Source organism: Amborella trichopoda, chromosome 12 (assembly GCF_054954075.1).
Source record: "Amborella trichopoda isolate Santa Cruz 75 chromosome 12, AtrichopodaSantaCruz75HAP2 v2.0, whole genome shotgun sequence".
Classification (NCBI taxonomy): domain Eukaryota; kingdom Viridiplantae; phylum Streptophyta; class Magnoliopsida; order Amborellales; family Amborellaceae; genus Amborella; species Amborella trichopoda.
This window is the reverse complement of record NC_142347.1, coordinates 10166491-10238579: the sequence shown is the minus strand read 5'-3', so window position 1 is coordinate 10238579 and position 72089 is coordinate 10166491. Positions and strand designations below refer to the sequence as shown.

The window sequence follows — 72089 nt, the reverse complement described above, 5'->3', positions numbered from 1 at the left end:
TTACTCAACGGATTTTAGACCATTATATTTGACATCCGGCTAATGGCTTCCCTTGCAAGGTCTTTTGTCAAGGGATCAACCAAATTTTATTTGACCTTACAAATTCTAGAGTTGATACATCATATTTTATCATCTAGATGAATCCATGTCAGCGCACAACATGTTTAGCTTGCTGTTATATACATTGTTATTTGCTCGAGCAACTGTCGCACAGTTTATCATAGTTAATTGTGATCGCCAATATCCGTTTAGGCCAATATAAACTTCTATGAAATAAATTCTTTAACCATTCTACTTGTTCATAAGCAGAATCTAGTACAATGAACTTCAACTCTATGGTAGAACAAGATATGCATGTTTGTTACTTTGAGCCCAATGATACCCCTCGACCACCTAAGGTGAATATCCGTCCGAAATTAGAAAGTGACTCTTTGAGTTCCGTGCTCCAATCGCAACACTATATCCTTCCAACACCGTGGGATAACCAATATAGTGTATGCCAAAATTGATAGTTCATCTAAGATATATTCAAGAGATTGCATCCCAATATTCTCTACTTGGGCCACTAGTATATCTACTAAGTTTACCTATTGCATACACAATGTTTGGCCTTGTACAACTCATTGCATGCATCAAATTACCAATTACTCTTGCATACTAAGTTTGAGAGATACACCTCTTTTCATTTTTCATTAACTTTATATTAAAAACTATTGTTGAGTGCTGACTTACAATCACCATGCTCAAATTATTGAACAACTTTTCTATATAGCGAGATTGGGTCAAAACCAAAGCGTCATCCTTTCTCACTATCTTGATACCAAATCCTTCATATCAAAGTTAGATCTGAGGAAGCTTTTAGTTTATTCACAATTTCCTAGTTGGGCCCAATATTAACATATTATCGAGATAAACACATGAGGCTGCATATGCGATTTGGAGGAACGCGCCCGCGTATGCACCGCATCCCTCCACATATGCGGCTGCATCATGCATAGCCCGCATATGCGGCTAGCGAGTGATGTGTAAAAACACCACTCAAGAATGGGTATTTTCGACTTTTTAAGCCTTGAAAAAGGGGGAAAGTATTTGGGGGGGCATTAAACCCTCCAAACCACAAAAAACAACCATATCCGTGGCCTTTACTTCATCAAATCGATAAAAAAAACAAGTGGCAGAAATTTATTGTTTTGAAATTCTTAGATTTTCGTATTGGTTGATCTTTGGTTGTTAGTTTGGTTATTTTGTGTGTGGATTTGAGGAAGTTTTAACGAAGTTTTGACAGCAAATCGAGGATTTTAAGGGCCGAGAAGAAATTGATATTTGTTTCTTTTGGGTGTGATACTTTTGAACACTTTAATCTTCATGGACTCTTAGTTTGTATTTTGTAACTTTAATGCTTGTGGTTGCAAATTTGTGATTTTGGTTGTTGAATGATTTATGAAGCTACTTTCAGTTTTCTGGTTTCTACTTTATATTGCCTTTTATGATCTATTAGGGCATAGTGAATACAAAATCCCCAACATCTGATACTTTTAGAGTTAATGAATAAATTAATTCCATACTATCACATAAATCACCTCCATATTTTTTTATGCATTAACCTAGTTTTTAATAATTTTTTAGAAATTTTATATATTTATTGACTGTGTCAGGGTGATGCACCCGCATCTGGACCACATCGAGCTGCATCACCGTATCCTCCCCCCCAAATGCATCGGTCCACATCCTGCATTTTAAAACACTGTGATGAATAATCAATTCGTTAACTGAGGCGAGGGTTAGTAGCATATGTGTAGTAGATATTCTTGTTCACTTCATACCACCATTGACATTCCTTTTCCTTTGAAAATTTATTTATACTTATTAGGTTGTGGATCGAGTGACAATGCTACTAAATTTCATGAATTACTAGCAAGAATTGAATCCGTCTCTATTAACAACCTCTTTTCAAAACATAGCATCATGAGATGTTAGTGCTTCACTTACAGAGGAAGGTTCTTTCTCTTGATTTGAAGCAATGATTGTTTCACCCAACAATTTCTTTTGGTTAGCCTCCATCAAGTGTTTATAAAAATCAGGCCTGAAATTGTATGATGAATTGTTTCTTACTACCTTAGTACTTCTTAGTTCTACAACTTACTTCTTCTTAGTTCTACAATTTTTTCAATGGGCTTATTACAAGTTTCTTGTTCATCTCTTCTTGAAAGACGGTCAACACATTTTGGTTCATTTTTATCTCATTAGAGCTTAGTAGAAAGTGATACGCCTTATTGTTTTGTGCATACTTTACAAAAAACACATATGGAGGTTTAGGATTCCAATTTATTTCTTTCTAGGTTTGGCAGTCTTACATAGGCTAAACAACCTCATACTTTGAGAAAAGTCAAGTTTGTTTCTTATTGAACCAGAGTTCATAGGCTAAACAACCTCATACTTTGAGAAAAGTCAAGTTTGTTTCTTATTGAACCAGAGTTCATAGGGTGTCTGCTTTGCTTTCTTATGAGGGATTTGATTTAATATGAACATGCAGAAAGTAAAGCCTCACCATATAAAGATAAAGGCAAACCAGAATTGACGATCATAGCATCAACCATTTCCACCAATGTCTGGTGCTTTCTCTTGGCTAAGCCATTTTTTTGAGGGGTGTACGAGGTAGTGACTTGATTAATAATCCCATTATTTTTACAAGAGTTGGAAAAGTCATTTGGTAAATATTATCTACCCAGGTTACTCCTCAAATCTTAATTTTCCTCTCTCAAGTTAATTTTCCACTTCGGCTTTATATATTTTGAATTTCGCGAATGCCTTGTATTTATTCCTTGATAGATAAATATATGTATACCGAAAGAAATCATCGATGAATATAATGAAGTACCTCTTTCCTCTTCTCGTGAGGACACTGTTTGGGTCACCAGTATCGCTACGTACACCCTAACAATTCGCATTCCTCTCCACCGAATGGGAAGGCCTTCTTGTTATTTTCGCTTGAACACATGTTACACATTTTCTACCATGTACATCACCATATTCAAGGATCAAGCCTAACTTAACCATACTTTGATTGATACAAAATTTAAGTGACCAGATATAGCATGCTATAAATTAGAAGCACTCACAAGATATACAAAAGAATGCTTTATTTCATTACTCAAATCTAATTTGAACGTCCAATTACATGAGTACTATTTGCCAACAAAAACACCTCTTGGTCAAAATGGCTTTATTAGGTCCTATTATCCATGAACTATGCTTATTAAGCAAATAACTTATAACACCATGTTCATCATCATTTCTAATGCGTAATCACGTTCTCCAAAATGAGAACCTTACCCAAACTGAATTTCAGGTCCAATGTGCTTTTACCAAGCATACTTGCTAAGGCTTAGGTTCCCATTCGGATTGAGTTCCCGTCCTCCATCGGTTCTTGCAAACATATGGATGTTAGCATTGGTATCTACCCACCGGTTCTTGCAAACATATGGATGTTAGCATTTGTATCTACCCACCGACTGGAAGCATTCTCAATTAAATTGACCTCAGTACTCATAACCACAAATTTTTCTGCTCTTTTGGTGTTGGCACTCGTTAAAGTAGTACCTTGGTTTCCCATGAATGTAAAATTATATTTCTTTTTAGACCTTTTGCCTTTAAAGATGTCTTTTTGTTGCTTGAAAAATAAATGCTTCTTATTTAGAGCTTGGTCTGAAACTTGTGCTCTACAAGGTTTGCCTTGGACTGAAAGTCCTTTGCTAACTGAATTTTTATGGGGAACATCTTTCATTTTCCAAGGCTTATTCTCTTCCTTAATATGAAGAGACCATTGAAGTTGAACAAGATCAACTTTAACCTTCTTATGTTTCATTTTCTTGTGGTACTCTCTCCCTGATGGGGCTAACTCATGAATAGTAGGTCCCACCTGAAAAGTTTCACTCAATTGCATGTTGCGGCCTTTAAATTCACTGTTGATAAGCTGTAACGTACATACCTGATTAAGTGTACTCTTATTTTCAATGAATTTAAAGTCAAGATAATTAGAAATAAAGAAATCTTTGGTTATGTAACTCTTTGGTTGATATTTGATCCCCAACTCATGCCACTCTTCTTTCTGTATGGACAAAGATCCATAAATGTCGAAGATGGGATCCATGACTGTGTTGAGGATGTGTTCCTTACATATGAAGTCATCCTTCATCTACTTCAGGTAAAGCGCTTCTCTCCTTGCACTTGTGGTGGCTCCTCCAGCATGGGATCAATGAGGACATACATGACCTTGAGCATGGTCAATAAAGATAGGTGTCTTTGTCGGTTGCTCCAAAAGTTTGACCCATCAAAATGGTCGATGTTCATAACTGTGAAGAATTCCTATTTCTCCTGAAATATTAACTTGAACAGTTGAAAATGGAGGGTGAACGAGGCACAAATAAATGTTAAAAGAAACAAATAAGTTAATCTCTCATATGCCATTGGAAGAAATTACTAATTTTTTTAAAATGGGCTAAAATTAGGTTGATTTTCTGACCTCTGAAATCGATTAAATTTGATGGTTTTTCTCAAATATGATATATCTAGCCGTAGATCAAGCAAAAACAAGTCTATATGTGAAATTTGAGCTCAAATGAGTGCGCTTCTAGTAAAAAAAATGAAAATGTAAAGATTTTTTTTTGTTATACCCCTTGATGGAAGGACTTTGCAGCTTGATGAGTCCAAGTGTTTAGGCGAGTCAGAGTCGTGTCGCTAGAGTTGGCAAACAATGGTGAATTCCTATATATATATATATATATATATATATATATATATATATATATTAAGGCCTCATGGGGCTTAAGGTCCAAGGGTGATATGATTTGAGAGATATTAGGGCTTGGCTTAACCCATGTCCATGTCCATATCCATCGTCGGTTCGGATATGCCCAAACTGACACCCTAAAGCTCGATGCCTTCGAGACCAAATTGAGACTCTCCGGAAATCATGCCGAAGTACTGTGACCCTCTTCTTGAAGTTTTGTATCAGTTGGAGGTTGGATAGCTAGATGGTTGGAGCTTCAAAGCCCCATATCTCGTGCGTTCCAGTGAGGAACTTCCCAAGAAATTAGGACCGTTGGATTCTCGATCCGACCACCTTTAAAAAAGGTGTGGAAATGTTCTATGCAAGTGAAGAAAGTATATTCAATGGGATGAACAGAAAGGTGAACGAGTAATGAAAAGGGAAAATATGTCCTGGTCTTTCTTATTAGACAGCTCGACTAACTTACACGTGATTGAGATTGAGGTTAAGAGATTTGCAATGCCTTTAGTTCAAATTCAAGTTCATGAAATCCATTCATTTGAACTAGAAGATCAGCTCACAAATTGGAATTCACATAGAAGATAAGGACAAAGTGAAGATCCAATGTGAAGGTGAGGAGGAGGATAAGCATCATCAAGAAATCAATGTTGGAGATGATATTTGGTGGTTATCAAAGAGAGATTGAACGTTATCATCTGAAAAAGATTATAAAAGCCGAGTGAATAGATGAAAACGAGGTTTGAGAGGACATATCTCATAGGTTGATGAAGTACTGAGATAAGGTGAGAAGAGAGAGAAAATCGAAAGAAAATGATTATGTACTCTGAAATACCCTCTTGAGGCCTGTTTTCTGAGAGGGACAAGGACATAGGATTAGCATCCTTATCATATATCAGGTATATAGGTTGATATCCCATCCGATGTTATTTTCTTTTATATGTCTAAACGTCTTGTTTTGTTCTTAGCGAATGTATAGGTCTTGATGCTATAATCAAGGGTAGTTGGCTTTATTTGTTTTTTATCGCATTATTTGGTAAATGTAAATTGTAACATGGGATTAAACTCCTGAAACTATTCCATTCCCAATATATAATATAAAAACATGTATTTCTATGATATGGAATATCTGGGTGAATTTGGCGTCGAATGTGTTGTCCTCTGGTAGAGCATTTAGTAGGAGTCTCAATATGTTTTAAATTATATTGTCCTTTTAAAACATCAAATAGCCCCTTTTCTTACGTCAATTCACATTTTGGAGCATCCAAATCTCTGGCGATTCCACTGGGGAATAGTTCACCCTTCATCTCTTATAGGGCATAGGAGAGGGCAGAATCTTTTTCTTTTATATATATCCTTGGTTTGGGTCTATTTTTCTTTCATATTCTCACTTCCTCATCACTCTGACGAATGACCACAAATGATATTACACAGGTCGTCAGGGGATATCGATGGTTGTGATAATGACCTCCTTTCAAGTCGGCGCTATAGAAGTTTTGTTGAACCTCCCCTCATGCAAGGATCATCTATCCGTTGTTGATAAATATGGAAACCTAGGAACTACAAGAAGAAAGGCCGCAATCCACAAGATGCGCCCCTAGGTGGCTTTGGTCCCAAGTGTTAAGCCGTTGACCATAGTTCTTACTTACCTTGGCAAAATTCAAAGATGGGGGAGTAGCGGTGGTGCTATGAATAATCATGCACAGGAGCACACACCTTCAGCACGTTATGTGAATACCACTACCTCACCCCGTGGGTACAATCCTTGCATAGTTCCTACGAGAAGAACCACAACTCATGAGCCTTTTGCCCCCCTCCTTATAGGGTCTTGTTTTTTTGCTGCTGGGTACGTTGGTCATGCGCTCAGCTCCGACTGCTATACAACCTGGCGGCAACCCTAGCTCGCACCCCTAGTACTTCCATAATCGATCGGTGGTTGGTCTTCCTAGTGTTACCAATCCCATCGGCTCGTCTCCCAAGTACTCTAATAATCGATGGCCAGTTGGTCTTCCAAGTGTTACCATCCCCACCGGCTCGCATACTAAGTACTTCAATAATCGACCGGTGATTGGTCTTCCTAGTGTTACCAGCCCCACCGGTTCGCACCCGAAGAACTTCGATAATCGACCGGCAGTTGGTCTTCTTAGTGTTACCAATCCCACTAACCTGTGTTCCAAGTACTCCAACAATCGACTGGCAGTTGGTCTTCATAGTGTTACCAACCTCACCGGCTCGCATCTTAAGTACTTCGATAATCAACCAGCGGTTGGTCTTCCTAGTGTTACCAACCCCACCAGCTCACATCTACTTCGATAATCGACCGGCGATTGGTCTTCCTAGTGTTATCAACACCATCAGCTCGCATCTTAAGTACTTCGATAATCGACTGATAGTTGGCCTTCCTAGTGTTACCAACCCCACTGGCTCACGTCCCAAGTACTCCAATAATCGACTGGCAGTTGGTCTTTCTAATGTTACCAACCCCATTGGCTCGCATCCTAAGTACTTTGATAATCAACCGGCATTTGGTTTTCCTAGTGTTACCAACCCCACTGGTTCACATCCTAAGTACTTCGATAATCAACCAGAGGTTGGTCTTCCTAGTGTTACTAATCCCATCGGCTCACATCCTAAGTACTCCAATAATCGACCAGCGGTTGGTATTCCTAGTGTCACCTACCTCGTTGGCTCGCATCCTAAGTACTTCAATAATCGACTGGCGGTTAGTTTTTCTAGTGTTACCAGCCCCACCGGCTTGAATCCTAAGTACTTTGATAATCGATCTACGGTTGGTCTTCCTATCATTACCAACCCCATCGCCTCGCATCCAATAATTGATCGGTGGTTGGTCAACCTAGTGTTACCAACCCCACCGGCTCGCATCCTAAGTACTTCGATAATCGACTGGCGGTTGGTCTTCCTAGTGTTACCAACCCCACCGGCTTGCATCCTAAGTACTTCAATAATTGATCGACCGTTGGTCGTTCTAGTGTTACCAACCTCACCGGCTCATATCCTAACTACTCTAATAAACGATCGACGATTGGTCTTCTTAGTGTTACCAACCCCACCGGTTCGCACCCCAAGTACTTCGATAATCGACCAGTGGTTGGTCTTTCTAGTATTACCAACCCCACCGGCTCACATCCTAGGTACTTCGATAATCGACCGGCGGTTGGTCTTTCTTGTGTTACCAAACCCACCGGCTCATATCATAAGTACCCCAATTATCGGTCGACAGTTAGTTTTCCTCATGATACTAACCTTGCTGGCTAGCACCATTTTGCTTGCACCCCAACTGTTGTACTTCCTCGTGATTTCAATGCCCCCTGTCCTCATTGTCTTAACCAACCACTCGAGGGTGTGAATACTTCTAGTATAGACTGGCCCAGGGTCATTCATCCTCGGACAGTTGATAGTTTTCGAGATCTTGACTTGCGTAGTCTAATTCAAGGTGATGGCGAGCCTCCCCATACCTCCAAAGCACAGTCAAAGAAATATATGCGAGCCTAGAAGGCGTATGTTCAAGCAGTACTTAAGCATGCACGAGAGGTCCTTGACCAGTACGTCTGTGAGAGAACCCAATTGGACAATCGACCAAACGACGATATGATGATTAAGACATTGATGGAGTTCCTGAACATAAAGCTTAATGAGATAGTTCATGACTCGAGGGATTAGCTTAATGAGGTTTGGTGGTGTAACATGATAAGGTTGATCCCCGATCAGGAGGAGGGGGCAGCAGGAGGGAAGATTACTCTGGGGTTCGACGATGTATCGTCCTTATCATCTAATGACGGGCCTCCATCCATCAAGCCGCTGCCCAAAAAGACGAATAAGGAAAACAAGAACCGGCAAGTTGTTCCAAACCCACATGTTATCCATAGTATAACCAAGGCAAGGAAAGCCTCGTCGTCAGTCGTGAGAACCCCGGCTCGTCACTTTGGATTGCAAGAACCCGATGTGCTAATATCAGATAGCAAGTCTACTGAACCATTCGAGTAGCAGCAGCCTATCGCAGATGTGATGATGGTTGGTGGGGGAAATAATCTAGACAAATCTGAAGATATAGTGCACTTAACGGTTGCACTGGCCCAAAGGGAAGCTGAGGTCTAGACGCAGGCTGCGACACCCAAATAGCTGCGGCATTAGCAGACCCTTCCCAGAAACAGTGCTCAAATCCTGCGACAGGGAACCAGGTGATGCGCGAACCAGTGCTGCCTTCGCACCTCCCCAATATAGCCTTGACTCTTGAGATGGTGCATGACATGCTTATGGAAAATCTATAATCACTGCACGGTGTATGGCGAGTAGATGCATACCATAAGTGATATTCGACATATGTGGATGAAGCACCTTATGCTGTGGGGTATCATTGCCCTAAATTTACTAAATTCGATGTTCAAGGATCTCCCCACCACTACATGGGCCATTTTGTATCCCTATGTGCTGATATGGTTAACAACGAGTACCTGTTGATGAAGCAGTTCGTCTAGTCACTATCTGGATCGGCATTTTCTTGGTAGTCACAGTTATCTTCTGGGAGTATATTCATATGGAGACAGATGCAGGAAGCATTCTTGGTGCACTTCCATCGCACCGAAAGGGCTGTTTATTTACTTAAGCTTCTTAAAATGAAGCAAATGGCTCATGAAACAGTGTATCAATACATCACCTCATGGAGAAACCTCAGTGTGGGGCAGCCAACCCCCCTCCTTGAAACACAAGATGTCACGACCCCCCCCTCCCTGACCCCCTGCCGTTCCTGCTGGAGCACGACAGAGTGTGGGTCCGTGATTCAAGGGTAGTGTGGGCCACTCAGGTCGGAATGCACTCATCGCTTCATAAAGTCGGAATCAAAGCAAACCACGAAATAAAACAAAAACTTCCAATACAACCATACAATTACTGAACCAATAAAAACCAATTACATTAATATATACACCAAAATTATTACAATTGAGTTCTAGGGAACCAAAGGCCCAACAACATACATAACACAACAAAATACATAACATAACATAAACAACAACATGGCCCACGACCATCTAACACTTACAGCCAAAAAAGCCTCTTTGTCAAGTGCAGTCTTGCACCCACCAAAACGTTCACCCCAGCTATCCATCCTTGTCTTGCGAATTGTCACTCTACATGGAAGAAAGGCCAGTAAGCAGATCAAGCATCATGCATTCCTGCCTAAATAGAGTTATTCCCATTTATTCACAAGATTCGTACATGAGTCATAACGTGGAGCCATCTATCATAACTCTTTTGCAATTATGAAATAAGGGCAGATAAAAAATCATCACATAAGCTAGCAATCTACCGAAATCTTTCTATCAAGATAGCAGGTTAATAATTCGAGCAGGTATATAAACAATTACATATAAACAAACAAGCAATCTTAACATTGCCTACTCCCAAAGTAGAAGTCCTATCCATCAAGCTAAGCCAATTCTGTTACTTAGGACTTCTACCCTCCCTCAGGAGGGAAGGCAATGATAAATAGATGACCCATTTCATAATGCCTTCATACACACACAAACAATCCCCAACGCGCATTGGGGCTTTTGATAGGCTGAGGACTTACAAGACATGACCATCTCCTTATGCCCTTCAGGTGATATAGCGTTACACTACCACTTGATGGCCCAATGCGTAGTGCCCACATAGATTTGAGCGGCGCGACCCTCCCAAATATTCACATTCACTTCCTAACTCTCGTCCTATCATAGGGAGTCAATGAAAGATCGCAGTTGCCCGCACCATCATTCATACAGTAGGTACCCCTACCCAATAGGCAGCTGCCAGCCATTATATTAGAGTCATGTCTTATTATAGCCATGCACTCATATCACATAGGCATGTCTTATTACAATCATGCACATTCAATCACATAAGCATGTCTTATTACAACCATGCACATTCATATCACATAGACATGTCTTATTACAACCATGCACATTCATATCACATTGGAAGGTCTTATTACAACCATGCATATTCATATCACATAGGTATGTCTTATTACAACTATGCATATTAATATCACATAAGCATGTCTTATTACAACCATGCACATTCAGTGGTTCATAAGCATTCACAAGCATTCACGAGCATTCACTAGTTCATTAGCGTTATCCATTTCATAAACATGTCTTATTACAACCATACCTTATACAATAATTCATGAGCATTTATATACATTTTCCAGTTCGTACCCTAAGTATGTCTTATTACTACCATACTTAGTCAATTATTCGTGGGCATTCACCAATTGGTGAGCATTAACCATACTTAGTTAATTATTTGTAAAAGAACAGGCACTTCGGTGTCACAGTCCCCTAGAAAAGCATGCATAACTCCCTGTCCACAGAGAATTTGGTCTTGGTTAAAATCAATTTAAAACTAGACTCTCTCATATTTCATTTAAAACTAGTTTGGGCTGAATCAGAGATATTTTGGTTAACCAACAGATTATTACGAAAATTTGTAAGGTTCTGAAAATTCTTGCAACCAAAGGGACCTAATTTCCAGTCCATAAGGAATCCTGCCATTGTAGTTATTTTTGAAGTAAACACAACCATCTTTCATTTAAAACTGGTTTGGGTTCAATCAGGGATATTTTGATCACCCAATAGATCATTATAAAAAGGCGTAAGGTTCTGGAATTTCCTGCAACTTCAACAGTGACATACCCATAGAAAAGGTAGCATAATTTCCAATTCATAAAGAATGTTGGCCTGCCATCAAAATCATTTTCGAGTAAATGCAACTATATTTCATTTAAAACTGGTTTGGGTTCATTTGGACATGTTGGTCGATGAAATGTTCATCACAAAAACATGGACAGTTCCTAGAATTTCATTTCCAGATTTTGGCATACTTCAAAGAATGAATGATATCTTTCAAACCAAAATAGGCATTAATAAAAGACCTTTTTTATATTAAACTAGAATCACGAGGGTGCTTTTCCACTAATTTTCATAACTAACAGAAATATCTACAATGCTCCATTTATCTTGAAATTAAGAGTTACAATTCTGGAAATTCAGGCTCCTTCTAACATAATACATACATCCATCTCACTCTTACAATTTCATACAAGTTCCTTCTTAGATTCATACTACATAAGCAACCAAATCATGGAACCATGGATGCCATATCTACTTACCTGCACCAAGAAGTTCCAAGCTTTCCCCACACAGTTTTTCTTCAAAGCCAAGCTTCCAATGGAGGGTCTCAAGCTTGAGGCTTTAAGTCTCTAAGGGGAGAAACGTGGGTGAACGAGAGAGAATGTGAAAACTCTTGAGAGGGGTGTGTGAAGGGGTACTTATAAGCAAAGTGAAGATAGAGCAGCGTGCACAAGCCATGTGGCACTCATGCAAAAGCTAAGTGGCATCTGGTGGCATCCAAGTGGCCCACATGCAATGGTAGGTCAAGAGGTTCCCCTGGCGTAGAACACTCACTGCGGCTACTCTTGGTCTTCTTCACACACGGCGGCTGGCTGAAGCTCTTCACTTACACTCGTGGTAGCTGCCTCATCTATTTACATTCGCGGCGGCTACACACGCGACATCCACGATGGCTGCTCTTGATCCTCTTCACATACGGTGGTTGGCTGAAGTTCTTCACTTACACTCGCGGCGGCTGCCTCATCTACTTACATTGGCGGCAGCTACACATGTGACATCTACGGCGGCAGCTCTTAGTCCTCTTAACATACGTCGGCTGACTGAAGTTCTTCAATTACACTCACGGTGGCTGCCTCATCTACTTACACTCGCGGTGGCTACACAGGCGACATACACGACGGCTGGCTGAAGTTCTTCACTTACACTCGCGGCGGCTGCCTCATCTACTAACACTCACGGCCGCTACACATGTGACACCCACGACTGCTAGCATTTACACGCACGACTGCTTCTTCTCATACTCTACGGCGCACAGCGGCACACGCCCTCAGCCATGGTTGGCGGCACACGCCCTCAGCCGTGCTCGGCGGCACACTCTTGCTTTGAAAAAGCCTTGGTCCTCACATCATCCCCCCCTTAAAAAGGATTTTGTCCTCAAAATCATATCTTATTCATCAAATAAATGGGGGTATCTATCCTTAATCTCATCTTCTCATTCTCAGGTTGACTCTTCCCGTGAATGACATTGCCATAATACTCGAACCAGAGGGATCTCCTTATTACGTAACACCTGTACCCTTCTATCTAGTATCTCAACATGTTGCTCGATGAAGGTCAGGTCTTCTCTGATCGAGACCGACTCATAATTCAAAACATGTGATGGGTCGGGCTGATACTTCCTCAATAGAGATATATGAAAGATGTTGTGGATATAAGTCAAATCGAGTGGTAGGGCAAGTCGGTATGCCACATTTCCAAATTTTTCTAGAATCTCAAATGATCCAATATAACGTGGGCTCAACTTTCCTTTTTTACCAAATCTCATGACACCCTTAGTTGGTGACACCTTCAAGAAAACCCGAGCACCCACCCGAACTCTAGATCTCTTCGCCGTTTATCGGCGTAAGTCTTCTGTCGACTCTGAGCTGTTCTTGGCATTTCTCGAATCAAAGCAATCTTCTCAAAGGTCACTTAAACAATTTCTGGCCCCAATAATCTCCTTTCGTCGATTTCATCCCAACAGATAGGTGACCTGTACTTCCTTCCATAAAGGGCCTCGAAAGGCGCCATCTGAATACTAGCATGGAAGCTATTGTTATAAGCAAATTCTATCAAAGGAAAATGATCATCCCAGCTTCCCTTAAAGTTAATGACATAAGCTTTTAGCATATCTTCCAGGGTCTGAATGGTTCTCTCTGACTAGCCATCGGTCTGGGGGTGAAAGGCAGTGCTAAGGATAAGTCTTGTCCCAATGGCTGATTGTAGACTAGCCCAAAATCTAGAGGTGAATCCAGTGTTCCTGTCGGACATGATGCTGACTGGTGTTCCGTGTAACTTCAATATCTCCTTGATGTACAACTAGGCCATTTTGTCCAAGCTATAGGTCGTGCGGATTGGTAAGAAGTGGGTAGTTTTGGTCAGTCGGTCCACAACGACCTAGATGTTGCCATGTCAAGAACTTATTCCAGGCAATCCAAAGACAAAATCGATAGGAATGTGCTCCCATATCCATTCCAGCAATGGGTAACGGTTACAACAATCTGGCAAGTTTATGATGTTTAGCCTTCACTTGTTGGTAGGTCAAGCATTTAGAAACAAATAGTCCCACATCCCTTCTCATGTCATTCCACCAGAAGTTTTTCTTCAGGTCCTGATACATATTATTACTACCCAGGTGTATAGCATAACGGGAGCAGTGAACTTCCTCCAAAATTACCCTCTTCATGTCTTCATCATCTGGGATACAGACCCGATTTTTGAACCTCAACAAGTCGTCACTGCTAATGGAGAGGTCGTCTCTTTTCCCAGCTTCATATCTTCTAGAATTTGTATTCTTCTTTTGTGCTAGTCGGATCTGTTGAAAAAGCTGGGGCTCCATTCTTATGTAAACCATCATATCTACCTCATTACCAAGGGGTAGATCCGGCTGCCATTCTATTGCATCTTCCAATAATTTCATCTCTCGAACCATTAGGTGAGCCACTGATATTATAGTTTTTCTGCTCCAAGCATCTACTACCACATTCGTTTTGCCTGGGTGGTAATTAATGGTATAATCATAATCGTTCAATAGATCCACCCATCTCCTTTCCCTCATGTTCAAGTCTTTTTAAGAGAATAGATACTTGAGACTCTTATGGAGGTAGCGTCTTCAGATTTTTAAGGTGAACACTACAGCCGTAAGTTCCAAATCATGGGTTGGGCAATTCTGTTTATACGGCTTTAACTGTCTGGAGGTATGTGCAATGACTTTCCCTCTCTAGATAAGTATACATCTGAGCCCTTTATGAGAGGCATCGGTGTAGACTGTAAAGTCCTCATTTCCTTCGGGTAAGGTTAGTACCGAGGTTGTGGTTAGTCACCATACAAATTTCACATTCTTTTGGATTAGACTAGTCAGAGGTAGTGCTATCTTCGAGAATCCTTCTACGAAGCGCCTGTAATATCCTGCTAACCCCAGAAAACTACGGTCCTCAATCACATATGTCGGTCTCCCCCACTCGAGTATGGCTTCAACCTTAGAAGGGTCAACCACAACCCCATCCTTAGAAATAATGTGTTTGAGGAAGGCCACACTAGGAAGCCAAAACTCACTCTTGCTCAACTTAGCATATAACGTCTTTGCTGCTCATGCTCTTCTAAGCTCTTTGATTTTGAAAAAGTCCTTCTATCCATGAAAGTGTAGATCCTAGATACTTGGCTTCCCATTACTTTAGAGTGAATTTAGCCTTTGTTATGAGATTTCTCATCATATGTCAACACTATGGTGCATAGCTAAGCCACATGGCCGTAAACTTGGCACCATGAGCTCTTGAACGTTTTGTTACATGTGTGAAAATAAATCACACATGTGGGAGTTTTATTTGACTTTTCTCTCTTTTATTTTGGGCCATTGGATTTCATCTAATCCAATAGTTGTGGTATTGTAGGAACTTTACCTTTTTAAAGGGATTAAACCCCTTTTGTTTAGAGAGAGAAAGAGAGTAAAAAATAGAGAGATTAAGCTCCAATTGGGTTTTCTCTTGAGGGCTTAGCGTGCTCTGTTTTAGAGAGAGAAAGTGAAGAAAGGCTTGTACTCCATTGTGGGTTTGTTATGTGCCATGTTTTAGTGAAAAAAAGCGTTAAAGAGAACTCATTTCTTGGTGCCGTATTTTTGGGCTCTATTTAGAGTGAGAAAGGACTACTGAAAATTGATATTTTGAACTTGATTTTACCTTGTAATCTTCCCAAATTAGTAAGTAAAGTCTCGCGTCATTCTCCCTGGATGTAGTTTACGATTTGTGACCAAACCACATTAAATCTTTGTGCTTTGTGGATTAAATTTTGCTGAATTTTTCATTTCATGTTCTTGCTTTGATATTGTGTAGTTTCCATTGCTTGTTTATATTGATATGAATGCACAATAGCTGTGAATGTTATAGATCTTTGCTAATATTTTACCAATCGATTCCAACAACTGGTATCAAAGCCTAAGGTTTGTTCTTCATTGTGTTTATGAAGAAAGGGTTGTTTGCTATTGTGGTTATTTACTGTATTTTTCCTGAAAATGGAAAGGGCAATGGAATTTGAAAAATTAAATAAAAGTAATTGGCCATTATGGAAAATGATGATAGAAGATTATCTTGTTAAAAAAGAATTGGATTGGCGACTTCGAGGTAAGGAGGCCATGTTTGTTTGTTAATGTAAAACATCTATAGAGTTTTGGCAATCTTTAGAGCAGTCTTTTGAGCAACTCTCTAGAGCAAATAAAATGCATGCGATAAAAAAATTATTTCTTTTGAAAATAAAAGAAAGTACTACAATTAGATTGTATGCGAGTGAATTTAATTCAATTTTTGCATAATTAAGGTATTCGAAAGTGAATTTGGATGAAGAAGTTTTATGTTTGCATTTGCTGAGTTCTTTACCTGTTAGTTGGGATACCTTGGTTACTACTGTGACTAATACAATGGGTAACAAGTTTAATTTAAAAGATGTTGTAGCTTCATTGTTAAATGAAGAGACTAAAAAGGCATCCATACAAATGCTTGCTGAATCAAATCAAGCATTAGCAGCAGGAGATAGAGGAAGAACACAATATAGAGACCAACCCTATGGATTTGATAAGGGTAAAAAGCATAGCAGAGGTAGGTCCAAGTCACAAGATAAGAAGGTTACTTGCTGATATTGCAAGAAACTTGGTCACACAAGGAAAAATTGTTATGCTATGAAGAATAAGTAAAAGGCAAAGGGAAATGATAGCCATGCCGAAGTAGGTCCAGTTTCAGATGGTGAAGATTGAGTCACTTTTAGTGTTCCATGCACAACATTGTCCATTGCAGATACTTATGTTTTAGACTCTGGTGTTTCATTTCATGTTTTCCCAAGAAGGTCATATTTTCATTCTACACAGATGTGGATGGTGGTTTGGTTTATCTTGGTGATGATCGAGCTCGCAAAATCTAAGGTCTTGGAAATGTTGTTATCAAGAAATCAAATAGAAAAAAGCACATATTGAGAAATGTGAGGCATGTTCTTGAGTTGAAGAAAATCTCATTTCAGCCGGGAAGTTAGATGACTTTGGTTTCATAATAACTTTTAGAAATGGGTCATAGAATATTTCAAGAGGTTGTATAACAATGTTGAAAGGGAAAAAAGATGAGAGTCTTTATGCTCTTCATGGCACCCTCAAAGGAATGATGCTACAAAGAACATCGTTCCTACAGCTAATAGGCACAAGGATATGTAGATTTAACATAGTCGTTTGGGTCATCTCAGTAAGCATGGTATGAAGGTATTGCAAACTCAAAATCTTATTCCTATTTATAAGCATTATTTTCTTGATTTTTGTGATTGTTGTGCATGAGTAAACAACGTAGAGTTAGTTTTAAAGGAAATGAATCTCATAGAAAAAGTAAAGCATTAGAATTGATTTATTCTGATGTTTGTGGTCATGTTAATGTTAAATCTATTGGTGGAGCTTCTTATTTTGTCACTTTTCTAGATGATTATTCTAAAAAGTGTTGGTTGTATCCAATAACATCTAAGGATCAAGTTTTTGAAGTTTTCAAGGTTTTTAAAGCCAAGGTTGAAAAAAAAATAGAGAGATTTATAAAATGATTGCAAACTAATAATGGTGGTGAATATTGCTTGAATGTTATTGATATTTTTTGTAAAGAGAATGATATTCGCAAAGGACTGTCCTTGGGATACCACAATAAAATGACGTCATTGAGAGGATGAAGAGGATTATCATTGAAAGAGTAAGAAGCATGCTATCACAATTTGGTCGTAGTAAGTAATTTTGGGTTGAAGATGCCAGTACAACTATATATTTGATCAATAGATCTCCCAGTGCACCCTTGAATGATGAAATGCCCGATATTTTATGGAGAGGTAAAAGTGTTTCATATAAACACTTGAGAACATTTGGGTGTGAAGCTTATGTTTAAGTACCCAGTGAAAGTAGAGTCAAGCTAGATGTCAAGTCAAGAAGATGTGCGTTTCTTGGGTATGGTGGTGATAATAGAGGTTATATGATTTAGGATCCTATTACAAATAAGACTATCAGAAGTTGGGATATTCTCGTTAATGAGAATGTAATGTTTGCTGTAAAGAAGCAGGAAGAACCAAAACAATAAAGACTTATTGTAGATATACAAGAACCAAATCTCATTGTTTTATCTCGACAAGTGTAAGAGAGTCAAGCTCAAGCTCAAGACAGTTTTGATAGAGGTGATGCTAGTTATGAGGATGACACTGAATTAATTTGAGATAAATAAGGACTACCAGTTACACCCGAGCCAAAATTAAGAAGATCCACATGCCCTCACAAGCGCACACAAAGGTATTATCCTTCATTATATTATGCTTTGTATACTGATAGTAGTGAACTTGAGTCTTGGGAAGATCTACATGCCCTCACAAGCCCACACAAAGGTATTCTCTTTCTTTATATTATGCTTTATATACTGATAATGGTGAACCTAAGTCTTTTCAGCCCTAATGCTGAAAGGTGGCATAAGGCAATGGAGGAGGAAATTGATGCTTTGCATAAGAATGATATGTGAGAGTTGGTGGAACTTCCACATGGGAAGAAAGCATTGAAGAATAAGTGGGTATATGCTATTAAGTAGGAGGCAAATGGTCTTATGCGATTTAAAGCCAGACTTGTGGTGAAAGGTTATGGGCAAAAACCAAGTATTGATTTTAATTAAATTTTTACTAATGTTATTAAGCATAGATCTATTAGAGTTGTTTTATCTTTGGTTTCTAACTTGAATTTGGAGCTGGAACAACTTGATATTAAACTGCCTTATTGCATGATGATCTTGATTAAAAAAATTTATATATGTCAACCCGAAGGTTTTGAGAACAAAGCCAATCATAACTCGGTTTGCAAGTTGAAAAGGGATTGTATGGTTTGAAACAAGCATCTAGGCAATGGTATAAGAAATTTGACAGTTTTATGTTGGGTGACAGTTATACTAGAAGCGATTTTGATAATTGTATGTACTTCAAGGATTCAACATACGATTATTTTACTATTTTGTTGTTTTATGTTGATGATATACTTGCTACTAGCAATGATCTGAGTGAAATCAAGCGTTCAAAGCTTAATATGTCCAAGCATTTTTCTACAAAGGATCTTGGACCAGCTAAGAAGATTTTGGGCATGCACATCCATAGAGATAGAAAGCAAGGTAAGCTTTGGTTAAGTCAATTTGAATATATTTCTAATGTTCTTGAGCACTTCAATATGATTGACTGTAAACTTGTTTCTACGCCATTAGCTGCACATTTCAAGTTATTTAAAAGGGATTCTTCAATGAATGAGGTAGATAGAAGTAAGATGAAAAACGTTCCATATACTTCTGTAGTTGATAGTTTGATGTATGCATTGGTTTGTACTATACCTGACATTGCCCATGCAGTGGGAGTTGTTTCCAGATTTATGTTTAATCCAGGTTGAGAACATTGGCAAGTAGTTAAGTGGATTTTTCGGTATTTGAAAGGGACACAAAATGTATGCTTGTGTTTTGAAAATTCATCATTGGAAGTTGTTGGTTATGTAGATGCAGATTATGCAAGATGCCGTGATACTAGAAGGTTTACCACTGGATACATTTTTAATGTTGGTGGTGGTACAATCAGCTGGATGTCAAGGTTGTAGGATATTGTTGCTTTATCATCAAATGAAGCTGAGTATATGGCATTGACTGAGACAGCGAAGGAAATGATTTAGTTGAGAATGTTACTTAGCCAATTTGTGGTGAATCATGATAAATATGTTGTGCATTGTGATAACTAGAGTACTATTCACCTGGCTAAGAATGCAGCTTATCACTCCAAGACAAAGCATATAGAGGTTAGATATTTTTTAATTTGGTTGGCCCTTGAGCATAGAGATTTGCAAGTGGACAAGATTCACGTTGAGAAGAACCATGTTGATATGTTGACAAAGGTTGTCTCAACTGAAAAGAATACGATATGTAGAAGACTTTCGAAGTTAGAGGAAACGTAACCTCGAGTGGATAGAAAGTGGTGTATTGGTGATTATTTTAGAGACTCTGTGATATGTCTTCAAGTGGGAGCTTGTTACATGTGTAAAAACAAATCACACATGTGAGAGTTTTATTTGACTTTTCTCTCTTTTATTTTGGGTCATTGGATTGCATCTAATCCAATGGTTGTGGCGTTGTAGGAACCTTACTCTTTTAAAGAGATTAAAACCCTTTTGTTTAGACAGAGAAAGAGTGAAAAAAAAATAGAGAGATTGGGCTGCAATTGGGTTTTCTCTTGAGGTCTTAGTATGCACTGTTTTAGAGAGAGAAAGTGAGCAAAGGGCTTGAACTCCATTGTAGGTTTGTTGTGTGCCATGTTTTAGTGAGAGAAAGTATTACGAAGAACCCATTTTTTGGTGTTTTTGATGCCTCGTTTTTTAGCTCTCTTTAGAGTGAGAAGGGTTGCTGAGAAGTGATATTTTGAGCTCGATTTCACCTTGTAATCTCCCAAATTAGTAAGTAAAATCTTGCGTCATTTTATTGTGCATGTAGGTCACGATTTGTGACCGAACCACATTAAATCCTTGTGCTCTGTGGATTGAATGTTTTTGGATTTTTCATTCCATGTTCTTGCTTTGATATTGTGTAGTTTCCATTGCTTGTATATATTGATATGAATGCACAATAGCTGTGAATGTTATAAACTCTTGCTGATTTTCACTAATCCATCCCAACAAGCTTCCCATGATCATGTTGCTTTATTTACTTGAGCATTCATATATTTGTAATGTGGAGATCATGATTTGACGTGTTTTATGTAAAAAATTAATGTATAATTTTGCTATTTAGTTTTGCATAGTTTAGAATTTTCAAGAGCACTAGTTTCAAGTGCTTGTGTAGCCTTGTATTGTTTTTGACAATGGACCCAAATCGAGTTCTATCCTCATTATGATGAGTGTATAAAAAGTGTTTGATGGCTGTAATGAGTTTTATGTGGTTGTAATTGAGGGTATGAGATGTTATAAGTGTTGTAATTTACAAGGAAATTGAGTTATAATGTCAAAATTTTCTCAATTTTTAATTGAAGTGTAACTTCTTGGACTTGGTTTCTATACATTTTTACTTAGGTGGACCAATTATAAATCCCTGTGATGGGTTGTGGGTCTTTTTTAGATTAGTTTGAGAAGATGACAGTGAGATACAATTTCTAGAAAAGATGGAATGACTATACATTTATGTTATCCTTGACCTGTTGAATCTAATTCCTATCAAATTCATTTTAATATATTTAAATATGTTTTATTTGAATTTTAAAATATTGGAACAAAATTTTAAAGCGTTCTATATATCGTGAGTTAGTCCAAGAAAGCTTAGAGAAATTGGGTATCGTCCTACAACAATATTTGAATATCCCAAACACTGAACAACATATTTACCTCGATCATTGTTCCACAGTTGGAAGCCATAATACACAGGTTTTGCATAAAATACAAAGAAATAACCACATATTTGCCAAGAAACAGAAACAAATTATAAATTGAAAGAAAGACTAATGTGATCTTGTCGACGAATATATATATATTTAATTTTCTTCTTTTCTCCCCTTTTCTTTTCTTTTCTTTTTCTATTGACAAAGATCACAACAAATAGTCTTACTACAATAATTCTTGCTTCACATAAAATAAAACTAACAAATTCAAGATCTTAAAAACTTTGATGTCACTCCTTATGCTTGAGAATATAAAGATTAAATGTAAAAAATAAAATGGAGAGTGCCAGAGATTATCTCAACTGGGTTTCTTACACTACACATCGAGTCTTCGCCATCCGATGGAGCAGGATCGATGATCTAGCTTTAATCTCAAACAGGAAAGCAAGTTTAAGCCAAACTAATTCTATGGAACTTTTTTAGAATTTATCAGACCTAGATCTTAACCCCAAGACTTATTTTGGCATATCCCATACTACCAATCCTTAGGCTATTCAAGATGAGAGAGAGACTTAGGAGGTGACCTAGGGTTAGGGCGTGCCCCTTTAGAGATAGGCTTGGAGAGAGAGAGAGAGAGAGAGAGAGAGAGAGAGAGTCTTGAGAGGGAGGAGAGAGAGTGGGGTGTGCCCCTTAGAGAGAGACAAGAGAGAGAGAAGAGAGACATGTAGAGAATAAAGGGGGTACACCCCTATTTATAGTGCAAAATTGGATTTAGGCTTTAAGGTTTCTCATAGTTCGTCTCTTAACTGAGATTGAATGTGGATCGTCGATCAAGGGTGACTTGTGGGATGAGAGATCTGAGTCATCCATTCTATAGATGGGTCATCAATATTATGGAACGTGCGTGAACTATTATCCCCCTTTTCTAAACCACTTTCCCATCAATAGAAATTAAGTCAAATTAAATCCAATCAAAATACATACCATAAAATAACATAATCATTCTTATACTTTCACAAAATCTATCAAAGATATATCAAGTCAATATTTACTTCAATATTTAGTCAATATATTTCAAGGGCACATTTTACCACATGTCACAATTGACTAATACCATAACATAAGGTCACATGGACTACAGTTCCATTCCATAAGATGTCAAGATTTCAATCTCTCAATCACTCCTACTGAACGAGAGACTATTGAAATTTAGGCCTTGATAGGCCATATTTCCAACAAGAATATCAACTGATGAGGGTTCTAATGGGTCACCCCTTAATAAGGTCGGAGTATGCTCGAATGAGTAAGTCGATGGATTGTGTGACCCTTGTGTGTGATGGTGGCCTACAGAAACGAGGGTCAAAAGCCTCATCCATGTACCATCACACAACATGCATATTGATAGACCATTTCGAGAAAGCAATCCACCTTTCAGAGTGAAGCGGATGCATATGCGAGAGATGCCCTTATGCACCATAGGAGCTGTGGTCGCATCATGTCTAGGTTATCTTGACTCATCTCTAAGGGATGACTTAAAATCCACAGATTGGGAATGTGACCCCTTGGCTCATTGGCCAGACTTTTGTGACCCAACAGGGACACATAATTGGTCATATCAAAGTTGTTGAGTCAGAACTTCCGATCATTCAACCCTCAATGGATTACAGGTGTACCCCTATGGCACATAATCTAACTCAATTACATGGCCCTCTGAAAGCATATATGTACTGTCTCTTCCAAACTCGGATAATGCATTTGAAAGAGTGGCTTCCCATGCGAAATGAAAAAGCATATGCCGTGTAATGGTCTCGTGTCAGGATATAAACTTATGTCCCATAAGTCTTGACCATTCCATACAGGAAGAATACTCAATAAGTACTTGGGTTCTATTTTTTTCATTTGGATTCTCCAAGCCCTGGCCGATTATAGCTAAACATGAGGCTAACCTATAAAATCCTGACTAGGAGGTGACCCTCACACCTTTTTAAGAAATTGCTTTCTCAATACGTGAACTCTCGATACCTCATGCATACTCAGGGTAAATCTTTTTCATCATGCTTATCATAGTGTGGTCCTTCATGAGTTATAGCCTATATGCATGAGAATCCATGATCATTTATAATATCCATTGATTACTTTGCTTCAAATCTATCAAATAATTTAGTCTCAGAGTGTCACTCAATTTCTAGAACTTTTTCATCACATTTTTACCTATAGGGGTTCATAATCTTTCCATGCACAACTGTTTTGGTGATCGGAGGGACCACCGTGTGTAGTTTAGCCATAACTCTCTTGTTCTTTATCCGATTCGATTCAAACCTTTGGCATTTTTTTTAGGATGATAATATCAGTGTGTTGAGATCTTAAAAAGTGATTTTAAGGTGTGTAATTGCTTCCCATTTGGATCAGGCACTCTTGTGAGAATGAACCACTTTTATACAATCCGAATGGACAAAATTTAGTCCTTATAAGGCCCGATTGCGTGGCCCCGACACAAGGCGTTCGAAACATAACTTCCCTACTTTTATTTGGCATTCTAATCCCTATTTAGTTGATTTTATTCCTTAGAATTTTGTTAGATTAGTTGCATAATGTATTTAAGCTTTGAACATAGTTTATGTAATTTGTGTTATGAAAGTGTAATTCATAAAGTAGTCATGCTTTATATGTAATTACCCCATAAGGGGTTGGTATTTGAGTTTATTTACAGTGGTTTTACAAGACTAGAAATGGCTATAATTGATATTTAAAAGATTGTAATTTATTCACTTAGTTTGTTTTTTAGCAAATGGCATATTGAAGGTGTCAATTTTGCCTTGTTTTTCGTCTTGTAAATTTAGTCTTGTCTTTGTATCCATTATCAATTTTATGCCTAGGTAACATGAGTTTTTCCCAACCAACTAGCCTAGATCGTCAAGCACAGTTCGGAATCAGTAATGCTTAGTATGGTCCACGAGGGACCACACTCCTACTGAGTTCATGTTCCACTATATCATTTCCTTTTACAAGCACTCATAAGGCCTTTAAAGGCCACATAAACCCAACATAAATAGTATCTACAACAATACTTGAATATCCCAAATACTGAGCAACATTTTTACCTTGATTATTATTCAACAGTTGCAAACCAGAATACTTAGGGTTTTGCATCAAATACAGAGAAAGAACCATATATTTCCCAAATAAAGAAAGCAAACTATAAATAATATCTACAACAATACTTGAATATCCCAAATACTAAGCAACATTTTTACCTCGATTATTATTCAACAGTTGGAAACCATAATTTTTTGCATCAAATACAGGGAATGAACCATATATTTGCCAAAAAACGAAAACAAACTAAAACAAAAAATTTGGGCAGGAAATGAAAACAAAATATAGTAACAAATGCTATAAAAACGAAAACAAAAATCTGAGCAAAAAATGCTATAAAAAAAATATGGGCAAAAAATGTTACAGGGAAAGAACCATATATACAGGGTTGTTCTCAGTATTTGGGATATTCAAGAAACAAAAACAAAATTTGGGCAAAAATTCTATAAAAACGAAAACAAAATTATGGGCAAATAATGCTATAAAAAAATCTGGGCAAAAAATGCTATAGAGAAAGAACCATATATACACATTTGCTTAGTATTTGGGATATTCAAGAACGAAAACAAAATATGGGAAAAAATGCTATAAAAATGAAAGCAAAAATCTGGGCAAAAATTGAAAAAATCTGGGCCAAAAATGCTTCAGAGAATGAACCATATATACACAGGGTTTTGCTCAATATTTGAGATATTCAAGAAACGAAAGCAAAATCTGGGCAAAAATGCTATAAAAACGAAAATCAGAGGGAAAAAATCCGGGCAAAAATACTCGGATTCGGTGTTGTTCTTTGAGGGTTTGGGGGTTTTGATGTTTATCGAGAGTGAAAACCAGAGGGAGAGATGGAAATAAAAAAACCAATGAGAGAGAGCATAGCATAACTTGAGAGGGAGAGAGCTTATGTGTGAGATCCGTGGGTTTGAGTAGGGACAAATGGTAGCAGCAGCGAGAGAGCTTGTTTTAGCAGTGATAAGCTTCTCTGTGGAGGAGCGAGAATACATAGAGAGAAGAGAGGGAATATGCAGAGAGAGAGAGAGAGAGGAGAAAGAATATGCAAAGAGAGCGAGAGGAGAGAGAATATGTAGAGAGAGCAAGAGGAGAGCGAGTACTCGAACCTTTTTCTCTGAGGGTGTCAATACCCGTGGGATTAAAAACATTTTTTAAACTGTCAAACCAACTCCCCGTGGGATGGTATCCTGGCCCTCCAAACTCAAAAGTTAAATCAACGGCGTTGGGCGCACCTGAATGCTATGAGTGAGACAGACAAACCCATCTTTTTCCTATATATATATATATGTGTGTGTGTGTAGGAAAAAAATACAAAATGCCTATAGATGAAGTTCTACAGTGCTTCACCTACGGCTTTATCACCGTTCAAAGTTTATCACATGGTCACAGATGTTTGATAGTGTTTGAATTTTAATATTTTTTTAAAAAATCATAATGATCTGAAATTTTGTAGGTGTGTACGCCTTAGTGAGATGCAATTGAATAAAATATAAAAAAAATAATTTGAATGATAAAAATTACACAAAATATCCCTATGGGTGAAAATGAACAGTATTTTTGCCCATAGGCTCAACACTGTCCAATTTTTTAGGACAGCATGGATTAAAGATCGTCACAGACATAGTGGTCCGTCACGAATATAGCATGTCCGTGGCATGATGTTTTTCACGCAAATTTGATGCAAAAAATATACATGGACTGCCATAGCTCCCGTAGGTCCATGGCAGTTTTTTGGCAAAACCGTCATGGACATAACATGTACGTGATGGGGCGAAACACTGTAGCAATTCGCCTATAGGAATTTTTAAGACTTATATATATATATATATATATATATATATATATATATATATATATATATATATATATATATATATATATATATATATATATATATATATATATATATATATATATATATATATATATATATATATATATATATATATATATGTGGAAAAGTTTATACAGAGCCGAGGCTCTAAACAATCCTACCACAAAACTTTCACTGGAAGAGGTTGTTTTGATGCCCAAATATTTTCAAATTGATCATCTCGACATCAAGATCCATAGATATGAGAAAAAAATAGATTTCAAGTTTTGGAAATAATGCATTTTGTAACAGATTTTGGACCGCCAATTTTTAAGATTTTCAAGTTTTCAAAGATCTGTTGATCTACATTATTTTTGAAGCTTTCAACTTTATAAATAAAAATAGAAATATATTTTAAGGCAATAACAAAGATTTCTAGTGTTGAAACCACATTTCTCGACAGTATTTGAAGGTACGCTCTAATTTGATTGTTTAGAGCCTAGGCTCTATACAAACCACACCCATATATATATATATATATATATATATATATATATATATATATATATATATATATATTTATTTATTTATTTTTCTTTTTTTCATTTTTTTTTTTTTTTTGCTAGTTATGCTCCAAGTTTCACTCAAAAATATTTTGTTAAAAAAAAATTGATATTATGATATAATGACATGAACAATTTTTTAAAAAATTTCATAACTTTTGCTCACCCAAAAAAAATCCTAACCATGTATTCATATCATTTCAGAAGTGGGGTCACATGTGACTTACATTCCCAAATACATTAGGAAAGAATGCAAGGAGGGGAGCTTTTCGACCCACGCCCAAGAAGAGGGGAACAAAATAGTTAAAGAGGACTTCTCTTGTTAGATTTGTGTTGTGATGGTGGCATTCAACTTTGACTCCCCAATGTACCCTTGCTCCTAAACACCCACCCATCTCGCAAAACGCCCCTTTCTTCCTTTTCCTGCTAAAAAACCCGACTTCTCAATTCTCCCTCTCGTCTCTCAACCCCCATTTCTGGACTCTCTCTCTCTCTCTCTAAAATCCGAACGCGTACCAGAGGGCCAAAATCATTGAGTTGGGAAGAGAGATAAGAAAGAGAAAGAGCACAGTAATGGCGGCCTTCGAGGGTTGATCCCCAAGACCAAAAGGGAAACAGGTGGGCCTCCTCCAACCATCGAAATTCTTTTTTTTCTTTTTCTTTTTCTTTCGCTCTCATCTGATCCTCTGTTGTTTGCTTCGAAAACAAGTTCGAATGGCTTTTGGGACAGTTTGACTTCATGGTGGATTGGGTGTTTTCCATTGTTTATCGGTTTCTGATTAATGGGTTTCTTCTTGCTTAGGTCCACAATAATGTATGCTACCTGAGAAAAAGATGAAGAAAGAGATATTTAAGTTGGTTTTTTTTTTTTTTCAGAAATGAAGTGACTAGGTTTTGATGTTGGTTTTCTCTGGTTTGATTAAACAAAATTCTCTCTCAACATTGCAATGGCTCTTTATTGGGTTTCACTCAACTGCATCCATACCTGCTGAATAAACCCACAATGGAATTACACTCCCTTTTTCAATGATTTGAAGCAGTTGATTTCTCCATTAATAGTCGCGACATATGGGAGTCAAAATGCCTCCCTATTGTGATCCCTCTAGGATAAACTTAATGGAGCTCAAAGACCAGATTGGTAAGAAACTTGGGCCCAAGAAATCTGCTCGTTATTTTCGATACCTTAGTGAACTTCTCAGCTCAAAGCTCAGCAAGAGAGAGTTTGATAAGCTTTGTGTCTTCACAATTGGGAGAGAGAATATAGCAATGCATAATCGATTCGTACTTTCGATTTTTAAGAATGCTTGTTGTGGAGAAATGCCCCCAGATTCATCGAATTCTCACGTTTTCTCGAGAGAGAACGGTGCAATTTCTTGGAGCGGAGCTTCTTTTCCCCGTTCTCCTCGAAGGGGCAGGTCAAGAAAGATGAACACTCACAGGTCAAGGGATCAGCCGAGCTTCTTTAAACCCTTGGATAATAAGACTGAACTTTTCCCTCAAACGCATCAAGAAGCCGTGAACTCTGGATCAAATTTAAGTACAAAGGATCCTCTCAATGGTTACGCAACTGCAAATTCCTTTCCAGCCTCAGCAGGTAGTGGATCTCTGGCTAAAATCGCCTCAGTTGAGGATGGGGAAGAGGTTGAGCAAGAAAAGTGTAGCATGAACCTTGTTAGAAGAAATCCAATTAGGGCTCCTCTTGGTATAACGTTTTGCCCCATTAGTCTTGGTAGTACCAGGAAAACTCCTGAAAGTGGGTTTCAATTTTCCACGTCCGATGTTTCCATGGTTTCTTGTTTGGAAAACTTAGAGCTGCCACATACTGAGGCTTTGAAGGCAAGAATGGAGCATCTCGCTAAATTAGAAGGCCTCCATGGCATGAGCACCGAGATTGCTAATCTGTTAAATAATGGTTTGGATGTATTCTTGAAGAGATTGATTGATCCCTGTTTGCAACTAGCTAGGAATCGGCGAGAAGCAAAGCAAGTAGCTAACACTCAAGTAATACCCAGCAGGCTTGTAAGTGGTTTTAGTGGTTCGTTGCCTCATCTTTATAGTTGGTTGGGCCTCAAAGAATGTTTGGTGAAGCAAAATGAATACTTTGTGGCATCGAAGCTTGATTTTCAGGTAGCCATGGAAATGAATCCTAAGCTCCTTGGAGAGGACTGGCGGTTACAGCTTGAGAAGATTTGGTTTCGTGCCATGGCTGAGGAGTAAAAGTTCTAGATGGAATTCATCAGTTACATTTGATTCTTTCATAAGATGGAATTGGAGAAAGCTTTGATCCAGTCTCTTATATCAGGTTGCTGTTTTATCTATTTAAAATTGTTACTTGAGGTTGAGGTTACATATCAGTGATTGACCAAAGTTGGGTTGTTAAATAAATGGAAAAAGAAAAGGAAAAAGGAGTAAGTTCGGTTGTTTCTGCTAATCCATGTTGCATTGTGATGAAGACTATATCAGCATAAAGGGGAAGAAGTCTTGAACTAATGACACTAGGAAGCGGCTTATGAACAAGAGTTGAAGTGTGTTTTTCCATGTAATTGAATTACAGTAAGTCAAGTGGCTATGTGATGAATATGAAAGCCAAGGATTCACCCAATCCAGATCCTGACAGTAAACAGTAGATCTCCCAGTTGCAATTTATACCACAGAAAATCTAGGCCCCTTAAGTTTGTCAGTATCCTTGTACAGTGCGATAATACCTCTGATTAACTTTGTGTTGGAGAATTTGGTGCGTATGCGCGTATTGATGTGTATTGCCGTTATGATTTTCTCCCATTAATGATAACTTATGTGGCGATTTGCACCGTCTTAGGTATGACTGATCTGTTAGCCATTTTGAATGTGTTATTGTTTTGCATAATTTCTGTGAAATACTGTTAAATAATGGGTGTGAGATCAGCACCCTTTTCGATGGATTAATATCTTCTTTTTTTTAACTTGCAAAGATCTGTAATTTATGCCGAACTTAGTGCTAGTAAATAATGCGTGTTACTCAGAAGGCCTTTATTATAATTTCTTGAACTCACATTCTAGGACAGTCCCAATGCGACTGTTATAAATTTCTGTAACTTCTTTAATGGCTATATATTATAAGTGGTACCAAAAACGAGATGAAAGGCACAAGAAATTAGAGTCCAGATAAAAAAGACATATATTATCCATTTCTCAATTCGTGTATTTTCACCCTTATGCAGGTGCCATGCTAAATCTTCTTTGTAGTGTCCCAATTTTGTTGGATGTCTCTGCTTAGGCGTTCTTTTCAACAAATTTAATAAGGTCATTGTGTACATAAGTGATATAGAGAAACTTCTAGTGAGACCCAATGTAAGTAATGTGGTCTAGATCTTCACCTCATATTTATTTTCATAAAAATCAGTACAACAGGCAGGGTTCGCGCTCAAACCCCTGCTGGTGTAGTGACTAAAAGGCCATGGCCATGTAAAATATCAGAACCTCATGTTTCATCCCCATTTCTGACTTCCTTCTGCAGTTCATTGAGTTTGGGCTTAACTGATAAGGTCCAATACTCTGGTTACATTGATGTTGAGATATGGGATTGGCAGGCAGTGGGAGAAAAGCCAAAGGCTTCAAAATTATAAAAAAACGCACATAGATATCATGGATGTGATTGTTTTTGTTCTTTTATGTACGTTTGATTGTTTGTATGTTCTATAAATAATTTTACGGCATAATATTTTCAGCATCTGATCCATGTGGCCATCGAAAAGAAACTTGACCACACCCTATTCTCTGTGCTCAGCCATCTCATGACTTCCTCTGATCAGAACCAGATGGTTGTGATGCCATTAGCCGTTGGCCTTGCTTGATCATATACCCTCTCCTAAGAAATTTTAAGAAGGGATGATTGCTTCTCATAAGAGGCAATTGATCAAGTTGAAATTCTTCTGGGCCTATACAAATGCCTGGTGGTATACTGTGGCTTATGCCACTGAAACGATGCTGTGAAATATTTAGAAAATCCGGGTGTCCATGAATCCTCACTGCATGAGAACATGCACTGTTAAGAGAGAGAATATATGGATCTCAACATAAATGATTGTGACATATCACTGTATGTTTTGCCTAGGAATCAGGATCATCATGTTTGCTACAACTGTTTTGTTTCTTCTTTCTGCACATGAACATAAGGAACTTGTCCACATCATTTTTACAAGCACTGAGCAAAGTGTGCCTTTATACATGCGTTGATTTATGCAAAGCTAGAACGACTCGGTTCTCACAATTTTTCACAATCACAACCACATTTTTGGAGCTCACTTTTTAATAATTTAAATTAAAATGAATTTACAATGTGCACGATGCTATGTTCTTTCCAGTTTTGATCAGTTGTTAACCATTAATGGCCGGCAATTTGCAAATGGGGCACCAATTCTTCTGACTTAGCCATTGTTGAATACAGGCACTATGATACCCATGGTTGCATTCCAGCTTACCAAATTCATCTGCATCTGCATAGTCTTCCTGAAAAAAAAAATATATATAAATAGAAGTAAGCAATTGATATGTAACAAAAGAAAAAAAACATGAAACCGTCACAGTTCTTTTAATTTCCTAATTACCAGGCAAATGCTGCATTTTGCATTGTCATCTTTTGGAGATTTACAATAGCTTGTATTTGTGGAGTAATAGCTTCTCTTCAAGCACTTGGCCAATGCTTTCTCGTCAAGTCCTGTGTTAACGCTTCCTATACGCTCCTCCAGAGCCAGCAATTCCTGCATAATATATATATAGTCATCATGAGCAAAGTGAATCACAAAATAAGAAATGAGTCCTAAAATAACCAAGCCTGCACTAGGAAACCAATACATATTGCATCTGCTTCGTATTATCTTATCATAATAGTTTAATCACTAGATTATCAACCAATCTCCATGGGAAGGAGTGCATGTATGCGTGCATGTGTATGAGAGAGAGAGAGAGAGGACTGTTTGACGAAGCAAGGTACATACACTGGAATGGCAGGTCTACTATAAACAACAAACCTCATAAGACATGTTGTCAATGTCGAGTCTCATGTCACTGTGCTCATCAAGAAAGCTTAGGCCTCCGAGAAGACGAGCTTCAAACACAAGCAGATGCTGCAGGAAACACCCAAATTAAACTCATCACAAACTAATCCTCTTACAAAGCTGAACTCCTTAAAGAGGGAAAGACAACAACCTCAAGTGTTGATTCATCATCTTCTTCAGTCTGCTCTAGAGCCAGTAAAACCTAGTACAAATGCAACAGGTTATTGAGAAGATTGAATACAAACCAAAAGCGCAAATAAATAAAAAACAAGCTCTTTCTAAATCCAAAATAGTTGCTTCAGATCATGAATGGTGTATAGGGGCTAGAAAGGAAAAAACCAAAAATTTTACGCACCCCACTCCAGCACTAGGTTAGGACTTTTTTTTTGGGGGAAATTAATTAGCCATAAGAGATCAACTATTTGACATTTTACCCGATTACAGCTATTTCAAGTCATGTTCATGTGTATTTTGAATAGACATTTGAAATTAAATCAAAAGATATGGCTATGATGTTAAATAGTTCATCTCCTGTGGGTATTTGGATAAATTCCCCTTTTTTTGATAAGTAAAATTATACAGTATGTTACGAAATTCCCCTTTTTTTGGTAAGTAAAATTATACAGTTTGTTACGTGGGATGAAAAACACACCACTCAGAATGGTTAGTCAAAAAAATGGTTAGAAAATAGCTACTGAGCAACAACATGGGAGGTCTGCACAAAATTTTGGGAAAGTTTTGAACAGGTGGAGGATTGTAGGTAATGATGATAAAGGGCAAGTAGTCCCTCTGCGAGCCAAGGAATCTGCCTTGGAGTTTGCTTCACACCAAGTGCAACGAAAGGACACCACCAGTCCTCTGCAAAAATGGAAAATCTGCTCAAGGATTATGGCTAATGAAGAGTGACACGGGGCCGTTGTAGAGACCAATTGGATAACATTGAAGGAATCTCATTCAATGAGGACCAAGGATCCCCAGTCTCTGTTACATACTAATAGACCACGATGAAGTGCCAAAGACTCGGCCAGTGAGCATCTGCACTGGCAATGGGACCCGAGAATACCAAAAGAGAGTTTCCATTATGTGTTCAAAATAGGCAGGGTCTAGATTCCTGTGGGCACTGCAATCAAAGTTTACTAACCACATGGGCCATGGGTAACCATGCTGAGGGCCTGGTGATCTAGAAGGGATTGAAAGATGACATCAAGCCAACTGGAGAAGAAATCCGAGGTAGAAAAAGTTTCTTAGGAAGCCCAAAATATATAAGATGTTGGTGGCTAGGCGAATGATGATCCCTTGAAGACCCTTCAATTCCGTTTGAGCCAGATGGATCAAATGATCGCTTGGACGGTGAGGTGCCAAAGTACACCAAAAGGCCTGTACGGAAAGAGAAAAGTACTGTTTGTACAGTTCTTCTACCAAGGGGAAGGTGAACCCATGAGAGGCTGAAGAGGTTCAGAAAATGTGCCCAAATTGTAGCTGACTGGGGGCACAGCTAAAAGGGGTTAGATTCCTCTTGATTGCCACATAGACACATCAATTGGCTAGATGGAAGCCTCATTTTTTTATTTGTCCACAATTAGGACATTGTGCAGAATGGCAAACCAAGAGAAAGCTTGTTCCTTGGGTGGAACTGAGGGGAGGCAGGCTCTATGAGCAGTCACTGGATTGGGGTTGAATGTTTGAAGAAAGAAGAGACCAAGAAAGAGCTATTAGGGTAGGGGGTCCAAACAATTTTATCAGCACCCGAGAGGGATAGTAAGAAAGCCTTAAGCCACTCAAGAAGGGAGACAATCTGGGTAGATTCAGTCTCAGGTTGGTCTCGACATAGGATAAGAGTCCAAACCTCGGGAAGCACAGCCAGCAATCAAGGCCTCACTTTTTATAGCAGTCCTATAGACAGGGAAAGCTAAATTAAGAGTTTGATCACCAAGCAAGAGGATTTTCAAGAATCTAGTATGGTTTCTGAATTTGGAGTGGAAGAGCACAAAATCTAAAATGTTGAAATAAAGCTGTCTAATAGCTCACCATGCACCCAAAGCCATTGAGGCTGATGAACCTTTTGGGAGTCACCCAGAACAGTAGGGTACCATATCTACTGGATATCACTGATCTGCCTAGTTGTCCTGGTTAGTGGCAAGTGGCCACAACTATTTGCCCAAGAGGGCAGTGTTGATAATTTGGAGGTTTTGGAACCCCAGGCCCCTGGAGCATTTGTGTTTGCATACCCATTCCAACCTGACAAGGCACATGAACGCTTGCATGAGATGTTCGAGTTTCAATGAAACTATGACCGGTATGCGAAAAAGGGACATTTGGAATACTAGGATGCTTGCTAAGATGGATTTGAGGGTAATGCAGCCACCGAAAGAGAGGAAGTGACACGTCAGGAAGTTAAACTTCCTCTCGAATTCCTTGACTATGGGATCCCACTTATGTCTTTGGTTTACCCAAGCACAAGGGTAACCCTAGATATTTGCTAGGCAGGTTCTTGATGCCACACCCTATCCTTCATGCTACCACTTGAAGGAAGACTTGGTCTATGCAACAGCTATGAGTTTAGATTTATGCATGTAGACCTTTAGGTTCGTTTCTAGTTCAAAAAGTCAAATGAATAGCCATAGATTGTTGACTTTTTTTTCTTTAGAGAAGTGCAAAGTAAGAGCAAATACAAAATTAGGCAGTCCCCGAAACAGGGTTCCCTATACAAAAACCCTTGAGGGTCCAAAAACACACTGAACAGATTCGAGAAAGGGAATGAGGTGTGTGCTAAGGGGAGTCCAAAGTCCCCTAGGGAGAGTTGAGACTAGGTCCCTCCCTCGTTAAAGCATCTGCCGGAAAGTTCGCATTCCTATGAGTGTTTAACCATGAGACATGGATACTGCTACAGAGGTGAGCAATTTCAACAAAAATATTATCTAGTCTCTACGGGCAAGGGGCAGTGCCAGACGCCCAAGCGATGGTCTTATTGGAGGCACCCTCTACCAACACCTGTGTGCTCAAATGATGATTAAGTCTTTTGAGTCCCTCGAGAAGCACCTTGACCTCTACAAAAGTGGAGTCCTCGACTCCGATGGGTATGGCATATGAGAGGAGGATCAGGCCATCAGAATTTCTATACATGCCTCCAATGCCTGAAGGGCTTGTGGGGGGCTATTTATAGCTTGTAGTGAGGTATAGGGTTGAAATAATTGATCTAATATTCTATCGGGCCATGCGATGAAGGGGAATTTAACAGGGCTAATCCCTCGGGCCCTAACTTTTCAACGGTAGGTCTAATTTCGATGATTCTTGAACTCTTGGAAAGATCTCAAGATCTACTATGGCTTGGGATGGAATCTAGGTAGTTTTGGGAGAATTCTATTGGGTCTAGATTGACTATAGTTCACTAGGCTTAGTGTGGTCTTTAGGACTTAGAATCAGAGTTTCTAGAAATTCCCTTATAGCTAGAATAGTTTCTAGAAATTCCCTTATATCTAGAATTTTAGTGGGGTATCTACACTGACGAAAGCTGTCCAGCCTACTCACTTTCTCTCTTAGCTCCATTTGAGGGCAGCTAGATAGAGGCCTCTCTCTCTCTCTCCCTCTCTCTCTCTCTCTCACACATACACACCCACACACATACCCACATACGTGTGCAAACTCTCATGCTACAAATGCAGGCAACTAATTATCGCTCTCCAGAAATAACAGCTCTCAGGCACCCCGCAAAATAAACGTCCATCTTAAAAATTTTAGAACCTCAATAACTAGACAAACTTAATTTCATATAAAAATACAAGAAGGAAAAATTTTGAATCCAGCATTACAGATTCTCTTTTCATCCCTCTTTCTTTCAGGTAATTAGCATCCCATCTTCATTGCGAGGGCTCAAAAGGACATGCTATACCCATACAGAGCGGAAGCATGTTTTCATAGACAAATACAAGAAAGAAAAAATTTGACTCCGGCATTACAGATTCTCTTTTAATCCCTCTCTCTTTCAGGTAATTAGCATCCCATATGGCAAGGGCTCAAAAGGACATGCTATACCCATACAGAGTGGAAGCAAGTAACAAACAGCTTCCATGAAATATGATTATGATTACTGTATATTCATGAATTCACAATGGCCCTAGAGTTAACATCCATGCCATTATAACAGTAGAAGCACAAGATTTATTTCCTCCCTATATGGGAAGAAATACAAATACTCATGCAGAACGGAAAGATATAAATTCCGGTTTTCTGGATTCCAAGACCAATGCAAATTACACTTCTCTTTACCCAATTAATGTTTTTAAACAAATATCCCTTGCAATGCAGCAGCCATATTAGGATTCAGAAGAATGATCCAGAAAGATTCAAGGTGTTTTATTTTGGGTTGAACATTTCAATACAGATAAGGAAGGATCTAAGAGAAATTCATAACAAATTAACTGGAAGATGCTTTGGCATGCCTCCAAAAATCCTGGTAGAGACAGCTAGAAGGCCAAGTGGGAGGAACCACCTTGCCCTCACAAGTGGGACAAAAGAGAGGAGAGGAAGCTTAGGCTCATACTTGCTGTAACAATGAAGCAACTACAATCTTTTTAGTTTCAGTCTCATACATGTTTTAAAATGAAAAAGAAACAATGCTCTTAACATATTTTTCCCCAATGTTTAATTGCAAAAATCATAGTGGGTTGCATAAAAGAGTCAAGCAGCTTAGTTTGTTTTCTGGACAAACTTCATAAGCTCAAACCCTTCACCTCCCAAATATAAGATATGAACGAACGTGAGCAAAATTATGGAGAACTAATTTTACATACCTCTGTAATTCCTTCAAGTGAGAAACTACGAGGGTTGTTTCTATGAGAGAAATTGCGTCTTGTCCTTCGGCCATTTCTATGAGCCAGCCGAGATGATCTTCCACAAGCTGATGGTTCTGTGTCCCTTGATAAATTATGCTCCGTAGTAGAAGGAAATGGGGCAGGTGACTGTTGAGGATGAGAGACCGGATCCAACAAAGGAAATGTCAGAGAGTCCCCTATGCTCTCATTAGATTGACCAATTAGTAGTCTTGGATTTGCAACATTGGCTGCAAGGCTTTCACTGTCCCTCTCACCATCTAAATGTGATGAGTTTTCCATGCTATTAACGGATCTACTGTTACTCATGCAATTTGACGACTCAACTAACTGCCCATTTGAGTTCCTTCTCCTTATTCCATTTGATTGTGAAGGCTCATTTAAAGAAATATCATAGCCATGAAGAAGATGGTCGCGATTGCTATAAGGAGTTCTCGTTCTTCGAGATCTAGAAGTACTTGCTGAATCACCAACTTTTGCCGCCCGGGTTATTCTCTTTAAACCCCCTGAATCGTGTGCATTCACAGGTTGTTTCATCTTGTCAGCTTGTTTCGCATGACCTAAATGGCCTTGCATAGTTGATGATGGGCAAGCAGAAGAAACAGCATCAGACATAGAGACACACCCAAAGCCTCCAAGGCCACAACCTGCTAATAACTTCCCATTACTCTTCTCCCTTGAGTTATAACCTAGAGATATATCTTCAGAATTGAGACTCCCATTTCCAGAAACGAGGAGACCCTGCCGATTATTGCTACTTTGTATGTTGCCGATCTTGGAATGTATCTGGTCCCTTGTTTTAGTGCTCAGCAAAGGAGTAAAATGATCAGAATTGGAAGAAGCATATGCCCCTTCAGCGCCAAACCCATTGGAACTGAGTTCTCGGGCAGAACAAAGAAAACCAGGAAATGCTTCATTAGCTTCAAGAGAAGAACTCATCGAACTTTTCTTTGCAGTCAAACTATTTCCAATTGAGACACATGCTAAGCTATCTGAATTCATCAATTCAGGTATAACGATCAACCCTGATCGATGACTACTAGTTGAAGCAAAAGATGGGCTCCCCTGCCAATGGTGAGCACTTTGGAAGCTTGGGTTATAGGGTTGTTTCGAGGAACTTCCAACTTCAAACTTAATAGAATGGCAGGAAGGCTTAGAAGATTGTGGTTGCTCATAAGCATTATTCTCTCTTACAGTGCTACTAATCCTTGAATTATGACACAAATGGTTAGAATGTTGGCTGCTCTTTCCTATGAAATTTAAGTGCCTAGAAAGAAGCAACGACCCATTCCTGGAATCTCCATTCTGAGTTGAGCCTCTTTGACTGGCGTACTCGTCCATATCGGAATCTGCAGACTTCCTAATTCTGTACGGAAAAATCAAGAATGCCAGTCAAGTATGTGCCAACCGGTTATGAATAAATCATGAATGGCACAAAATATCACAGAAGTAATCAAGCAATACAGTATATTACCTGCAGAGGGACCACTATCAACAAAAGTGTATCATTAATTTATCAACCCAAACAAGTAGTTTCTTGATGCACCTTCTTAACCACAAGAAAAGTATACTCTTAACATACAAATATCTCCATATAGTCAGATCCATAAAGCTCTTTATTAAGTCCACTAGTGGTCCATTAGAAATTTGTGATTACTTTTTTAAGGACAATCTTTTTGGACTATTAGATTATCGGTATACAATGTTAAAATTGTCATTTTTTCAGACTACTAGATTATCAGTATACAATGCTCAAATTGTCATTTTTTCAATTAATCTGAATCTGCCTCAAATGACAGGTACATCTATAGTTTTACCATCAGTATTCATTAGTCACAAAACCATCTCCTTGTTACAATTTACAAAACTCAGGAGTCATCTTTTCTATCATTACAACTGCTGATTTTGATACAATGGATCACTAAGAATAAAGGTAAAATTCAGATCCGGAGGAAATGACAAACATAGGCCTTGATTCATTTGGAATAAATGGTAAACACAAAGATGAACGTTCAAATAGATGAAACCTCAACTTTCTCCAAGTGTGGTGCATTTTGTACTCCAAATGAAGGTGTTGTACGTTGTTTCTCTAAATGTTTTGAAATTTACAGCTTAGGGAAGAGAAGCTCTCTGAGTCAACAACTTCAACTAAAAAGAATCAGAAAACAAAAAGAGGAAGCTAAAATGAAGAAGAAAACTATTTTCAAAGAAAGGTTGGAATCATCTACACCAGCAATTTAAGCACCTAACCATTCACATATATCACAATACTTCATGTATCATTCAATCACTCTCATTCAAATTCTCAAGGGAAAGTAAAAGAGTTGATGCTCAAATAATAAAATTTCAAGGCCAAGTTTGAAGTAGAGTCTAATTTGTGGAAAAGAAGACAACTATCAATAAAATAAGCATTAAAATAGCCTATTAAATGAAAGAAGTAAGAAACCTGAGAGAGATTTGTTATTTAGATGAAAGAATGGTTTTCCGCAAAACCCTTAAACAAGAATAGAGATATTAAATTATATTAGGGGTGACCCTTGGTCCCCCAGGACTCAATCGACCTGGCAAAAATAATTCCCATATATCTAGTTTGCTTCGGCTGATGAATGCTTGTACAGGCTCTTAAGCCAAAGTATCTTTTCTCAATCAAAATAGCATGAAAAGGGAAAAAAGATTGTTTTGGGAAATTTCAGTTTTCCTTGACTTTAGCTTAGATGTTGAAGACATGGACACTTTGGCATTTTGGCCTCTTCGGCTGAATGAAGGCAATTTAACATCACTGATTTCTCTTTCCATGAGTACTAGTGCATAAAACTTCTTTTCTTTAACAACCGCTTTTATCAAGGACTAACTTCTGTTTTTTAGATAAAAGGGTACAAGAGGTACATCCATAATTACTTAAAAAAATCAAATTTAAACCAACTGACCTTTTGAGGCCCCATAAGAAAAACCCCTCCTAGACATATGTTAACAAAAATATCCTATGCCAAAGAAGATTTTTCATACATAATGACACCCCTCAACTCCTAGCACCTTGCAAGATATTTTTCCTGAATATGTCAACCATTTCATGTCCCAATTGCTCAAGAATTGCCATTTATCTCCAACCATGATAGGACAAAACAATGGTCAAAAAATTGTCCGGTGGGGCCTAGATGGTCATGGGATCCTAGCCGCCCAACACCTAGTCGGCCGGTCAGATTTCTAGGAGGCCTAGGTTGAAGAAGAGAGGCAAGGGAATATGAGTATACATCATAAAAGATTAAAAATTTTAAATCCCATAATCCAAAGTTCCCAACGATTGCAAATTTACTAGCACAATCAAAAATAAAATATAATAGTAAAATAGTAATACAAGCACAATCCATAATCCATATTCCATAAACCATACTCCACAGTCCATACCATTCCATAATTCACAATTCCATATAATGATACAACCGTACAGGCATACCATAAGCATAAATACTAAAAGAAAAAAATATACACTTGAAGACTCAAGAATCATGAGTCTTTCAGACATCATCAGAAAAAGAGGGGTAAGCCTCATGCCTCGAAGTCAAGTCCATTATCATTATAGTCATCTCTCTCTTTATTATAACGCTCCTCCTCCTCCATTTCTTCTAAATCTGCCTCTTCCTCGACTTCTTCTACCCCTTTGCTTTGTGCAGATGATCTAGAGGTCCTAAGAGTGTTGGCTGCTCTACCTCATGCCTCTTCACCCTTTTTTTGCTTTTCGTGTTTTGCTTAACTAAAATATCGCTTAATCTTCTCCCTGATAGCTTTAAGAACATTTTTACAAAGGGTAACATCCCCCCTAATACCGATAAGGTGTTTTTTGAATAAGTAAATACCCCCGTTATTATTTTTCTACAATAATTACACCTTTGACAATTCTTTCATTTGGATTCAGGGTTATAATCATACCCCCACCTTGATCACCACTTTTAAAGGAATTTGGAGAAGACATTTCCATATAACAAGGCATCTTTTTTTTCCTTTTTTGGTTTTACCAAATTTAGATATTCTCTAATCTTATCTCTAATAGCTTCACGAACTGTTTTACAAGAAGCAACATTACCTTTAATAATGGCAAGGTATTTCTTGAACCAGTTAATACCCAGTTAATACCCCTATTAATATCTTTTTCACAAAAATTACACTTTATACAATTTCTATCATTTGGATTTGGGTTATAACCATACTTCCAACCCGGATCAACACTTTTAGAAGAACCAGAAGAAGACTTATCCAAACGACAAGGCTCCTTTTGCTCTTCTTTGTGTTTTACCAAACTCAAATATTGCTTAATCTCCTCCCTGATAGCTTGAGGAACATTTATACAAGGAGCAACATGCCCTTTAATTGGCAAGGTGCTTTTGAACCAGTTTATACCCACATTTGTATCTTTTTTGCAATACTTACACCTTATATAATTTTCATCATTTGGATTTGAGTTATAACCATACATCCATCTTGGATCATCACTTCTAGAAAAACCCAAAGAAGACATTGCAATAACAAATAAAATCTCAAATATGAAGATTCTTCAGCAAATGTTTTGCTCGATCTTCAATCTTCAATGTTTGAGATGTCTACAATCTCAAATGCTTGTTGAAAACCCTTCAAAAATCTTCCAAAATCTACAAGATCAAATCCAAACCAAAAGGATGATGTTAGGATCAATTTTTTAAAATTTTAAAATACCAGATCGATCTCATAGAAATGCAAAAAAATGATTTTTTTAAAAAAAAATCACTCCTAAAGGTAACGAAAGGCGTTTAGGTCACACAAGAACCTAAACCACCCCGCCCCCCTCTCTTTTTTCTCCCCTTATTTAGAGAGGGGGGAGGGGGGAGGACAAAAGTGCCCCTCCACGAGGGGCATTTTCCCCCTTGGGTGGGCGCAGTCCCTGAGCAAGGACCCACTGCTCAGAAGGGCCGCCTGGGCATGAGAGATGCACCCAGGCCCCCCTGGCCGGTTTAGGCACTAGGCCGACCACTTTTTGAATCAATGGGACAAAAGTTCAAAACTATCAATTAATCCCTTTTGAATGTTTTCTCTGTCTTCCCTCACTAACTATTGCATATTATCTCTGTACTACCAACTATTTCATCCTTGAACTTTCCACATGTATCGTTCTCTACATGCCACTTGCATAGTTCTCACTCTTTCCTCTTTCCTATGCCATATACAAGGCCTGAATGCACCCAAATTGTCCCAATCCGAGCAGCCCTAGCGACTACCTCATACTTGTCGTCCACATGTCAAATCTCCACAATCACCTATATGGGAAGAAATAATGAAGCATATAGTGAAGTACATTTCTCTAGAATGCCTATAAGGAACATGGAATCAAGTTACCTCAGTCTTCTATAAGAGAAAATGAAACAAAAGAAAACTTCTAACCTAACTCTAGAGTCTAAAGCAGAAGCCAGGATGTAGTGATTGCTATGAACAAAAAGTAGCATTTCTTTTATGGGAAAAGTTTATATAGGGCCTAGGATCTAAACAATCAAATTAGAACCTACCTCAAAAATTTCACTAGAAAAATTTCTCAAGAAGACATGCCATCTAGGAGTGAAAATAGAATAATTATAGGATCTACACAAACAATGAGGTGGTTCGAGAATGGATTTGGGACACTATGAAAGTTTAAGCCTTAGCTCTTATGGAGTTCAGTGGTATCATAGCACTAGATCTGGTAAAAGAGTGGACTAACTTGTCGTGCAATGGCGGTAGGCAAGGCAAGCATTGTGCTCATTGAAATTAACAGGTATGCGTACTTCAACAGAAGCTGAAGCAAGAGCCCTCATGACCCATTTTTCAGGACTTTCCATAGCTATCCTTAGGACCTTTAGTGGATGGTTCATGGGAAGCCACTCTGCCCTATCAGCTGGACACACTGAGTGGCTGCATTCCGTGGAGGATTGCAAATACCATGAAGTTTATAGCAGTGAATTCATCATCATCCAAGCCTTATCCCAATTATTTGGGGTCGGCTAAAGTTCATTGCAGTGAATTAGACGATACAAAAAACTTCCACTTTTGCCACACAAATTCACCACCCAATTCAAAGGTCCAGCACCCTCAAGAGATGGGGTGGGAGGATATATTTGTGTGCTTGAATTTCATATTCAACTTGTGGAGTATCTCCTTTGTAATTCCCTCTGTTTTGTTCATTACCACCGATGCGTGCATCTTTGTGTGTTTTACATGTACCATTTGTGCAACTTAACGACGAAGAAAGCACCAATGATATAAACTATGGTTCACTCGAAAGATAGTTATCATTAAGAAAAGAAATACCATGTTAACTACTGCAAGAAAGATAATGAAGGGACTCTTTATTGCAAGGAATTTCTTCATGAAGATGGATGACATCATAGGAAAATGATGATCGGAAAGCGTTCTATTTCTACTTCGGTGATGACCATGATGATTTGCATAGCCATTTATATATTAAAAAATCAGAAGTCTTTGTCTTCCTTTTTTGTTGAATCAATATGAATTACGAGCCATTTGCCATATTTTCAAGAATCTTACCATCGCTAATCAGAGAGATCAGCTACCTTAATGGAACGAACTCAAGTGCACAATTTAAAGTAGCTGTAATGTGACAACTTAGCATGCCTTAGACACAGTAACATGAAAAAATAGTTTGCTCCAGGAAAAGTCAGTTATTGGTACATTGTATCATTCAGTTGCAAAATTTAACTTAAACTTTTGCAAATTTCCCATTTTGGAAAGAGTTATTCAGAATCTGATTATCTTAATCTCTTTATGACTTGCACGAGACCAAGAATCATCAACATTTCCGAGAAGATCAGTCAAACAAGAAAGTGGGTTACAGTGATCTGGTTCTCACATGTTTCCACAAGAAACTTGTTTAAATCCACCATTTGATGAATGATATCTAAATTTGATAATTTTTAATTGACAGGCATCCAACTTCGAATACTTATTTCCAGGAACCGTGAAATTTCTTAAATTTAGATTGAAAAACTACATATAAAATAAGCCAAAAATAAATAATAAACCATTAATAAGTTCACTGAGCCTCTCAAATACACTAATATACCCCATGTTCACCTTTTTTTTTCCTTTCTGAAATTACAATTACAACAATGTTTTCAATGGAAATCAAAGATATCAATTGAGATTAAAGTTCAAATTAACCTGTGAAGATCAAAGGAACTATACGGTCATGGTCTCTTTCTTCAGCTGAAAAAAAAAAAATAGACCCAAAAAAAAAGTCCCTTTTTTTTATCTTTCTGGGAATGCAGATTGCTCTTGAGGCAATTAACCACGATTAAAACCAAAAAAATGCAATCGTATCAAAGAAAAACCATGATCTGGGTCCATCCATAAAAACCAAAATCTGCAAACATCTAGATCACGCAGAAATCAATAAAAAGAACGGAATTTCGTTAAAAATCACCAGCAACAAAAGAAGAATTGCAAGCAATAAAGAGAACATATACCAGAAAGATAGATATAAAATTGAAAACATGAGAAAGGGGTGTTACAGATGTGATCCGATACGAGAAAAGATGGTGATGATGACGATGGTAATCAAACGACGGAACCCACATTGAAGGGCGCCATGGACTCTCTCTCTCCTCTCTCTCTCTATCTACTTTCCCTGCCTACAGACGGGCAATTGGTACCCAAGCCTGACACCAGAGTGGAATCTTTTATTGAATAAATGATTGGGGTGGAAATGACTAAAATAACCCTGGAGAGCATCCAACGCCCTGTGAATTTCCAACCCACCCAAACTGGGCTTTTCAGAAATGGAAAGTATTACCATACACGAATGGTGTATTATATTCGATACACAAGAGAGCCCACAATCACCGTCCATATCCAATATGAGTAGTGGATATTTCGAAATCTCTATGGCATGTTTCTTTTTGGGTTGTCAATCTCTACCACATGTTACTTTGTTATTTGTACGTATGGGTCCGACTCGTTTTGTGGACCGATTCGAGGTGCTCACCCGTGGGTCCGATAGGATTTTGTTTCATAATAAGTAAAAATTATAAAAAAGCCTAGCAATTTCCATGAATCTTATCCCAATCTAATTTTTTCTCTTATTTTATTCTCAAAACAAACTTTTTTTTACGTGAATACCTTCAAAATAAAAAGTTCATTTTTTTAAGACAAAAATGCTCTTTACAAGCACATAAAATCATTTTGGTCAGATTTGAAGTTGACTTTTGGACCCCATAGAACATTGTCGGAGCACACCATCACACTGCCAGAGCGTATAAGTGCTGAACGGCCCTAAGATAACTATCGGACCGAAACTGGGTACTCCAGACTGCCCTTTACATAGTGTCAGAGCATTAGAATTCAGTAACATCCAGTATTCACAAAATCGAATAGGAACGGTTAAGCGGACATGGGCTTGGAAGCGGTTTAACGGCCTAACCGGTTAGCCGGCCGATTCAACTGCTCTAACCGGACAAGTCCCGAATGGTAAAAAAGGTGTTGAAAAAAATATATAAAAGAAATCTACTAAAATATGAAAAGCATATAAAGAATGATTAAAACAAAACATTCAAATGAAGTTGAAAATTTAATGCAAAAAATGGATTTTAACCCATTTTATATTTTCTAAGGGCTATTTTTAATTTTTTTAAAAAAGATGGGAAAATATAAAATTGAGTATTAATGACCAAAACAATTTTTAATCCTTACCATAAAATAAAGGATATTTAAAAATGCATTACAAATCAAATTCCTTATGTTTTAGAATTTATATACATTTTTTTATTTTATTTTATTTAAATACCGGTTGACCACCCTAACCGTCCAAAACCGAAACCGGCCAATGGCTAGTTCCGATCTAACCGAGCGTTTAGCGGTTAAATCAGGCGATTTTAGGAACAACATCTACTGCCGGACCGCTCATTGCTACTGTCGGACGGCCCTTTGCAACTGCCTGACCGCACTTTACACAATGCTGGAGCCCTATTGGCGGACCCAATTACACAGTGTCGGAGCCCCTATTTTGGTGGGATAGAGGAGTGCAAGAGCCCTATTGTCGGACCGCACTTACACAATGTCAGATCCCCTAGTTTGGTGGGATAGAGGAGTGTCAGAGCCCTACTGCCATAACACACTTACAAGGTGCTAGAGCCCTATTTTGGTGGGATAGAAGAGAGAAAGGCATGAACAAGGTAAAAGTAAGGGAGGGTAGTTTAGACATTTTTTTATTTTTTATTTGGTTGGGGGGTATTTGTATAGAATGTGTAATTTCGAGAAAAAAAAGTTAGATTTGGGGTAAATTACATTGGAAAGTGTGGGGGATTTCTAAGTTTCCTTAATAATAAGGGAAAAGTTTATATAGAGTGGAGGCTCTAAACAATCACATTCGAGCCTCCCTCAAAAATTTCACTAGATGAGATTGTTTTGATGCCCAAAAATCCTCAAATTGATCATCTCGATATCAAGATGCATGGACATGAGAAAAATTGATTTCAAGTTTTAGAAATAATGTATTTTGTAATGTATTTTTTGACTGTCAACTTTCAAGGTTTCATAGATCTGTCGATCTACACCATTTTTTAAGCTTTAAACTTTATAAATAAAGATGAAAATATATTTTAAAGCTATCACAAAGATTTCCAATGTTGGAACCACATTTCTCATTACTATTTAAAGGTAGGCTCTAATTTGATTGTTTAGAGCCTAGGCTCTATAAAAACTACACCCTAATAATAATTAGGAAAATGTTTCTATGAGGCTGAAGCCCTATGCCAATAAATAAGACCTCAGTCTACTTCGTCGATTTGTTTTGGACGGTACAGATATCACCCATACATAACAAGAGTGACTATGGCACAGGAAGACCCGGTAACCTCTGGTTTTCTTTTTAGTACTGCTCCCTCCCAGAGGGCTTTCTTTCAGATGAAGGGTCCCTCTTCTTGTGGAGATTTATAGGAAGGCGTAGAGATTCCAAGAGGGTTCTCTTGTTTGTAGATCTGCTGCTTTCTCTCTCTGTCTCTAACCCTTGAGTCGGTCACCTATTGAAGAACAGAAGAGGTCCTCTGCTTGCCTAGTTCTACCAATGATTGTAGTGTTCTCGAGAATCCTAGCTTGCGAAATAGAGAATTTCAAATACCGAGATTCCAATTAAGATCGTGTACATGATTGGCTAAATGCGAAGTAGATGAATACAACTATAAATCAAGTGCAATAAATAAAACAAACAAAAAAAAAGGCACGCCACAGTAACACACGATTTACGTGGTTCTCCCAGTATGGCTACATCCACGATCTCGACAAAATAGAAATCCACTATAACAATAAAAGTACAATTTTTGGGATACATGAAATAATACCTATCTCTAAACAATGATAAAAAACCATCATTGATCTTCTCCTCTAAACTTGTTCTCGTGGCCGAGCAACACCATCGATAAATACCTTCTTTCTCACCGCTACTACTGCCGAAAAGATAACCCGAGAGTAACCGATAGGTTTTATTTCTTTAGAAGTGAAAAAAAAAACCTAAAACTCCATGGGAATACCGCATCTCCTTTGGAGGCAATGACTAACTATTGGGTACCCATTGTAGAAACGAAAAGCAATCCACGAAAAACAAAAAAGAAGAAACAAACACAAAAGAAAGAAACAACCAACCACAACGTAAAGATATACGTGGTTCGATAACCAACCATACGTGGTTCGATAACCAACCACAACACAAAGATATACGTGGTTCGATAACCAACCACAACATAAAGATATTTGTGGTTCAGCAACGTGCTTACGTCCACGGGAGATTATAGTTTCTTTACTGGCAATGAAGAATAGGGTTATAATGCTCTTTCTTCCTTATGCCTCTCTGTTTTTATCTAATTACAAAGAGATCTGTGTTTTTCCCTTAACCCTTACCTTTGGATAAACCCCCAATCGCAACGATATATATCGAGTCTCAGATAGATGGTACAAATTACTAAATCACTCTTGTACGGATATATATCACATCCCAGATATATCGAATCCCATATACAAATATATCTGAATTTTTCCTCAGGGGCTACGCCCCTGAACCCCCACAGGGGCCAAGTCCATCAAGTCAACCTGTCAGGATGACTCCTTCGAGCCTCAAGGCCTACGGGCCTTCAGCCCTTTGGGCTTTTAATGGCCCTCCAAAGTCGTCTTTCTGACTCCATATTGGCAGATCTATTTCCTCCGAATACAAGACATCAATCATCAACACCCATCTCCTCTTTGGAGATCTATTCCCATAACCCCAAAGGGAGACCCTCAAAATGATAGGATATTATGCCTTTATTGAGAAACAACCATTAAAACTTATCAGCAAGAGCTGTTGAATTGCTTTCTTTAGAGAAATGAGTTTGCTTTCTTATGAGTGGTTGCCATTTCTGCCACAGTTTCTTAGGAAACCCTATTTGGGACCTTCAAATGAGGAGAGCAATGGCGTCCAAAGTAGTTCTAAGGCAAAGGAAGTCACCTAAAGATGCAGCGTCTATTGTTTGTACTAGAGAGAGGGCATGGATTTGGCAAAGGAAGATCCAATAGGGCATGAGCTGAGCAATTGCAGGGGTGTAGTCTCTTTCATTGATGAACTCACATATGAAATTCACGACAGTAACCTGATTGCAATTTCCGCTTGTAATGACACGAATTTGTTAGAAAAGAAAATTTACTGGTTTCATGTCTTTGAGGTGCATCTATTTAGAGAGAATCCTTTACTAGTGGTTTAGAGGTGCATCTATTTAGAGAGAGAATCCTTTATTAGTGGTTTAGAAGAAAAGCTTGAGATGAACCAGTTTACTGGGAAGCTCCCGTTTCCTTCTTCAAATGCGTGCTCCATCTTCCACCATTCAGAAAAAATAGACGGTACATAAAGGTCACAATCATTCTTGTCTTTCAAATTTTAAAGTGGTTGGCTATAAGAGTGTCATAGAATAGACACAAAATTCAAAAAAAAAAAAAAAATCTCGAATTTCATAACTCACCCTCAAACTATCCAATTTGACATTTAATGAGTAGGAATGACTGTGACCTCCATATACAAAAGATAAACTCTCTTTATAGAAGATCACCTAATTCCCTATCTTCTCATAATTTGGCCACTCTCAATTTAACAATTAATCGCTTCATCGACCTGGTGGACCGGGCGATTCATTCCATATCAGTATCCCATTTAAAACAAAAATAAATCAGTACTACACTAACCTCCATCCAGCTGGGGTGATTTTGAGATTATTGATATTTAAATTACTGCTCTAAGATATCAATATTTTATTCCTATAATTTTGCTGAGTGTTTTAGACACCAAACCAGTGGGTTGAACAGTCTCCGACCTTTTTCGAGCCAGCTTAGAATCACTTGAGCAGGCTCCCAATTCTTGGGCCTTATTGTAGAATTATTTTTTTTTCTTTCAATATAGATAAGAACCAGTGTGGAAGATAGTGTGTTAGACCTGGACAAGTCCTCTATGAGCAGGCTCCCAATTCTTGGGCCTTATTATAGAATTTTTTTTTTTTTCTTTCAATATAGATAAGATCCAGTGTGGAAGATAGGGTGTTAGACCTGGACAAGTCCTTTATCAGTTTTGAGTTGGCTTGAACGGTTCCAAACTTGTATGACAAATTTTAAAACATTGTATTTTCTTTCAAATACAAATATATGATTCTCTGGAAGGGCATCCCTCTTCTCGATCCAAACCGATCATCAGATGCGTCTAGTGGTGCATCTTGATCCTCCATTTTACCATGGGGGTCCAATCCAACCTTGTACATGTATAAGTCTCAACAATTGCTTAAAATGTGGTTCTGCCAATGTATATCTGGATAAGCTTGTTCATGGAAATGGACAGTTCAGATGAACTTAGTGCATCTTGCATGTAAGAAATTTCTCCCATTGAATCATTTTGAAAGTTGGAGGAATAAGAATAAAAATGGGCATATGATGGAAATGTAGGCAGGAGCATGCGTAGTTTACTTCTATTTCCTTGGTCAGATGACCTCCTTGGGAAGATTTTTTTTTTTTTTTTGATAATATTCAGTGATTTTATTGCTTAGGACGAGATTACAATACTTTCAACCATAAAGAACATTAGAAATAAAAGAGAGAATGAAACGCTGCACCTTTCTTCACACAATAGTCTACAACCTCATTGGCCCTTCTATAAACATGTCTAAACGATACACATAGGTCGTTCCGAATCTCCATCACACCCAGCCAAAGCAGTCACAATCTCCATAGAGGTCTTGAAACGTTGTTGCACCAATTAATAACTTTTAAAAAATCTCCTTCAACGACACATGGTTGCTAAAGACCTCTATCTTTCAATATTTTCATCCCTTGTAAAACTGACAACTTTTCCACTTCATTTGCTACTTTTTCCCCACATGGGCCGGCATGATAAAGGATGATCTCTCCACTTGAATTCCTCACAACTCTCCCCACTCTAGCTGGTCCCAGATTCCCCAAAGAGCCGCCATCAAAATTCAATTTAATACTGCCCATTCCTGGAGTTTCCCATCGGCCCATAGGTCTTGATTTGATAATTCTTTGCACCATAAAATTAGATATACTCACTTCTTGTCTACCTTTGATACACCAAAACCTTTCTTTGTAATCGAAAACCAACTCCACCATATAGGTTGAATCCTCCTTTGTACAAACACATCTTCCAACGAAACACCTTCAAAAGTCCGTGGGCTCCTTTCCAACCACACTTCCCAAAGAACTATTGCCCTACCAATCTGAAAAATTAAGGATCCAACATTAAGCCACCCATCAAAATTCATATGTTCAACAATTTGAGTATGGTTTTAGGACAAAGGCCCTACTATACCCAATTTCCAATACAACCAACACCATCTTTCATACGTAAATGGGCAATGAAGAAACAAATGATCCCCACTCTCATCATTTTCCTCACAAAGAAGGCAAATATTAGTTAGAGTTTGCTCTCTTTTCATTAGATTATTAACTGTCAGTGTCTTCCCTTGAAATAACCCCCACAAAACACCTTAACTCTTTGTGGGATCTTTCATGACCAAATCTTATGAAGGGAACATCTATTCCACCTAATCCTATCATAAAACAAACGACGGTATGCTGATTTTACCGAAAAGCTTCCATGACTCTCCACTTCCCACACCAAATCATCCTCTATCCTTGGAAAATGCTGACCCCTTCTAACAAACTAAGTAACTGAGAGTACTTGCATGAAATCATCATTAACTCTGTTATACCGACAGTTAATTGTCCAAGAATCCCTTCCCTATTGAACACTTAACTTATCTTTGCCATGGGATCAACAACAACATTAAACACCATAGGAAATGAAACCTTCAATAGGTATTCGCCCAGCCACTTACTATGTCAAAAATGGACTTTAGACCCCTCTCCGATCTCCTATCTAGAGTATTGTAACATAAATCATCTATTTTGCAAAATATACCTTTCTAGACGATGGATTGAAATCCCCCTCTGCCGCCGCCTCCGCCTCCGCCTATTCATTGGTTATTTCAATCCTCACCATACTTTCCCTTCAAAATACTAATCCAAAGAGCTTCCTCTACAGGCCTCGCCCTCCACCACTACTTTGCCAACAACGCACAATTAGTATATGTGAGTTTTCTTATACCTAGACCACCTTCTGCTACCGGAGTATATACTCTCTCCCAACTCAGAAGATGATATCTTTTCTCGAAATCCCTTGAATCCCAAAAAAGGTTCCTCATGTGCTTCTCAATCTGTTTTGATACTGACATTGGCATCATCAGAAGAGACATATGATAAATAGGCAAGTTAGACAAAGAAGATTTAATCAGAGTAGTTCTTCCATCTAAAGACATATGTCTTGACTTCCATAGATCTAGTTTTGTATTAACCTTCTGAAGAACTGAATCCCACACTGATTTGGGCAAATCTTCAATTCGAAATTGGTAATCTTTACATCCCAACTGTAAGGCAAGTGATGAAACAACCATAGAACGATTTTTTAAATATGAAATTTTGGTAACCACCTTAGAATCACTAGATGATTATTCTCCTAAATAATGAAATTTGAGTTTTCTAATACTTAGATCTCACTTTCTAAAAACTGAACGGTTTCTATTCAATCTTAAGACATTGTTTTTTTCAAGTGTTTAGAGGGTACAATTAGAAAACTAATCTAAGTGTTAAAGAAATTATATCCCCAAATTTTGGGGTCCTAAAACTAGGTAAGGTTTTACCATTGGAAATAAATGAACAGTATACTCCCAAGGGAGTAGAATATCTTTTGATAAGAAATGAGCAAATGGTGTAAAATGTCATTCGGTGGCGTGTCGTGTAATTGCAGGTCCTTAATGCTTTTCACTATCCTTAGTCAAATGCTTGACGTGTATGTCTCCTTCCATATCAATGATGGCTTTCAAACAAAGCATGGCCAATTGGTCCAAACCCCAAGCTTTTTCACAAAGAGAGGAAAAATGCAAAGGATCTTCAAATTTTTCACAATGAGATGGAAAAAAGTAGCATGGGCCTTTCCCAATGGGGATTGAATACTACAAGATCGTATATCTTTGCACAACCACCATTAGCCGTAAAATTTGAAATCAAGCGGCCAAATATGTGTCACCAACGTGAGCAAATTAGGCAACAGGACTTAATCGGCAAACCATAAAACCAGTGTTTAAAAAATTAGTGATTCGATCTGGAATCGGGCCAGATCGAAAATCGATTGAACCATCCCGATCTAAATATATATTAGGATTTGGCGTTTTAAGAAGTCATGCACATGTGACATCACAAATCGGATATATAATACGGATTTACAACTTTAAGAATACATGTCATATGACACCATACTTTAACCACGCATGGGCCCCACTTTCGTGGAGCACAACTCCCCTCCCATACGAACCACACATCATTTTAATTTATGGGATGACTATTTATAACCCACATCCTTCCACCATCCAACGAGGTGGAATAAATACTTTTAACTTTCAAGCTTTACATCACACTCCCACTCTTTTGGGATATTTTTTTAGAAAGTTTGCATTATCATTCTCTCTTTCCCTTATACAAATAGACTAACATCCTTTATACAAGGAACCGCTAACGTCCTTTTAGATTAATTATATTTACTTTTATGATTTTTATAATTTACAAAAAAAAGTACTTAAAATTAAATTTTAATTCTATATAATTACAAAAAAAGAAATTAAAAATAATATATTTACAAGAATTCCCCAAAAAATGAAAGATGGGTTTGTGTTTATCCGCGACCTAGATCGGCTGAGAGGTTTGTAGAGGACGAGAGGTATGAGTTTTTAGAGAGAAAGAGAGGGTCGTTATTTGGGTGGGTTACAAAGAGGGGCGTGTGAGGTTTGCAGAAGAGGGGTTTGGGCTTGGAGAGAGAGACTAGATTTACAGAGGGTTTGGGGTTTTAGAGAGAGATAGGGTCATTATTTGGGTGCGTTACAAAGAGAGGAGTGTAAGGTTTGCAGAAGAGGGGTTTGGGCTTGGAGAAAGTGACTAGATTTGCAGAGGGTTTGGGGCTTGGGATTTGGTTTGAGAGAGAACTAGGTTTGCAGAAGAGGGGGTTGGGTTTTTGGAGAGAGAAAGAGAGAGATGGAGTTTTAGGTTAGAGAAAGAGGGAGATCTGAGCGGGAGGAAGTAGAGATAGCCAGAATCTTTTGCAGTGCGACGCCGTTTTTTGGAGGGCCGAGATCTGAGCAGAAGGAAGTAGAGAGAGAGAGAGGGGGATTATTGGGTTGTGAAAAGAGATTGGAAAAGTAGAGAGAGAAAGTAATGGAAAAGGTTTCTCTGCTCTTCTGGTTCAGAGTTGGGGTTTTCTCTCAATCACTCTGCTGTTCATTGAGAGATTTCACGCACAATTGTGTTGTTACTTGTTAGTCTTTGGCCCTTCAACCCGCGTTCCCTTATACTTTTTCATGCACATAATTACTGATCAAGGTAATTACATGCTTGATATAGAAGGATGATGGCTTTGTGTAAAAAAGGGTGATGAGAGAAGTTCCTTCTAGGGTTCGTGATGGTAAGTTCTGTCTGGCCCTTAGTTAGGATTTTATCTTTTGAGTGGGAAGAGCTGAAAATAAAAAAGGAGTTCTTCGTCATTGGATCGTTCTCTCCTCCTATCTCAGATTTCTGCGGACTATCTGATTGGGCCTAGAGAGGTTGGAATCTTTCATACTATCATGATGTGAAGATTACTGGTGATAACAAAGTAGTTTTTAAGCTGCCGTTTAAGGATGAGATTAGTAGAGCTCTTCGTAATCAATTATGTAGGTTACGTCGTAGTCTTCTATCGTTAGACCTCTGGAAGCCCTCGGATCACAAATCTTTTATTCAACATGAGTCGTTGTGGATTGGCCTTTTTAGCATCCCGTTGCATGCCTGAAACTTGGGCATTGACAAAAAGATTGCTAATGTAGTGGCCACTTATGTGGATATAGAATGAGACTCTCTCTTGAGTAAGGTCTGCAAGACGATTTGGGTCAGAGCCTCCACAGATGTTGGTGCTCAGCTACCTGACAAAGTTTGCCCTTCTGTGGAAGGCGACTCTTTCGAGGTTGGCATTGTTAAGGATGGTAGTCCACAGGGAGTACTTGGACAACCTACTGCTTCATGGTCTCTGAATTTGCATCAAGGGAACAGGAACCCACAGATGCCAAAATTTGGGAGGTTGTCGGAGCATTCATTCACAGAAAAAGTTGTTTATGTGAAACGATCGTCGAGAAAGATACATAATTTCAAATCCAAAAATCAAGTAACATTGAAGGTCTCAAAAAAATGGGCTGCGGTCGGACGGTTTCTTGTTTACACGGAGGGTTTTTCGCAATCTTTTGGTAACTGCCATCTGGATTATGATATAGACAATACTAAGAAAGTTCTGAAGAAGGAATGTAACAAGGAAATCTTTGCTTCATCATTGGATGTTGACATGTCCTGTCGGCTTCTGGGTAGACCAACAGTAGGGGTTTGTAATCCTGAGGGTCCACCAAGGTTTTTTGAGCCTGGTTGTTATAATACTCCAAAAAGGTCGGCGGAGGACAAGCAATTGATTTGTTTGGAAAGGGAACGTCTCCCATCATGTCAGCCTTTGTTGGGAAGGAGCAATAATCAAGTACAAGTGGCCTTTAGTTGGCTCAATTGCCGTGAAAAAGGTATTCAACCTCAAGTTTCCAAAGAAGGTCTTCCCCTTTGCTCGGAGAGTCTCTCACCTTCGGCCACATCCCTGGTTCTCCTCCTTCTCCATTACAAACTCGTGGGTCAGGCTTAGTGCCTCCTCCTCCTTGTATGTTTCCTGTACTCTAAGAAGATGCATCCTCTCCTGTTCCGCCTAGCTACCGCCAAAAAGAGTAGGACTCGCTTTGATCCCCTTTTGGTTGATTCCCTTGCGATAATGGTGATTGAGCCGGAAGAGGAGGGTGCGATTATGGAACATCTAAGTGTAGCACCTGTGTTAGGAGAGGAGTGGGGAGGAGTTGGCTACTCAGCCAGCTGAGGAGACTGATGCTTTTCATATGCAGATGGTGGTCTCTCATAAGGCTACTTCGATCAACATCAGTACTTCCAAGCACACTCTTCTTGTCTTGGAGTCTACGGATGATATGTCGCTAGTGGGGAAGATGATGGTTGAAATGGGGATGGATGATGCCCCACTTGTGACTATGATGGATGCTATTAGAGAAAACCGCAAGGCTAAGGTTGTAAAGACAACTGAGAAGCAACCTTTTGTTCATGTGAGAGATTCTAAGTTTATGGAAACTACTTTTTTATCAGATGGTGTTCCTGTGCTTCCTACTGGTGGTGCTTCTGGGGTGAATGTTGATAAAACGCCTAGTGACAAATTGAAGAATGCTGGTAAGAAGATTAAGGTTTTCCACTGTGATGTCCATTCTTCGGCTAGACTAGAGGTGCATGGGGTGCCTAAAGGTGGATATTTGGCTGCTGCTCCTGCTATTCTTGTTCCTGAGATGGTAGAAGTAGGCTTTGACTCGTCATCTTCATCGTCCTCATCTGATGGAGAGACCTTTGAATCAAGGTTGCTCGAAAAAGCCTATTTTGGTGGTGGTCTTTCTAGACCAGGTTCTTCATCCTCTACCTTACCTTTATAATGAATTTGCTTTCTTAGAATGTGAGGGGTTTGGGTGACCCTAAAAGAAAATGGAACGTTTTGTGGTTAGTGGCTAAGTATAAACCTGTACTTTTGGTGTTACAAGAGACAAAACTTCCTAGCCTCATGCTTGTGGGGGTGAGGGAAGTTTGGGGCCAGGGGGCAGTGTCCTTTGTTGGTATTGATGTAGTGGGTAGTTTTGGAGGCTTATGGATTCTTTGGGATCATATGATTCTCTCCTCTTTTGAGACCATTATCAGAGATAATTTGCTTTTGCTGGGTTTTAGGGGTCCTAACTTGGATTTTACTTGGGGCTTTATGAATGCCTATGGGCCAAATGCTTATTCGTTGAAAGATGATTTCATTTTTGACATGCATTATGTAATTCAGTTTGTGCCATATCCTTTTGTCATTGGAAGGGATTTTAACCTTATTAGGTGGCCTGATGAATGTTTAGTAGGACACCCAATTAATTTTTTGATGAGAAAGTTTAATGATTTCATCGAGACCAATGCATTCTTCAACCTACCTATTGTTGGTACTAAGTTTACTTGGTCCAATAATGGTATAAGTAATCTTGCAATGTCTAAATTGGACAGATTTCTTGTGGCTGCTGACTGGTTAGAAGTTTACGCACCAGCCTCTGTGAAATTAGTGGTGTGACTCTCCTCATATCACATCCCCATTCTTCTAAATACATGAAGTCTGAGGGGAGGGCCCAAGCCTTTTCGCTTTGAGGTGGGATGGTTAGCTAAAAAAGAGTAGGTGGAAATCATTACAAGAACCTGGCTGAATATGGCGGTGATTGTCAGATGGATTTCCAAATTCACAAAAAACTGTTGTATGCTAAACAAAAGTTGTTGGATTGGAAGTGAATGAATAAAGTGGATATTAAAGCCAGGATTGATGTGGTCATTGCAGATATTGAAGGTTTAGAGTATGAACTGCATAATAGTGGAGAATTGTCCAAGGCAGTGACTATTGATAGGAATATGAATTTGAAGGAGCTTGAGGAGTTACGTAGGATCAAGGAAGTTTATTGAAAGCAGCGTTCGAGGAATAAGTTGTTGAAAGAAGGCAACGTCAATACAAAATTTTTTCATGCTATTGACTCCTCTAGATGAAGACAAAATGACGTTTGAGGATTGACGATCCCTGGAATAGATCATGAGAACTTTGTGGCCATGGAAGAGGGTGTAGTGAACCATTTTAAGAAGGCTTTTTCTAGAGAGGTTTTCTTGAGTCCTAGATTTCCCAATGTCCCCTTTAAGGTGCTTCAAAGGGACTAAGCTTGCCACCTGGAGAGACCCATTTCTATGGAGGAATAAAAAAATGATGTTTTTTCCTTGGCTGGGGATGAGGCGCCGGGTCCAGATGGTTTCCCTATGGTGTTTTTTAAAAAGTTTTGGGATATTTTGAATGAGGACCAACTCACCATGGTCAGAGAGTTCTTTATTAGGAGTCAGATCTTTAAAGGTATTAACTCTACCTTTTTGGCTCTAATTCCAAAAAAATCGAATATAAGTGAGCTTTCTGATATCAGACCTATTAGCCTGCTTATGAGTACCTATAAAATTATTACCAAAATTCTTGCTGAGAGACTTAAAGAAGTTCTTCCCTTCCTCATCTCAAAGTCTCAATCGACGTTTAGTAAGGATAGGCAGATTACAGATAGTGTTCTGGTGGCGCAGGAACGCATTCACTCTCGTGTCCTCAGTAAAGTGGAAGGTGTTATGCTAAAGTTGGACATGGCGAAGGCTTATGATAAGGTGGAATGGGGGGTATTGTTAGAAGTTATGAAATTGATGGGTTTTGGTGATAGATGGAGAAGTTAGATTTATGGGTGCCTTTCTTAGGCGCACTTCATTATTCTGTTCAAAGGAAGTCCCACTGGTTTTTTCAATGCCACTAGGGGACTTAACCAAGGTGATCTTATAGCGTCTTTTCTTTATACCATTTATGCAGAATGTTTTAGTCTCATGCTTAGTAATATTGAGAGGAGTGGAGCCTTCATAGGTTTCCAAATTGCAAACTCTGATATCACTGTGTTTCATCTCCAATATGCGGATAATACACTTGTGGTTTGTGTAGCTAAAGCAGAACAACTGGAAAATATTGCAAGATTCCTCGAAATTTGTGAAGTGGTTTTGGGGATAGAAGTAAACCTTTACAAGTCGTCTTTGCTAAGTATTAACTGTGGAGAGAGGCTGGCTGAGAATCTTGCAAGAGTGGTCGGTTGCAAGGTGGGTTCGTTTCCTATTTTCTACTTGGGCCTACCAATTTCAGACTCTAAATTCCCTATTGTTATATCAGACAAGGTAATTGAAAGAATACAAGTTAAGTTAGATTTAAGGAAAGCCCGTGGAGGCCTTGAGTGAGGATTTGATATGCCGTGAGAAGTCAAGGTGAGTGGGTTTAGTTTCTATGCATCCATAGTTTATGTAGAGAACAAATATTAAGAATGGGTAAGATGATAGAATGAAAATGTGAAGAATGAATGGGTTAACATGAGGTTGGAATTTTAGTTTTTGTGCTTCTAAATGCGATGACTGTTTTTGCCACATATATGATATTTTCATTTATGAACAATCATGAAATTGCTCACTGTGAGACTCTTTATCATGAACAAGGTTCCAAGCCCAAAGTGTAGCTTAGCCCAAAGTGTAGCTTGGCTAGGAAATATTAAGTGTTCTTTAAAAGCATGTTAACTTGAGAATATGAATTTCCAGAACTGTGCAAGTTTTTGCATCAACGTGTTCGATGGCCAAATGGCGTCCAAATGGGACCAAACCTGTCTTGAATGAAAGGCATGTATGTTTACTTTAAGTTTAATTTTTATGTCATGATGAAATTTCAATTGGAAGGATAGATATGGCCGAAAATGTCGAGGCATGACACCGCTCATAGCCGCTGCTAATTCGAGCAGCTGTGGCCCTCTTTGGGCAATGCTTTTGACCAAGAAAACGGTGTCCAAAAACTTTAAAACTTCCACATTGAAAATTTTTATGAATGTACTTAAAGTTGCATGTTTTGAGGTTTTTGAAATTTCCCACGGATTTTGAATTATGACCCGAAATGCGCGAGTATGTCATTGCGCACTGTTGTAGGGAAGATTTCAGCTACTAATGCCCACCTTGTACTGAGCTATTGACCCATCAAATGGTCTCCAATTTCTTTCAAATTACTATCTTTATAAAGGTATGTGTATTAGCTCAAAGTTTATGTCTAAGGCATCCTGAAACTCCCCCTAAATTGGGAGCTGCGTCCTCGCAAGAGGGGCATATCACTATTACTTGTTACTGCATCATTTTACGACCATGCGACGCTTAGTTATCTTGATATAGGATACGTGTGAATTCCATATGATAAATTCCATGAGAATTCCATAAAGATATGTGAATGATGCAGTGTAAACGATACTTTGTGAGAAAGAGTCCATGAGTGCGAAAGTGATGAAATGAATTCATAATGAATGCCATATGCTACTGAGAAGGCTTATGCGTAAATGCCCTATAAAAGCTTATGAAAGGCATGTCTTTTACTTAATGCTATGATGTTATGATGAAATATGATTCATCTGTATTTTTGAGGGTGTGAGTCATCCATTATGAGGCATGTATTGGCCACTACGCCGTGGGACACTCACCGGTTATGGATATTGTTATGATACTGTAATGAATTGGCCACTACGTGGTGGGACACTCACTGGTAGTGGATATTGTTGTGATACTATGATTAATGACCAATGCTTATGTTGATATTGACCACTACAGGGCGGGACACTCACCGGTAGTGGATACTGTTATAATATTGCCTGCTACACTATAGGACACTCATCAGTAGTAAGGAAAGAGATGCCGACATATCCCCTAACCTGCATAATGATAGGAATGGTTAAGGGAGAGGATAGAGGGTCGCACCTAAGATTTATGAAATAAAATGGTTGATGCCTTACAAGGTAAGGTCCTATCGAACCCCCAATACGCGCTGGAGACTGTGTGTGTGTGTGTTGAGGGCATTACGAAGTGGATTAACCCACTTGTCATTATCCTCCCTCCTGTACGATAGTAGAGGTCTTAAGCAATGGGATTGGCTTAGCCTGATGCATAGGGTCTCTACTGCGGGAGTAGGTGATTTAAGGAGTGAGTGAATAAGAGTTGATTTTCTGTATACGAAACGTTTAGTATTGCAATGATTGGATGATTAATGATTTCACTGTTCGAATGCTTATGATCACACCGATTTAAAGGTAACTGTCATTTAACTAAAATGTTCATATTCGCTGCCTTGACCTGATATGCAAATATGCTAAACTATGACTTTATATTGATGAGCTGTACTATTTTCCCACATGGATAGAACTACCATAGATACATGTCACTCGACCTACTTACTGGGCTGTATAGCTTATCCCATTATTTCTCCTCTCAATGTAGATTGATAGTGTCAGATGCAGGGCTGAAAATTCGTGTTTGATGGTTGGAAGACAAAGCAAGTGGTCATGAAGAAGGTGCTTTGACCTTATTTATGTTTGGGCGGTTTGGCCCTGGTTTTGTTTTTATCTTGGTGGATATGTGTAATATTGGGCTTAGGTGCCCCGAACTGAATGTAATATTTTGGAAAATTTTTATATTATGAATTTTGGTGTGGAGTTTTTCCTTACTCTTCTGCTAGTCGAGTTTTTGTTCTAGTACTTTTCCTTGGTTTGCTCGATTACCGAAAACAAAGACATTGAGTCCACTCCTACCTGAGTGACCAATGTTACATTGGATCACGAACCCATGCTCGATCGCCCGTCGCTGCGTAAGGTACGGTGGTCAGGGGTGGGGTCATGACAGATATGCTATCAGAGCAACCAGGAGAGGATTCTTAGCCTCGGAAGTTTAGGAGAGTCCTTATATTAGTTTTGGGGTAGGCAAGTGATTGGGTGTTCTTGTAACTAGATTAAAGGATGCCGAGAGCTTGTAACCACAATGCGATTTCCAGTAATGAAAATACTGAGGCTCTTGGTGAGTTTTACAAGATTCTAGGGGCTATGACCCAAATGATGAAGGAAGCGATGCCAACCCAATCTACCCTTGCGCCTGAGCAGAATGATAGTAGCCTCATGGAGAGGTTTATGAGAATCACACCCCCAACCTTTTTGGGGCATGGAGGAGTGGAGAAGGCTGAGAGGTGGAAGAAACAGATAGAGAAAATCTTAGAGGTGTTACACTGCTAAGATGAGAAAAAAGTCAGACTAGGGGCCGTTATGCTGGAAGGTGAAGTAGAATATTGATGGGACTTAGTGAAGTAGACTTGGAGGGAGATAGGGACCGAGGTCACCGGAGAAAACATCTTGGCGGCATTTGACGAGAAGTACTTCCCTGATTCAGTCAAGGAAACGAAGGAAGTAGAATTCATTGAACTCCAGCAAGGGGGGGTGACTGTTGAATAATATGCCTCTCGATTTGTAGAGCTCTCTAGGTATGCGGCCCACATCATAAATATTGAGGCAGGAAAGGTGTCTAAATTTGAAAGGGGCTTGCGACCAGATATTAGGAGTAGGGTGATGTCAGCCAAAATAAAGTCATACACCTCGATGGTAGACCATGCTCTGAAGATGGAAATAGATTGCGAGGATCGCAGATTAAGGGAGGAAGGAAAAAGGAAAGCTGTGCCATCCAGAAAGTTTGAGAAGAAACCCTAGTAGTCTTCAAGGAGAAACGCCAGAGGGAGGCCATACTCACCTAATCCATGGATTCGGAAGAGTCTTCCAGGCAATATTGACAATGACAGACGCCTGATTTGTACTTATTGTGGGAGAAGTAACCACACTGCCGTGGAATGCTACTGGAAGAAGAATGTATATCTGAAATGTGACAAGAGTGGCCACTGGGAGAAGGACTACTCGATGATGAAGACCGAGGATCGCCCGAAGACCCAAAGACGAGTGTTCGCACTCACTGAACAAGAGGCTAAGGCATCCACCTTGGTGATATGAGGTATGCTCTCAATTTGCGATATTAATGCTAAAGTCTTTATTGTCCCTGAATCCTCTCCTTCATTTGTTGCACCTCATTTTGTCCGTTACATGAATGTCACACCTACATGTCTCAATTATACTTTAGTACTATACATGCCTGTGGGAGGCTCTATAGAGACTGATAGAATATATAGACAGTGTAAGCTCACGATTGATGGGTGCGACCTATCGGTGGATCTAATCCACCTAAATATTCAAGACTTTGATGTGATTCTAGGCATGGATTGGTTGTTTACACACCATGCCACCGTCAATTGCCATGAAAAGATGGTAACCTTTAAATGCCCTGATCAAGCAGAAATACACTTCAAGGGCATTAGGGACAATTCCCCACTATGTCTCATCTTTGCCCTCCGGGCCTCTCGCCTTTTGGTTAAAAAGTGTGAAGGATACTTGGCTTATGTGGTAAAGAATCGGGATCTTCAGACACAGTTGGAAGGGATACCAGTAGAATACCCTGAGGTGTTCCTAGAGGAGTTGCCATCCCTACCTCTAGAAAGAGAAATCGCATTTGAGATAGAAGTAGTACCTGACACTGCTCCCATTTCTAAGGCCCCTTATAGAATGGCTCCAGCGGAATTGAAAGAGTTAAAAGAGCAGTTGCAGGAATTATTGGATAATGGATTCATCCGACCTAGTGTGTTGCCCTGGGGTGCACTGGTCTTGTTTGTGAAGAAAAAGGATGGGTCCTTAAGATTATGCATTGACTATAGGAAGTTAAATTAGGTGACGGTGAAAAATAAGTACCTTCTGCCTAGGATTGACGACCTCTTTGACCAGCTCCAAGGGGCCCAAGTATTTTCAAAGATTGACCTCAGATTGGATTATCATCAATTGCGGGTCAAGGAGGGAGACGTTCCAAAGACCGCCTTCAAAACTCGATACCGTCCAATGAGTTTCTTGTGATGTCGTTTGGGTTAACCAACGCCCGTGCTATGTTCATGGATTTGATGAATAGGGTGTTTAGACCCTTCCTTGGTGAATTTGTAGTGGTTTTCATCGATGAAATCTGGGTTTATTCAAAGAGTCGGGAATTACATGAACAACATTTAAGATTGGTCTTGCAAACTTTGAAGTCAGAAAGATTGTATGCTAATTGAACAAGAGCGAGTTTTAGCTCCCCAGTGTGGCCTTCCATGGGCACATTAGTTCTAAGGATGGAATCATGGTCGACCCCTCTAAGATCGAAGCCGTACTTAAGTGGGAAAAGCCAATAAATATGATTGAGGTTCGTAGCTTCCTGGGACTGATAGGGTACTATGGGCGCTTTGTAGAAGGATTCTCAAAGATAGCGCTTCCCATGACTCGACTGACCTAGAAGAATGTAAAATTTGTATGGTCAGAGGAGTGTGAGAGGAGTTTCTAGGAATTTAAGAAGAGACTAGCCACAACACTAATATTAGCCTTGCCCGAAGGAAATGAAGACTTTGTGGTTTATACCGATGCATCCCATAAAGGGCTTGGATGTGTACTTATGCAGAGAGGTAAAGTTATTGCTTACGCCTCCAGACAGCTAAAGTCGCATGAACAGAACTATCCCACTAACGACTTGGAGCTCGCTGTCGTAGTGTTCACATTAAAAATCTAGAGACACTACCTCTATGGGGCCCAGTTTAAGGTGTTCACGGACCACAAGAGCCTCAAGTATCTATTTTCCCAGAAAGAGTTGAACATGAGGAAAAGAAGATGGATGGACTTATTGAATGATTATGATTATACAATTGATTACCAACAGGGTAAGACTAATGTAGTAGCCTACGCCTTAAGTCGAAAAGCTGTGGTCTTTGTGGCACGTTTAATGGTTCGAGAAATGAAGCTGTTAGAGGATGTGGTGGAGTGGCACCCATCTCAGCCCCGTAGTGAGGGGGAAGGCATGCTGTCATGTTTAAGGATGGAACCCCAACTCCTTCAACAAATTCGAGTGGCCCAAAAAGGAGATCGCCAACTGATAAAAATCCTTGAAGAACTGAACATGAAAGGAAAAGGAGATTTCTCTATGAGCAGTGATGATTTGTTAAGGTTTAAAGGCCGAGCGTGTGTTCCCATTGACGAGAAAATAAAAAAGGCTGTCCTAGAGGAAGCACACCACTCCCGTTACACGATTCACCCAGGGAGTACAAACATGTATCAGGATTTGAAAAAGACCTTTTGGTGGAACAACATGAAGCGAGATATGACACAGTTTGTCGCTAAGTGTTTGACGTGTTAGCAAGTGAAGACAAAGCATCAGAAACCTGCTGGATTGTTATGGCCCCTGCCCATACCAGAGTGGAAAAGGGAACACATCACGATGGACTTTGTTTCTAGATTACTGAGATCAAGTGCAGAGCATGATAATATCTGGGTCGTGGTGGATTGATTAACCAAAGCTGCTCACTTCTTACTGGCTCGCACGACCTATGCTCTAGACAAGTTAGCCTAGTTGTACATAAGGGAAGTTGTGAGATTGCACAGAGTGCCCATCAGCATTATGTCAGACAGGGACACTAGATTCACCTCTAGATTTTAGGCAAGTCTCTAGTCAGCTTTGAGAACCAGACTTACTTTTAGCACTGCCTTTCACCCCCAAACAGATTGACAGTTAGAGAGAACCATTCAGACCTTAGAGGACATGTTGAGGGCATGTGTCATTGATTTTAAGGGGAGCTGGGAAGACAATCTACCTCTGATAGAATTTGCCTACAACAACAGTTTCCAAGCCAGTATTTAGATGGCACCTTATGTGGCCCTGTGTGGAAGAAAGTGTAGGTCGCCCATCTGTTGGGATAAGGTGGCCAAAAGAATATTATTAGGGCCCGAAATAGTTCAGATGACTTTCCAGAAGATTGCCTTAATTAGAGAGCAGCTCAAGACAGCCCAAAGTCGGCAAAAGAGCTACGCGGATAATCGCTGGAGAAACCTCGAGTTTGAAGTCAGGGATCGAGTCTTCCTGAAAATATCACCAAGGGTTTTACGAGATTTGGTAAAAAGGAGAAATTGAGCCCACGATTCATTGGCCCTTTTGAAGTCTTGAAAGGAATTGGAAGCGTGGCTTATTGACTTGCTTTGCCACTAGAATTGGCTAGGAAGTATCGACTTGACCCGTCACATGTCTTGGATATGAACCAATCCTGCTCAGGGAAGATTTGACCTTTGTTGAACGACCAATTGGGATATTAGACAGGAGAGTACAAGTGTTGCACAATAAAGAAATTCCTCTGGTCCGGGTACAATGGCAGTATCGTTCAAGGGAAGAATAGACATGGGAACAGAAGGATGAGATTAGAGAGAATACCCCCACCTTATTAGCTAATGTTGATATGGTTTTGAGTGTAAAATCCCTTTTAAGGGGAGATGATGTAAGGGCCACAATTCGATTAAATCGGACCACTCACAGTGGAGAGAGAGAAGGAAGTTGAGAAAAACAAAAGTGCATGCTCGATGCTAAGGGCGAGGATTAACGCCGTCTGGGTGACTTGGCCTAGTGTTGTCCAAGTAGCGCCTGCTGAGTAAGAGGAAAGCGTAGCACCGGTTGGGTAAGAGGAAAACTTAGCGCCGACTGAGTAAGAGGAAAACGTAGTGCCGACTGAGTAAGAGGAAAATGTAGCGTCGGCTGAGTAAGAGGAAAGCGTAGCACCGGCTGTGTAAGAGGAAAATGTAGCGCCAGCTGGGTAAGAGGCAAACATAGCACTGGCTAAGTAAGAAGAAAACGTAGCGCCGACTGGGTTAGCACTGGCTAAGTAAGAAGAAAACATAGCGCCGACTGGGTAAGAGGAAAACGTAGCACCGGCTGGGTAAGAGGAAAACGTAGCACCGGCTGAGTAAGAGGAAAGCGTAGCACTAGCTGGGTAAGAGGAAAGCGTAGCGCCGGCTGAGTAAGACGAAAATGTAGCGCTAGTTGACTAAGAGGAAAACACAGTGGCAGCTGTGTAAGAAGAAGACAGCACCGGCTGTGAAAGGGAACCCAACGCCATATGTGAATGCAAGGTCTAGTGCCGGCTGTGACCCAACGCCAACTGGAAAAGGGGATCAAGAGAGAGCAGCACCAGGAGTGTCTTGGGCAAACGTACAACCTCCGTACATGTCAGCGCCGCCTCGTACGTGTCAGAGCAATTAGTGATTGCGTCAGCCATAGTGAATCCCACCAACCGTGAGCACTTATTTCCTTTGACAACCAGTTTTCTTCATTCTACTCCCTCTCTCCCCTAAGGAGTTCACTACTACCCCTTGAAGATAGCCCACTGGTGGAGCTTTAGGAAAGCCCATGGAGGCCATAAGTGAGGATTTGAGATACCGTGAGAAGTCAAGGTGAGTGGGTTTAGTTTCTATGCATCCATAGTTTATGTAAATAACAAATATGTAGAATGGGTAAGATGATAGAATGAAAATGTGAAGAATGAATGGGTTAACATGAGGTTGAAATAGTTTGTGTGCTTCTTAATTCCATGACTATTTTTACCACATATATGATCTTTTTATTTGTGGACACTCATGAAATTGCTCATTGTGAGACTCCTTATCATGAACAAGGTTCCAAGCCCAAAGTATAGCGTGGCTAGGAAATATTAAGTGTTCTTTAAAAGCATGTTAACTTGAGCATATGAATTTCCAGAACTGTGACCGTTTTTGCATCAACGTGTTTGATGGCCATATGGTGTCCAAATGGGACCAAACCTATCTCGAATGAAAGACATGTATGTTTACTTTAAGTCTAATTTTTATGCCATGATTAAATTTCGACTGGAAGGATAGATATGGCCTAAAATGTCGAGGCATGATGTTGCTCACAGTTGTTGCTAATTTCAGTAGCTGTGGCCCTCCTTGGGCAATGCCTTTGACCCAAAAAACGGTGTCCAAAAACCTTAAAACTTCACCATTGGAAAGGTCCATGAATGTACTAAAAGTTGCATGTTTTGAGGTTTTTGAAATTTCTCATGGATTTTGAATTATGACCCAAAATGCATGAGTACGTCGCTGCGCCCTGTTGCAAGGAAGATTTCCATCAACTAATGCTCACCTTGTACTGAGCTATTGACCCATCAAATGGCCCCCAATTTCTTTCAAGTTACTATCTTTGTAAAGGTCTGTGTATTAGCTCAAAGGTTCATGGTTAAGGCATCTTGAAAATCCCCCTAAATCTGGAGCTACGCCCTCATAAGAGGGGCATGTCACTATTACTTGTCACTGCATCATTTTACTATCATATGGCGCTGCGTTATATGATAAATTCCATATGAATTCCATAAAGATATGTGAATGATGCTGTGTAAACTGGACTTTGTGAGAAAGAGGCGCCACGAATGCGATAGTGATGAAATGAATTCATAATGAATGCCATATGTTACTGAGAGGGCTTATGTGTAAATGCCCTGTGAAAGCTTATGAAAGGCATGTCTTTTACTTAATGCTATGATGTTATGATTCAATATGATTCATCTGTATGCGGCATTGACTTATGAGAATGTGATTCATCCATTATGAGTTATTCCATTGGCCACTACGCGGTGGGATACTCACTGATAGTGGATATTGTTATGATATTATAATGAATTGGCCACTACGCGGTGCGACACTCATTGGTAGTGGATATTGTTGCGATACTGTGATTAATGACCAATGCTTATATTGATATTGACCACTACGCAGCGGGAGACTCACCGGTTGTGGATACTGCTATGATATTGCTTGCTACACGATGGGACACTCATCGGTAGTAAGAAAAGAGATGCCAGCATATCCCTTAACGTGCATAATGATAGGAACGGGTTAAGGGAGAAGATTGAGGGTTGCACCCTAGATTTATGAAATGAAATGATTGATGTCTTGCAAGGTAAGGGCCTATTGAACCCCCAATGCGCATTGAGGACTGCGTGTGTGTGTGTTGAGGGCATTATGAAGTGGATTAACCCACTTGTCATTTTCCTCCCTCCTGTACGATGGTAGAGGTCTTAAATAAGGGGATTGGCTTAGCATGATGGATAGAGCCTCTACTACGGGAGTAGGCGATTTAGGGAGTGAGTGGATAAGAATTGATTTTCTGTATAAGAAATGTTTAGTAATACAATGATTGGATGATTAATGATTTCACTGTCTGAATGCTTTTGATCACATTGATTTAAAGGTAATTGTCGTTTAAGTGAAATGTTCATATTTGCTGCCTTGACTAGATATGCATATATGCTAAACTATTACTTTAAATTTATTAATTGTACTGTTTTCACACATGAATAGAACTGCCATAGATGTATGACACTAGACCTGCTTATTGGGCTGTATAGCTCATCCCATTATTTCTCTGGTCCTTGTAGATTGATAGCAACAGGTGTAGGGCTGGAAATTCGTGTTTTGTGGTTGGAAGACGAATACAGTATTCTTAAAGAAGGTGCTTAGACCTTGTTTATGTCTGGGCGGTTTTGCCCTAGTTTTGTTTTGTTCTTGGTGGATATGTATAATATATGGCCTAGGTGCCCTGAACTGAATGTAATATTTTGTAAGATTTTTATATTATGAATTTTGGTGTGGAGGGTTTCCTTAATCCTCTAGTTGAGTTTTTGTTCTAGTTCTTTTCCATAGTTTGCTCGATTATTGATATTAAAGGTGTTGAGTACACTCTTACCTGAGTGACAAACGTTATATTGGATCGCAAACCCGCTCTCGATCGCCCGTCGCCGCGTAAGATACAGTGGTCTAGGGAGGGGTCGTGAGACGCGTCCCTTTGAGGGCAGCGATAGCCATCAACGTTTGCGATAGGCACACAACAAGATGAGACCCCTGCGGGCGGCGATGGGCAGCGCCGTCTGGAACCCATTAGAAGAGAGAAAGATGGTTCGTGGTCGACGATACACATCGCCATGTGCGAACCATGTTGAGGGAAAAAGACGAACAAAAAGAAGAAGACTAAGGCTCGCACATGGCGCTACCATCGCCATGCACAACCTGCGAAGTCATAAGAGGGGGAAGGAAGAAAGAGGCATGCATGGCACTGCCACCACCATGCATGGCCTTTGAGAAAGACTCAGACGACGAGGAAGGAGAAGGAGAGAGAGAAGAAGAGAGAAAAGAAAACCAGAGAGAGAGAAGAAGGTAAGACAGGGAAAATACCTTGAATGTGGGAGGGGTACCATTCTAAACTCTCTCTCATCTCTCTCTCCAAAGAAGAACCGTGACCCAACTAGTGCTCTTCAACGAGAATTTTTATTAATCGAAAGAGTCTTTGTGAGTCGAAGAGAGAGCCCGTTTAGACTAGGGTTGAATCATGAGTGGATCACCCAAAACTAACTCTCATTGATGATAATTACAATTTATCAAAATTAAGAAAAATACGAAATACAGTGTAAAATGATTGATTTGCCCTTGCCTTACAATTGGAAAAATTCCAAAACAGCCCCTATTGAGAACTTGGGACATTTTTTATTCTTCTCGAACGATCGATTAATGATCCGGCATCCAAATGAACAAAAGATGATTGCCATCGCGTAGGGCTTGATGCTACGATCATTTTGATATTAATTTTAGTCATGAATCATATTTTAAAGGCATGATCACATAACTTAAAATTTGAATATATCTTGAAAGCTTTCTATTGATAGTGCGTCTTCATCTTGGTGTTTTTCTTCGACTTCTTCACTGCATTGCATTGAGCTTGTCACCACGATCGCGTTGCGACAAACGAGACGTGATTTGGTGTTAGAACGAAGTTTTGGGCAATCTTAGAATTTTTGCCGGAATCTAAATTTCGACGGAAAAAAATTACAGTCATTTCAATGATGTCGTGTGCGAAATCCGGCCGTCCATTGTGTACGAAGTTTAGATCAATAATAGCTCTAGACCTTACGCATATGATGGAACTGGTCTCATGCCGATCCGATGCACGAGCGCCGTGATTTTGCCGCTCGAGTGAGGCATGTCGCTACTAATTTTCCTGCAACTTTAAGCCTGGATAACAACTTCTCTCTAACTTTTCTCCACGCTCGGCTGTCGTCGCGGAGCGTGTCATATATCAAAATGCTTGTACACGCTCTCAAAATTTGAGCGTAATCCAACTGGGTAAAATGAGATATGAGTGTCACAAGTCACTGTTCATGATTGTCCCTTTAATGGAGCTTACCGCAAGGTGATCGCAAGGGAATAGTGTACAACTTCTCTTGTTTTAGTCCTCCATTCATAACTTCTTCCTAAAGTGTCCGTTCATACTGAAATTTGACCCCTAGGGGTTTTCAACCGTCCCGGATCCAATGGTAGTAGGCCCATAGTTGTTTGACACACCAAAAATATTGTTATAGTTATAGGAGTTCGTTTCAGAGTGCTAGAGGCCGATTTTTTCAAAATTGTTTATTTGTCAGCACTGCCTTAGACATGTCGGATTGTGAAGAAACTTGGAAGGTGGCCTTTTGAAGTGCTTAGAAAGATTTTTTCCTTTTTGGGGCCGTTCTGAGACTTTCAAAATTTCTACTGTCTGTCAGGTTTTATTGACCGGCTTCTCTTTTTTATTTCGCATCAGGGAACCATGGTGCTGAAAAATGTTTTCAAACAACATGCCTGGCCGAATGTTGTGCTTCGAGAGAAGCGAGAAGGACAATAATCAAAAAACTTCATCTGGTTTTATTTCTTTTTTCTTCTTAGCCACAAGACCATGTGAACGCCGAGGATATTCACGCAATACTATAACTCGGATGCTCAAACATTTGGATGCAATGTATAAGTCCATCTGTGGAGAATTTAAGGGGAGAAGAGACTTTGAGGGATCTTGTCGCGGTCCTCACCCTCACGAGATCTTAGGGGTTAGTTTTTAATGTCTTCACCCTGTTAGAGAAATTGGTATTTACAGTCCTCACCCTATCGGAAAGTACCCCGGAGGTCCTTTTCGTGTTTTTGAGGGATCTATTGTTCATCACCCCTACTCTCATGGACTCTTTTTTATTTTGGAGGGATCTTTCGGTCATCGTCCTCACTCTCAAGGACTCTTTTTTATTTTGAGGGATCTATTATTCATCGCCCTACCCTCAGGGACTCTTTTTTATTTTGGAAGGATCTTTCAGTCGTCGTCCTCACCCTCAAGGACTCTTTTTTATTTTGGAGGGATCTTTCGGTCAACGTCCTCACCCTCAAGGACTCTTTTTTACTTTGAGGGATCTATGGTTCATCGCTCTTACCCTTAGGGACTCTTTTTTATTTTGGAGGGAGATTTCAGTCATCGTCCTCACCCTTAAGGACTCTTTTTTATTTTGAGGGATCTATTGTTCATCGTCCCTACCCTCAAGGACTCTTTTTTATTTTGAGGGATCTGTTGTTCATCACCCCTACCCTCAATGACTCTTTTTTATTTTGGAGTTTGGGAGATCTTGTTAGGCTCCCACTCCCGGGTGGGCCATCTTCTGTTGTGATTGGCTCCTGACAGTTGAGGATTTTGTATGGACCTCGTTAGCCATAATTATGCCTGTTTGGCAATTGGGTGTTGGCTGAGGCTATGATGTTGCGTCAACCTGCTTTATTGGTCCAAGTGCCCTTTACGGGTTTTCGCTTGGACTTGGAAAGTGGGGCCATAAATACGGTTTTCACCAACCTCCTTTACTCATGGCTTCGTAACCATGCCCGTCATGTTCCCTTATCCAGGTATGCACCACTCCTGTTTTCTTTTTCTCTTCTTTTTTTTTATAAAGGCGTGTTTAGGGTCATGCCTTCGAGACCTATGCGAAGCCTTTTAACATCATGCGGCCAGGATATGCACTACAGTTTAAGGTCATACAGCTGGACCATAGTGGAGATGGATGGCAGTCTGTAGAGGCCATGGGGTGCGTATGGTGGTGATTTGACTCACTTTGGGGAGATGGCACGAGGCTACCTATGAAAGATGGATGATGTATGGATGGAAGGTGGATTCACTAGGGAATTATGAAGGTGGTGTGTGGACATGGATGGTTCGGTTAGGGAAGACGTACGTGAAGATGCATGTAAAAGGGGTGTGCGCATATGTGAGGGCATGTTTAAGGTCATGCCTCAGGGACCTGTGCAAAGCAATTTAACATCATGTGGTCAGGATGTGTATTATGATTTAAGGTCATATAGCTTAGACCATGGTTATACAGTTTAAAGTCATGCAACTAGGACCATGCAGTTTAAGGTCATGTCTAGACTTCTACTACAGTTTAAGGTCATATAGTTTGGACCATATAGCTTAGGGTCGTGCACCTAGACCATGGCTATGCAGTTTAAGGTCATGCAACGCAGACCATTGTATGGGTCGCCATGTAAGTAAAGCTCCATGGGGGGATGGAGAC

The 72089-nt window shown here is 39.3% G+C and overlaps 3 protein-coding genes and 1 non-coding gene across 6 annotated transcripts; 2 read left to right on the top strand and 2 right to left on the bottom strand.

Moving 5' to 3' along the window:
• The first annotated feature begins 27291 nt into the window (after positions 1 to 27291).
• On the top strand, positions 27292 to 29635 carry LOC18431784 (uncharacterized). Its single transcript, XM_006841908.4, has 2 exons — positions 27292 to 27432; positions 27691 to 29635. Exon 2 carries the CDS (start codon positions 27883 to 27885, stop codon positions 29029 to 29031), a length of 1149 nt encoding a protein of 382 aa, XP_006841971.2. The 5' UTR covers positions 27292 to 27432; positions 27691 to 27882; the 3' UTR covers positions 29032 to 29635.
• Positions 29636 to 29969: 334 nt separating this feature from the next.
• Positions 29970 to 30072, bottom strand: LOC148779432 (U6 spliceosomal RNA). Its single transcript, XR_016046622.1, has one exon. It is a non-coding gene; the product is annotated as a U6 spliceosomal RNA (small nuclear RNA).
• Positions 30073 to 30924: 852 nt separating this feature from the next.
• Positions 30925 to 44358, bottom strand: LOC18431783 (uncharacterized). Of its 3 annotated transcripts, none has more exons than XM_011624131.3 (6): positions 43859 to 44358; positions 36641 to 38045; positions 32002 to 32052; positions 31824 to 31919; positions 31401 to 31553; positions 30925 to 31302 (listed from the first exon to the last, which is right to left on the bottom strand). In XM_011624131.3, exons 2-6 carry the CDS (start codon positions 38018 to 38020, stop codon positions 31171 to 31173), a joined length of 1812 nt encoding a protein of 603 aa, XP_011622433.1. In that variant the 5' UTR covers positions 38021 to 38045; positions 43859 to 44358; the 3' UTR covers positions 30925 to 31170. The 3 variants fall into 3 exon arrangements, with proteins under 3 accessions (XP_011622433.1, XP_020521380.1, XP_006841970.1); XM_020665721.2 differs by having other exon boundaries at positions 44164 to 44358; XM_006841907.3 differs by having other exon boundaries at positions 44209 to 44358.
• An 8578-nt stretch (positions 44359 to 52936) lies between these two features.
• Positions 52937 to 57350, top strand: LOC148779431 (uncharacterized). Its single transcript, XM_088852658.1, has 2 exons — positions 52937 to 55780; positions 56408 to 57350. Exons 1-2 carry the CDS (start codon positions 55216 to 55218, stop codon positions 56431 to 56433), a joined length of 591 nt encoding a protein of 196 aa, XP_088708784.1. The 5' UTR covers positions 52937 to 55215; the 3' UTR covers positions 56434 to 57350.
• The last annotated feature ends 14739 nt before the right edge of the window (positions 57351 to 72089 follow it).

Bases quoted from the DNA above. Each gene is read 5' to 3' on its own strand.
- LOC148779431 (XM_088852658.1), top strand. From the start codon at position 55,216: ATGCAGATGGTGGTCTCTCATAAGGCTACTTCGATCAACATCAGTACT. The intron at 55,781-56,407 runs GTTCTTCATCCT...TAAATTGGACAG, and splicing joins TGGTGGTCTTTCTAGACCAG to ATTTCTTGTGGCTGCTGACT.
- LOC18431783 (XM_011624131.3), bottom strand. From the start codon at position 38,020: ATGGACGAGTACGCCAGTCAAAGAGGCTCAACTCAGAATGGAGATTCC. The intron at 32,053-36,640 runs GTATGTAAAATT...CATTTGTACTAG, and splicing joins CACTTGAAGGAATTACAGAG to GTTTTACTGGCTCTAGAGCA. The intron at 31,554-31,823 runs GTTTGTTGTTTA...TATATTATGCAG, and splicing joins TTGACAACATGTCTTATGAG to GAATTGCTGGCTCTGGAGGA.
- LOC18431784 (XM_006841908.4), top strand. From the start codon at position 27,883: ATGGGAGTCAAAATGCCTCCCTATTGTGATCCCTCTAGGATAAACTTA.